The sequence below is a fragment of the Talpa europaea genome, assembly GCF_964194135.1.
Source record: "Talpa europaea genome assembly, chromosome: 8".
Lineage (NCBI taxonomy): Eukaryota > Metazoa > Chordata > Mammalia > Eulipotyphla > Talpidae > Talpa > Talpa europaea.
Window position 1 is genome coordinate 16306033 of NC_140075.1, and position 72089 is coordinate 16378121.

Below are 72089 nucleotides of genomic sequence, written 5' to 3' on the forward strand. Positions count from 1 at the left end.
GTAGTAGGAGACTTCAACACACCACTATCAACAATGGATAGATTAACGAGACAAAAAAATAAGTAAGGACACTAAAGCTCTAAGTAAGGATCTAGAGTGCTTGGGCTTAACAGACATCTATAGAAAACTAAACCCAAACAAATCTGAGTACACATTTTTCTGAGGTGCACACAGATCATTCTCCAGGATGGATCACATACTGGGACAAAAGACAAACATCAACAGATACTCCAAGGTTGAAATCATACAAACCATCTTCTCTGACCATGAAGGAATCAAACTAGAAACAAACCATAAAAAGAAGGCAAGGAACCCTTCTACTTCATGTTAATTGAAACCCACACTGCTGGAAGACCACTGGACTAATGAGGAGATCAAAGAAGAAATTAAAAAAATAATTTGAGTTGAATGACAAGGAGGATACTGATTTCCTAAATGTGTGGGATACAGTAAAAGCAGTAATAAGAGGAAAATATATAGCAATATAGGCTCACATCAACAAACAAGAAAGAACTCAAAGAAACAACCTAATCACACATCTCAAAGAACTAGAAAAAGAACAACAACAATGAAAAAAAACTAAAACCAGTAGAAGAAAGGAAATACTAAAAATCAAAGCAGAAATAAATGAAATAGAAATGAAAAAAAAAAATCAATGAAACCAAAAGTTGGTTCTTCAAAAAAATAAATAAAATAGACAAACCCCTAGCCAGGCTCACAAAGGGAAAATGGGAGAAAGCACAAATAAATAGGATTACAAATGCAAAAGGAGAAATCCCAACAGACACAGCAGAAATCAAAAGAATAATCAGAAACTAATATGAACAGTTATATGCAAACAAACTCAACAATCTGGAAGAGATGGACAAATTCCTACAACTCTGCAGTCACCCAAAGCTAGCTAAAGAAGAATAAGAACACCTAAATAGCCCAATTTCAAGCAGTGAAATTGAATGGTAATTAAAACCCTCCCCAATAACAAAAGTCCTGGAGCAAATGGACTTACAAATGAATTCTACCAAACATTCAGAACGAATTAGTGCCTATCCTTCTAAATTCTTTCAAAAAATTGAGAAGGTATTTACTTTCTTATAGCTATTCTTTTTCCTGGTCTTTTATTTAAGTTTTCTAGCTTCCTGCTAAGATTGAGACCATCCGGTATTTTTCTATTTCTTTCTGGCCTATTTCGCTTAGCATGATCCCTTCCATGAGCCCATCGGGAGGGCGGTGGGGGGGGAGAGGGCCCTGATTGGGCTGTCTGGGGCACTGGGGTCCACGGGTCACCGGAATCCATGGGTCATTGGAGTGCAGGGGTCACTGGGGTTAAGAGGTTGTGGCTGCAGGGGTCACTGCTGCTCAGGGCTCACTGGGTTTCAGGAGCCACCCCGACAAGGTCCTCTCTTACGTCTGCGGTCCCTCGACGACCACGCAGGACGTGGTGCTGACGGCCACGACCCCACCTGGGACCTCTCCCCACCCGGCCAGCAAGTGTCTCCAGAGTCTGGACAGCTCCTGGGTGCATCCCCCGCGGGGCCACAAAGAAGCCCAGTCCAGACGCCCGCGACAGGACACCAGCCCGGGAGAGCCCCGCCACGGCCACCCGGGGGCGCATGCAGGCCGCCTGGCAAAGGGGAGCCACACCCCGGGCACAGCTCGGCTCCGCGGGGTGGACAAGGGGTTCTGCAGGGACAGGAACATCCACGGCCCCCGCCGGCTCCGTCCCGCTGCCCTCCGGTTCTGCTGCCCTCCTGTCTCTCCCTGCTCCTCCTGCGCTCCCTCCTCCTGTCTGTTCCCTCCTCCTGCCCCAGGACCGCAGGGGGACACACAGGGGTGGTGGGGAATTACAGCCCCTGTGGACTTGGCTCATCTGTGGCTCTGGAGGGGCCACACCCGCCCCGCGGCGGTTACGGGTCACTGACAGGGCTGAGGGGGTGGGTCCTGTTCGCGGGGTCCCCAAGGACCACCGACGGCGCCGCTGACCCGGGACGCTCATTACCTGGCGCCGACGAGAAGTCCTCGGGGGCGGGACACTGGGGCCCCTGCAAGGCCCCCGCGGAGGGCGCGGACATGTCAGGGCCGGGCCACAGACACGGAGCACCCTGCCCGCCGTGGGTCGTGAGCCGAGGCTGGACCGGAAGGCGGAGGCAGAGCCACGGGGGCAGCGGGACCGGCCTTCCCTGGGTTCGTGTCTCCTCCTGGCTCTGGAGGGCGAGCTTCGTGGGCTCCGCTGCTGGGCGCGGGCGCCGCCAGTCTGGACATGCGGGTCGGGTCAGGTGGGGGCGCTCTCGGGTGATCCATGTTCTCTGCTGAGTGTCAGTGTCTGTTCCACTGAGCTGTGTCTCCAGCGTCAGCCTTTCCATGGGAACAGCGGACCTTATTTTTGTTGTCCTACCAGAGGGAATGTTATTTGTTCTCGTTTGAGGTAACGTGTTTTACAACCCGGTATCACTTCACATGCATTCTGTATTTCAGAGGAGCAGTAGTTCAAATATTCAGCGTATAACTGAAAGAGAACATTTAAAACTACACTGTTCAATGTCACATTTCCGCATATTCTGGGATGAGTTTCAAAGCGGGAAAATTTTATTTTTTTGTACCTTTCTTCCATTAAAAAAGTTCTGCAGCTTATGTTTTTTTTTTTTTTTTTAAGAATACCTTTTTATTTATTTATTTATTTATTAGATTTATTTATTTATTTGTATAAGCACTGGGTACAGTCAGAAGCGCAAGAGGGTGAGAGAATTCACCAGAGCCAGAGCGGGGAGCAGAGCAGGCAGAAGGACCTGCTGAGGGGAGCAGGGGGCAACAGGAGATGTCTGGGCGCCATGTGGGACCCTCCTCTGGTGGCTGGGAAGCAGTCGGGGATCAAATAGGGGCTGCAGAGGCTGTGGGCAGCTTTGAAAGCCAGCACTCAAACACTGGGCCACCGGGGAGGCTCAGTTTATGGTTTTTAATATATTTGTGGTCATATAATATTTTAATTATGGTCTATTTGACAATTATTGTTCATAGCCATGTATTTCGGCATTGAGAACACTGAGATGAAAGTGCATCACATGTTAAATATCACACGAACAAGAGCTATTTAGGAGCAGTGAAGAAGAATCTTATGAGGAAGTTAAAATTCACACTAGTAGTTTCAAAGGGAAAGCTTCACATGTTCATCCCCAGAATATGACACAATCGGGAGTCAGAAATTCATAAACTTTTGAGGCGATAAATATTGATCTTTTTTTTTTTTTCTTCACACTGTAGTGATAGTCACATGTAGAAATCAGTCTATCATGGATGTGAACATTTTACCTGACTCCACACAGCAAATAGCTATATAAAATATAATATTATCAATATAAATATTATTTTAAGTCACTGAAAAGGTTTTGGCAGAGGGCACAAAACAGCAGGTTCTGAATTTGTTTTCTTGCTTCCTTTACAATAGCAAAAAATGTTCCTCAAGTCTCATAAAATAATTATATATCACCACAATCTCCTAAAAATCCTGTCTCCCCAGGGCCTCCCATCCTTCATACCATGGGGGAGGGGGTGATGATTTGTGGGGGAGAAGAGCGGGCAGTGCTGCCCCGTGTGCATACGCCCCCACTCACGCAGAGGCCTTGGGGGAGGAACAAACCCGCACCCGGGGGACCCAGGGCCCTGGAACCCGCAGGGACAGCCACACACACAGAACGTCTGGCTCAGCCCCGGAGCGGCCTCCTCCCTGCACAGACGTGCATGAGTCTGAGGGGGACAGAGGGGAAGGACCCGGGATGGACGAGCCCATCCTGCAGGAGGGACGTGTGGGTGTGACCAGGTGGAGACTCTGCGAGAAATGTGGCCTCTGTGTCCTCAGATGTGGGGAGTCAGGGGCAGGGAGATGAGGAGATGAGGGGACTGAGCAGGAGGCAGCAGTGAGGACACAGGGGCAGGGATCTGACAGAGGAGGCATCAGGACACGCCACACGGGGACGCTGAGCCAATATCATTCAGTTCTAGGACAGTGTCGGGACCTGGGGAGCAGGTAAACGGGACCCGCACACCCCATCTCCCTGCACACCCGTCCCTCTGGGGCCTCCCCAGAACAGGGCTGTCCTGGAGGAACAGGGACAGGGTCTCCAGGGTGGGGAGGGACTGGCCATGGTCACGTGTCTTCTGGGGATGTGCCCTGGACAACCTCTGGGAGGTGTGCTGGGCGGGGACACTGGGGCCTGGGCAGGAGGGGGAGCCGCGGGCCTGGGAATGACTGGGCATGGGTAATCTCTCAATTCAGTTCACTGAGAGACCTGATATTCAGATTTTATCAAGGTCATTTATATTTTCATTTCTTCACAAATTTATAGACACATGTTTGGACAATACATCAATAGAGCATTCACATGAGATAAAATATGAATTTGCTCAGATAACGATAAGGCATACATTTTGCAAGATTGTTTTATGTTGATAACATATTTTGCATTCAATATTAGAGGATATGAAATGTTTTCTTTCTCTTTATTTTTTTATACAGATGATGTCTTCAGGGGGATGAATCTCACGACCGTGACAGAATTCATCCTCCTGGGGTTCCCCACTGAGGGGAACGTGGGCTACCTGCACCTGCTGCTCTTCTCCCTGGTCTACCTGTGGACCCTGCTGGGGAACGGGCTCATCATCCTCATCACCACCCTGGACCGGCACCTCCACACCCCTATGTAATTCTTCCTCAGGAGTCTGTCCTTCACCGACCTCTGCCTCCTCTCAGCCACGGTCCCCAAGTTTATTGCCAACTCACTGAGGCACAACAACTCCATTTTGTTCCCTGCCTGTGTGGTCCAGGCCTTTATGTTGGTTTTGTCAGCAGGTGCAGAAATGACCCTGCTCGCGGTGATGAGCGTTGACTGCTATGCTGCCATCTGCCACCCCTGCACTATGACATTATCATGAGCAGGGACAGGTGTGTGCAGCTGACAACTGTGTCCTGGCTGGGTGGGGGTCTCTATGCCTTGATGCACACAGCTGGAACCTTCTCCTAGTCCTACTCTGGGTCCAGCGTGGTCCACCAGTCTTCTGTGACATTCTCCAACTAATGGCTATTTCCTGCTCTGGAAGTTTAATCAATGAACTTGCCCCCATTCTCATTCCTCTTGTTTCATTTTCATCGTCATTTCCTATGTCCACATCTTCTCTGCTGTCAGGAAGATCCCATCCACAGAAGGGAAGGCCAAAGTCTACTCCACCTGCCTTCCCCACCTGCTGGTTGTAGTGCTGTTTCTCTGCACTGGATTCTTTGCTTATCTGAAGCCAACCTCAGGGACCCTGTCCATGTCTGACATGGTCATTTCTATGTTCTACACGGTGGTGCCCCCCACATTTAATCCCATCATATACAGTCTGAGGAACCAAGCCATGAAGACGGCTGTGTGGAGACTGATGAAGGGGAGACTGTCTCAAATGTAATAGAGAAGATGAGTTCATGAATCGATTACAGGACACTTATTTTAAATTTTCACATTATTGTCCCCTTTATATTCTTACAGTTTCATATAATTCCATTGTACAATTTACAAAGATATGCTGGTTTTTAAAATATATTTACAATGACTTCATATATTCTGCTGCACATTTCCTCTATTATCATTGATTGTTCTATTTTTTAACACTTAGTTGCACTTTGATATTCTCTGTACAATGAAGGTCACTGAACTTCAGCATCTGTCTGCTGTTCTCCATTTCTGTGTTCCCGCATGAGGGAGGCGATGGTTGGGTTTCACCTCAGTTGTCAGAAGTCTCTCACTGTGGCAACCTTCCCAGTTTCTAAGTTGCACCCGTTTCATGTCACTGACCCTCCCGGTCATGTGTGGGACCAGGGCCACAGCGAGGACAGAGGCCACTTTATTTGGTGAGTGGGGCCTTTATAGCATAAATAAGGCTTTAGCTTCCAAGTTGGAAACTGAGTGGTCACGACCTTTTGTAGACAGGCTGTGGGGAGAATAATGAAGGGGAGACTGTCCCAAATTTAATAGAGAAGATGAGTTCATGAATCGATTACAAGACACTTATTTTAAATTTAAATCATTGGCATTGTAGATTTTTTCTGATGAAAAATAACTTTCTTAATATTAATTCTTGATACTCTCATAGTTTACTGGTCAATAGAATTTTTGGGATATAAACGGAACAAGTTTATGGGATATAATGAGAATTAAATGCACATATTGAATGAAGAAGCTGAATCAGACTATTATGAACATATACTGAGACTATTCATTGCCTACATTTTGTCACTTTTGTGTAACATAATTAAATTTTTAAAATAATAAAACATTAACTGTCTGTAGATTGTATGGATTTAAACATTTCAGCACAATTAAAACTGTTGTGGACAACACAGTATACACTAAGAAAACAAATACCCCACTGAAAAAACAGATTAAAACAAAAAGCCACTTCAGTGTGGTTGGAAGCTTACAAAATCAACACACAAAGAAAATCAATGGCCTTCTTATATGCAAAAATTGAACTAAAAGAGAAGTTAAGAAAACAATATCACGTACAATTATAAGACTAAGTGTCATGGAGTATACATAAGAGAGGATGTGAAGATATAAGAAAAGAGTGAGGCATTGTTAATAGAAATAGAAAAGACAAAGAAATGGAAAGATATCCCCTGCCATGGGATTGGAAGAATCAACATTACCAAATGCCCATCTGACCCAAAGCAACTTACAGATTCAATGCAATCCCAATAAGAACTTCAATGGCATTCTCCAAAGACATAAAACAAACATTACTGAAAATGTATATGCAACAGCCAAAGCATCCTGACAAAAATGAGGACAAATGGCGGCAGCACATTCCAGATTTCAATCTAACCATAAAGCTATGAGTTAAAGCAGCATGGTTCTGGGACAAAAAACAGACACAGGCATCTGGAATATAAGGAGGGCCCAGGAATCCCCCCTCATCAGGATGGACAGTGACTCTAGGACAGAGGAGCCAGAGCAGGCACTGGAACAGGGAAAGTGGGAAGATGGTGCTGGGAGAAGCAGACAGACACATGCAGCAGAGTGAAGCAGGTCCTGCCCCACCCCATACAGAAGAGTAAACTCAAGCAGATAAACGCCTGTTTCCATGTGTGACGTCACCATCGTCATGCAGCAAACCTAAGGATATGACACCATGAGCAGAAACCCCCTAAAATACTAATTCCTAAAGATTAAAAGCAAATTATCCCAACAAAATGACAATTCTAATGTAAGTGCAGAGACGGGTGCTGGGGTGGAAAAGAACCGCAGGGTACACAATTTCAGAGACAAGTAAAGTTTCTCTTCCTGAAGGGCTGTGACCCCCGTAGTCACTCACTTCTGCTGGACGTCCATTGTCTTTCCGCCCCACTCCCCCATCCTTGGCTCCCTCCTGCCTCTCTCCGTGTCCCTTCCCTCCCGCCTCAGGCCTTTCCACATTCCCCTCATGCCAATCCCCAGGACCTCTCCATGAAGGGAACACGGGGGGTGATGGGTGACTGTCCAGCTGTCTAGACAGGGACTCGGGGCACTCTTATGACTGATGGTGCCCACCACAGTGGACATGACAGGTGGGGAATGGAACCTGGAAATGAAGATTTGTCTATTCACTTCCATAGAGGTGTGAGCCAGACACAACATCACACCTACACACCAAGTGTGATAATTACTCGCTGAGACGCACTGCAGGATGCTCCAATTAACACAGTCAAGTAAACACACACTTTCCCTCGGGAGGAAGGTCCCTGAGGGCTGGAATCTGGACAGTGTCCAACACAGGGACACCAGCTCCAGAGCTCAAATAGCCCAGCCCTGAGGCCCTGCTCTGTCCATGAGGTGGCGCAGGATGGGGTGCAACATCCTGTGAAAGCTCAGAGGCAGTCCCACCAGCCCTGACCATGGAGTGAGAGGCCGGGACGCCCTCTGTCCTGCCATGTGGACAATCACAGGAGACAGACTCGATATGGCAGCGGGAACTTCCCCTCCAGACTGCAGGTATTTGCCCCCAGCCATTTTTAGGGGAGAATCCACTCACACTTGAAAGTTTGCAGATTCAAGCTCCATTTAGACTTGAGAATGCACCATAGTTAAACAATTCACTTTGTAAATCATGACAACTAATGCTGACGGGGCACAAGTCGTCATGTCCCACTGCCCCGTCAACCTGCGTTAGACTCAATGAGAGAAAACATATTCTCTTGTAATTTGCAATGGTCAAAGATATTGCCTTTTAATACATTGAGCATACTAGAAGATATTGATTTATGGGAGATGTGACGATTATTGATTCGTATGAGATTGTAGCATCACAACACTCAGTGTGTTTCAGATAGTAAACAAAATCACAATGTTAATGCAATAAAATTGTATCGAAGAAATTTTAGACCAAATTAAAAATAATATTTATTGTTAAATTCAGAATATTATCCTTTTTGTCCTAACACTATGACATATGTGTGTCAAGTATAAAATCAAAAACACTTACAGCAACATGTTGACGGATTCATGGCTCTGACACTAGCATGAGGCTAGCAGGGACGTGTGGCTATTTATGGATGTGAACTTGGGATTTTTCGCCATCTCCATCATTCAGAGATTTTTATGGATTTATAAAACAAGTGACAGTATTTTAACAGGGTCTGAAGGAGATATATGTCAAAAATGATTTTATCATTTTAAATTTTATATAAATCACTCAACACAAGTCAAATTTATTGTCCAACATGTATCCTGATTTATTTCTTTGTTTTTATTAAATTATTTGGCATTATTCCCACCAACATATTGCAAATATTTTATATCAGCACATTCTCCCAAAAATCCTGCCTCACCAGCACCTGCCCCTCCGTCTTCCCACTGGGAGAGGACAGTATGAGATTGGGGGGAGGAGAGTTGGTAGGGCTGCCTGGTGTCCAGATGTCCCCACTCATGCATGGGCCTTGGGGGAGGAACAAACCTGCACCCGGGGGACCCAGGGCCCTGGGATTGGCAGGGACAGCCACACGCACAGACCGTCCGGCTCGGCCCCAGAGCTGCCTCTTTCCTGCACATACGTGCATGAGTCTGAGGGGGATAGAGGGGCTGGGAGGGACCCAGGGGCAGATGAGACCATCCTGCAGCAAGGGCGAGTGGGTGAGACCATGGGTAGTAGCTGCAGGAGAAACCACCTCACCTCCTCGTGGGAGGGAAGGGGCAGGACAACGACCAGGACGGGCAGGAGCGGGAGGTCACACTCTCAGTGAATTGGACACAAGGGCGAGGGGCAGATGGTCGTCAGACAGCGACACAGGTTTGGGACACCCCAACAACGGCAGTGATAAAGGCGCCGACTAGGAGCCAACTCGGGGTTGTCAGTGTCCACTTGGTCCCAAAATGTACACCTGGAGCTGCCCTGGCCAGTGTTTGCAGGAAATTTTTGGCTGAGACACCACAGGCTAGATTTAGGGAGTCCTTGACCATCACGTTCCTTAGGCTACTGGGGGGGTCCAACTTCTGGGAGGTGCATGGACCTGGGAACTTGAGATGGCGAGGAGGGGCCGGGGTCAGGATTTCAGGGGTGCCCATGCACGGGGCATGGTGAGACGGGAGGAGACTGCTCAGGGGGCTGAGGTCAGTTGAACTCTCTGCCCTTCAGCATCTCCCACAGGCGGCGTACACAGTGGCGGCATGTGTGGGTTACTGACATTGGAGAGGCCGAGCAGAGCAGGAGCTGAGATCCCTGTGGAGGGACAATGGACAGAGAGCAGAGAGAGGTCAGTGGGGAAGGACAGCACTGGCCATCTGCAGAGAGACACCACTGTCCAGCACTGGCGGACTGTCCCAGCGTTTCATTCCTCTAAACTTTCATGCAGATGACGGCTCCAGGGGTGACCAATCTCACGGCCATGACAGAATTCGTGCTCCTGGGGTTCCCCACCCAGGGGACCATGGGCTTTTTGCACCCGCTGCTCTTCTCCCTAGTCTACCTGTGCGCCCTGCTGGGGAACGGGCTCATCGTCCTCATCATCAGTCTGGACCAGCAGCTCCACACCCCCATGTACTTCTTCCTGAGAAGTCTGTCCTTCACGGACCTCTGCCTCATCTCAGCCATGGTCCCCAAGTCCATTGCCAACTCTCTGAGGCACAGCAACTCCATCTCCTTCCTGGGCTGTCTTGTCCAGGTCTTCACTCTGTTTGTTTCGGGAGCTACAGAGCTTACCCTGCTCACGGTGATGAGCCTTGACCGCTACACTGCCATCTGCTACCCCCTGTACTATGAGGTCCTCATGAGCAGGGACAGGTGTGTGCAGCTGACAGCTGTGTCCTGGCTGCGTGGGGGTCTCTATGCTGTGATGAACACAGCTGGAACCTTCTCCTTGTCATACTGTGAGTCGAACGTGGTCCACCAATTCTTCTGTGACGTCCCTCAGTTATTGGCTATTTCCTGCTCTGGAAATTTAATGAATGAACCTGTCCCCATGTTCATTACAGTGGTGTTGGAATTATGCTGCTTTATTTTCATTGTCATTTCCTATGTCCACATCTTCTCTGCTGTCAGGAAGATCCCATCCACAGAAGGTAAGACCAAGGCCTACCCCACCTGCCTTCCCCACCTGCTGGTTGTGGTGCTGTTTCTCTCCATTGGATTCTTTGCTTATCTGAAGCCGACCTCAGGGACCCTGTCCATGTCTGACCTGGTCATTTCTATGTTCTACACGGTGGTGCCCCCCACCTTTAATCCCATCATATACAGTCTGAGGAACCAAGCCATGAAGACGGCTGTGGGGAGACTGATGAAGGGGAGACTCATCAAAATTTGATAGAGAAGATGAGTCATGACTCAATTAAGAGACACTTATTTTAAATATTTGTATCATGCTGTCCTTTTCATTCTTGTAATTACATGTAATTCCATTGTATAATTAAAAATACATACTTATTTTAAAATTATATTTACGACAACTCCATTTATTCCTATAGCTTTAATTGATGTTCTTTTTAGCACTTAGGTGTTTTCTGGTATTCCTTGTGTACTGGGGTAATTGAACCTCAGCATCACATCTTACTGCTGTCCTCCACTTCTCTGCTCCTGGCCGAGAGAGGCGATGTTTGGGTTTCACCTCAGGTGTCAGCAGATGTTGTCTTACTGGGGCAGCATCTCCAGTCTCTAAGGCACTTCCCCCTTCCTCTCACTGACCCTCTCGGTCACATGTGGGGCCAGGGCCATAGGTAAGACAGAGGCCCCTTTACTTGGTGAGTGAGGACTTCACAGAAAAATAAGGCCTGAGGATTTGTAGTGAATCTGAATAGTCACAATTTTCTGTCTATAAGGACCACCTGTGACTTGGTGGATACTCTCCTGGAAGCTCTGGTGTGGGTGCCACCGGCATTTACCATAAAAACACTCAACTCAAGGTGGACACCAGAAATAATACAGTGGCTGTGAATGCTGTTAATTTCATGTGCAGTATAATTTCTAAAAATGTAGTAGAATATATCAGATAGTTTTTTTAAGAACTAATAAGAGAACATAGAAAAGCTATAATGGTAAAAGCAAAACAATAGCTAGTGGACTGCATCATACTCGAATATTTCCAGAGATAGTTGAGGGATGGTACTCGCAACATCATGCTGCACTTTACACAAGTGTTTATCCACATTTATTTAATTACCAAGAATGCCCTGGAATTTGACGACAATGTCCTTTTTGGGCACATTGTTATGGGCCCTCAGAGTGTTTGTGTTTCCTTAGGGAGTTGTTCAAACAAGAAAACTCATCAGATTTACATAACATAAATAACACTATCATTTAGTGAAGATATAAAGACATAAAGAATTTGAAGAAGATTTAAATTTGGGAAGTGAAATGCCCCGTGGGTATGGCCTGCTGTCTGGCCTCAATCCTCTCTGAAGACTGCATCAATATCTGCTTTCCTATCTGTGATGTCCAATGTTTGAAAATTTCACACCAAAATATTTCATGATAATATGTATTTCCAACTGGATATCAGACATTTAACTCATCCTCACCCTCTGAGGGTGACCTAGCCTGCAGCCCAGTGTAGTTCTATGTGGTCACAATGCCAATTTGGAGGCAGCCAGGAATAGTTCAAACATGGTAAATTCTCAATATTCAAATTTCAAGATTGAGAATTTGCTACTGTTATTTAAATCATTGGAATTTATTTTTATCTACTGATAAATAACTCTCTTAATATTGATTATCAATACTGTCATGGCTTACTAGTCAATAGATATTACACAATATAACAATAAGGTTATGGGATGAGAATACCAAGCATGTCTGGAATGAAGAAGGTGAATCAGACTATTATAAAGATATACTGAGACTATTCATTGCCTACAATTGGCCACTTTTGGGAAACATAATTGAAATTTTCAAATTAATAAATAATTAGCTGTCTCTAGGTAGTATTAACTTAAACATTTAAGCCCAGTTAAAGCTGTGTGGACAACATAATGTACACTAACAAAGCTATAGATTCCACTGAAAAGGAAATTAACTCAATAAGCCACTTCAGTGTAGTTGCAAGTTTACAAAATCTTCACATGAAATCAATTGCCTTCTTATATGCAAAAAAATGAACTACAAGAGAAGTTAAGAAAACAATCCTACTTATAACCACGAGACTAAGTACCATGGAGTAAACATAACTAAGGAGGTGAAGATTCAAAGACAAGGAAAAGACATTGTTAAAAGAAATAGAAAAGAGAAAGAAATGGAAAGATATTCCCTGACCTTGGCTTGGAAGAATCAACATTACCAAATGCCCATCTGACCCAAAGTAATCACAGATTCAATGTAATCCCAATAAGAAATTCTATGGCATTTGCCAAAGAGATTAAAAAAAAAATACTTAAATGAATATGGAACCACAAAAGACCCCAAACACCCAAAACAACCCTGACAAAAATGAGGAAGAATGGTGGAGGCAGCACATTCCAAACTCTAGTGCATACAATAAAGTTCTAATACATAAAGCAGCATGGTGGTCCTCCCCGGTGGCGCAGCTGCTGGGTTGCGAACCTGCCCGCAGCCTCTGCGGCACCTGTTCGAACCCCGGCTGCTCCCCGGCCACCGGAGGAGGGTCCCACATGGCGTGCAGACCTCTCCTGCAGCCCGCTGCTCCCCTCAGCAGTGTACTTTGGTCCTTCTGCCTGCTCTGCTCCCTGCTCTGGCTCTGGTGAATTATCTCACCCTCCCGCACTTCTGACTGTACCCAGTGCATGTATAAAGAAAACAAGCAAATAAATAAATAAATAAATAAATAAATAAATAAATAAGCATGCCTCTATAAATAAAATAAAATAAAATAAAATAAAGCAGCATGGTACTGGGACAAAAACAGACACAAAGAGCAATGGATTATAATGAGGGCCCAGGAATACACCCCCATCGAGATGGACAGTTACTCTATGACAGAGGAGCCAAGAGCACGCACTAGAACAAAGAAAGTGGGGAAATGGTGCTGGGGAAAGCAGACAGACACATGCAACAGAAGAAACCAGGTCACTGTCCCATGCCATACTGAAAAATAAACTCAAAACAGATAAACACCTGTTTGCAAAGGAATGGAGTCACTATAGTATTGCAGCAAACCTAAGTATATGACACCACGTGCAGAAACCCTAATATTCCACTCCATTTTGTTAAGGTTAAAAGTAAAATTATTCAAACATAATAACAGTTCTAATTTAAATTCAGAATTACAGGTGCTGAAAATGGAAATTTTATTAGAGACTAATAAAGTTTCTCTTTCCGAAGGGCTGGTGACCCCTGTGGTCACTCACTTCTGCTGGACGTCCATTGTCTTTCCACCCCACTCCCCCTCCCTGGGCTCCTTCCCGCCTCCAGCATTTCCACATCCCCCTCACACCCATCTCCAGGGCCTCTCCATGAAGGGCACACAGTGGGTGATGGGCGACTGTCCAGCTATCTAGACAGGGACTCTCGGCACTGTTATGACTGATGGTGCTGACCACGGCAGAGATCACAGGTGGTGAATGGAACCTGGAAATGAGGATTTTCCTTTAAAAAAAAAGAAAAAGATTTATTTATTTTTATACAAGAGCAGGGTACAGGCCAAAGGCACAGGAGGGTGAGAGGATTCACCTGAGACAGAGCAGGGAGCTGAACAGGCAGACAACAGAAATAAACTGCTGAGGGGAGCAGTGGACACAACAGGAGAGGTCTGTGGCACCCTGTGAGACCCTCGCTGGCCTGCCGGGATCAAACACGCACTGCTGAGGCAGCGGACAGATTCACAGTGCGGTGCTCGGCTCGCTGCACCACCAGGGAGGCCCAAAATAGGATTTTGCTATTCACTTCCATAGAGGTGTGAGCCAGACACAAAATCACATCTACACACCAAGTGTGATAATTGCTCGCTGAGATGCACTGCAGGACGCTTCAATTAACACAGTCAAGTAAACACATACTTTCCCTCTGGAGGAAGGTCCCTGAGGGCTGGAATCTGGACAGTGTCCAACACAGGGACACCAGCTCCAGAGCTCAAATAGCCCAGCCCTGAGGCCCTGCTCTGTCCATGAGGCAGTGGCATGACGGGGTGGAACATCCTGTGAGTGCTCAGAGACATCCCCATGAGCACCCCACGAGCATAGAGTGAGAGGCCTGAACACCCTCTGTCCACGCTATGGGGACAACCTCAGGAGAGAGACTCGACACAGCAGCAGGAAATTCCCCCCCAGACTGCAGATATTTGCAGGGTAGAACACACTCACACTTGAAAGTTTCTCAAAGTTTTCAGATCAAGCTTCATTTTAGGCTTGAGAAAGTGCCACAGTTAAACTATTCATTTTGTAAATCATGACAACTAATGCTGATGGGGCCCAAGTCGTCATGTTCCACTGCCCTGTCAGACTGGTTGAGACTCAATGAGATAAAACATATTGTTATCTGAGGGTTTTCCACAAATACACCATTTTAATATAATAATCATATTGGATGACTTTATGATAAATATGACATTTGTTTAATGAGTGATTTTAACATATATCTATTATTGTGTATTAAGTGTTAAATGGAATCATAAAAAATAATCATTATTTTGTAACAAAATCATTATTTTGTAAGAAGAAATTCGGGATGAAATTTCAGAATATTTATTTCTAAATTTCAATTTCTTGTTCTTTTTTTTCCTAAATATTGACAGATACGAAAGAAGAAATGCAACAACTTTTATAACAATATTTTACTACTTTAAGGCTCTGACACTACAGTTCAGGTGGCAGGGACATCTGACTATTTATGGACATGAACTTGAGTATTTTCCCCAACTCCATCACTCAGGGATTGTTAGTGATAGAAAATAAAGTCACAGTAATTGACTAGAGAAAGAAGAATATATATCATAATTTACATCAGTTATAATATGTACTTTAAATCACTCAAAAAATGTCTACAAATTTAACCATGGGGTATCCTTATTTTTTTTGTTTTATTAAAATATTTGGAAATATTTCCACTAATGTATTTCTATCAATTGATTCCCCACATTCTCCTAAAAATCCTGCCTTCACCAGGGCCTGCCCCTCCATTATCCCACAGATGGGGGGAGGAGGAGAGTGGGGAGGGGGAGAGTGGGCAGGGCTGCCCTGTGTCCAGACATCCTCACTCATGCATGGGCCTGGTGTGAGGAACAAACCCGCACCTGGGGGACCCAGGGCCCTGGGACCAGTGGGGACAGCCACACGCACACACGGTCTGGCTCAGCCTGGAGCGGCCTCCTCCCTGCACATACGTGTATGAGTCTGAGGGGGACAAAGGGGCCGGGGAGGGTCGGGGGTGGACGAGCCCATCCTTCAGGAGGGATGTGTGGGTGTGACCCAGTAGGAGACTACGGGAAACATGGTCTCTGGGTCCTCAGATGTGGGGAGTCAGGGGCAGGGAGATGAGGAGACTAGGGGATTGACCAGGAGGCAGCAGTGAGGCCACAGGGGCAGGGATCTGACAGAGGATGCATCAGGACACACCACACGGGGACCTGGAACCCAAATCATTCAGTTCCAGGAAAGTGTGGGGTCCCAGGGAGCAGGAAAACAGGGACCCGCAAACCCCATCTCCCTGCATACCAGTCCCTGTGGGGCCTCCCAAGACCAGTGCTGTGCTGGAGGAGCAGAGACAGGCTCTCTAGGGTGGGGAGGGGGCTGGGCATGGCCACGTGCCCTCTGGGAGGTGTGCTGGGCTGAGACGCTGGGGCCTGGGCATGAGCAGGAGGCAGGAGCAGGGGGCTGGGGCAGTGGAGTGGGCCTGTGAGGTTTGTTGAAACAATGGGATTCGAATTTGTACAATTTTTGGTGAAATGTCGGTCTTCCAACAATTTCTGAAACAAGTTCAGAGAACCTAATAATGACACATTTACATACATGGAAATATAGGGTTTGAATAATTAAATTTATGCAGATGATGGTATTTGACTCAATAGGACCTAGAAGGAGAAATTATGTGGAAAGTAGATTGAATTGTTATCGTACCATGATAAATCATATGCTCAATGTTGGTGATTTGACAATTTCTTCCTGTTTTCTGTTTTCCCCAGATGATTTCTCCAGTGGTGACCAATCTCATGGCAGTGAAATAATTCATCCTTCTGGGCTACCCCACCCCGGGGACCATGGGATTCTTGCACCTGCTGCTCTTCTCCCTGGTCTGCCTGTGTGCCCTGCAGGGGAACGGGCTCATCGTCCTCATCACCACCCTGGACCAGCAACTCCACATTCCCTTGTACTTGTTCCTGAGCAGTATGTCCTTCACGGACCTCTGCCTCATCTCAGCCACGGTCCCCAAGTCCATTGCCAACTCTCTGAGGCATAGCAGCTCCATCTCCTTCCCGGTCTGTATCATCCATGTCTTTATGTTGTTTTTTTTCAGTAGCTGTAGAACTGCCATTAACCCACTATCGCTAACACCTGAGGTCTTGCACATGTGCCTATGATTGTGGACACTTGGGCCCAGAGAGCATGGAGCATGCACATATGTTAATTGGGACCCCTGTGCCAAGGGATATATGGGTTGAGTCAACTGAGATCCAGAGGGAGGGGAGACAGTCCCAGAAAGCTGAGGGATAGAGCTGGTCTGTTCCCTGACACAGCATGAAAGCTCTAAATATCTGCATGCAAATATATACTGAAGGCTCCAAAATTATTGTTGCGTCTGTGAGAGATGACAATGACCTACCTGGCTTTGAATGGTTGAAAAACAATTGGCATAGTCGCAGGATATCACTCCAAGAGCAGACATACCACGTGGCATCTACAAATGGAGTGAAAGACATCAGAGTCTCTGGGAACCACACATTGTGGCCAAAGTCCAAGAATAGCTAAAGATGCAGCAGGAGCACAGAAGGTGGACAAGGTCTGGGAGATGGAGGACAAGCATTGGGACCACCTCAGACCTCAGGTGGAAGCAGGGCCCAGAGAATATGGGGCATGTGCATATGTAAACCAAAGGATGAAGAGGTATAAAGGCAGCATCACTCTGAGGTCCAGAGGGCAGGGAGACGACCAGAGAAATGCTGACGGAGAGAGCTGATCTGTCCCCTGAATCAGTGTTAAAGACCTGAAAATTCTACCAAGGCCACAAAATTATCTTTTCACATGTGAGAAAGGACTATGACCTTCACGGCCTGGGAAGGCTGAGAAACGTGGCCCTAAAGAACGTTGCCAGAGCCTGTGTTTGAAGATAAATTAGCCTTTCAATGACAGATGGGTAATGTGGTCAATTCTAATTTTATTGGAGAAGCCATTTTAATATTTGTGCACAACTACAGAAAATAAAAGCAGTAATTCTTCTGGTCACTGAAAATTATTGAGATATTTATTTAAATGACCTGGGAATGGTCGAGGATGTGTAGGAAGAGTCTCAGTCCAGCCTCTCACTCTCAGCCAAACATACTGCCTGGGGTCCATCACATGGAGGGGGTGACGGTTGTTCCCCTCTAAGTGTGGGCAGGATGTGGAGACTATAACCTGGACTAACTGCCCCTCCCAATCTAGTCAATACTGTGGCATAATCTACTTGATAAATTATTCATTTCCCAAAGCATTTAACAAAACCAAGGCCACAACACACAAAAGGCCTCTTACCAGGTGTTTGAAGACACAGTATGCATGACGTCAAACCCAGGAACTTCACACCATGCACCACCCAACAGAACCACTCCAACTGCAAAGGGCCCTCGCCTTGCGAAGACAAAGGAGAAACACGCTCACTGGCAGTAGCGATTCAGATTCAAACAAGACTTGTAGCACTGAGAATGGCCCAGCAAAAAATAAACAAACAAAAGCACACACAGAGTAAATCCGGGATGACATGAACCATGCCCACTTCAGAGGATCCAGTTTTCTTCCCTGTCATTCAATTCTGTTGAATTTCTCTTTGTCTTTCTTCCCTTTTTCCTTCCTACTTTATTCTTTCCATTCCTCCTGCATCAACCTCTTCACACCACCTGCCAGGTCCTCATGAAGGGCGCATGGTGGGTTGTGGTGACTTTCTAGCTCCCTGGACATGGCTCATCCATGGCTCTAAGGACGAGGCCACACCCGGGTCCCCTCCCCCAATGCTAATTAGTGAGAATGATGGAGTCTGAGGAGGAAGAAACATGGTCCTGCTCGCGGAGTCTCTTGGGACCCTCTGACTGTGCCAATGACTCCGGAGGCTTATTACTGTGGACACCATTGAGAAGTCCTCGGGGACAAGGGACACCCCGGGCACCGGGCGAGGTCCCTAGGAAGGGAAGCACGGACATGTAAGGGTCCGGGGGCCATGGGAGACAGAGAGAGTGAGCCCTGAGGCCGATCTGTGGAATCAGTGAGACGGAAGCCTGGACCCCAGACGTCAGAGGCCAGCACAGCAGAGGACAGAGGGTGAATGGGCCATCAAATGAGGGTTGCTTTTCCTATCTCTGTGAGGGCGAGTTTTGTGGCAAGCAACTTCTGGGCCCGCGGGCACGTCACCCCAGACTGGATGTGTCGGTCAAATAATTTATATAAAAGTAAGTTTTTAAAATTTTTGATTTACTGACATTTCATTTAACCCATACATGAAAGTGTTGGCATTTCAACATGAAATATTTTTTACTGTTTCTGTTTCTAATGGTGGCTTTTGTTCCTTTTTTCAGGTAACATTGTTTACAACACAGTATCATTTCAAAATGCATTTTGCACTTCAGAAGAACAGTAGTTAAAATACGGATCTTATAAATGAAAACTAATAAATTATTAAAGTGGATATAGTTCAAATTCAGAAGACCATGTTGTTCTGGGATAAGTTTCTAAGAGAGAAAATATAATTTTATTTAAGGTGTTCCACAGATTATGATCTTTCATGTGTCTGCATTTATTATTTTACAATATTCTGACGTAGGGTATATAGGGCAATTATTGTTTCATGACTTTTTTTTCAATTTCATGTGCAGTATAATTACTAAAAAATACTAAAATAGTGAGTAGGGTTTTTCAAGAAACAATAAAGGAACTTTGGGAGCTATAATGGTAAAAAAAAAAATACTAGCTAGTGGACTACGCAATATTCTAATATTTCCAGAGATAGTTGAGGAAGGGTGCTCACAACATCACACCGTAATTTCCTGTGTTTATCCCCATATATTTAATTTCCTAGAATTTCTGGGAATTTGAGGACAATGTCCTTTTGGCCACATTATTATGGAATCTCAGAGTGTTTGTGTTAACATGTGGAGTAGTTCCAACGAGAAACCTCATCGGATTTACATATCATATATAACACTATCATTTAGTGTAGATACAAAGACATTAAGTATTTGAAGAAGATTTAAAATTGGGAAGTGAAATGCCCAAGTGTGTGGCTGCTGTGTGGACTCAGCTCTTGTCTGCTGACTACATCAACTCCTGCATGCCCATCTGTGACATCCAACGTTTGAAAAGTTCACACCAAAATATTTCATGATAATATGCAGTTCCAACTGGATATCAGACATTTAACTCATTCTCAGACATTCACGCTCTAAGGGTGCTAATCAGGCTGACCTTGCCTTCAGCCCAGGCAAGTCCCATGTGGGCAAAATGTCAGTTTGGAGGCAGCCAGGAATGTTTAAAATATGGTAACATCTCCATCTTTGAACTTCTGAGTTGACAACTTGCTGCTGTTCTTTTAAATCATTGGCATTTTTATTTTTATGATGATAGATAACATTCTTATTATTAATTCTAGTTACTGTCATAGTTTACAGGTCAATAAAAGTTATGGGATATCAAGAGAAGGTTATGGAATATAATGAGAATTCAATACACATATTGAATGTAGAAGATGAATCAGACTATTATAAACATATACTAAGACTATTCATTGCCAACAATTTGTCAGTTTTGTGTAACGCAATTAAATTTATTTAAATAATAAAATATTAACTGTTTCTTGGTTGTATGGATTTAAACATTTCAGCACAATTAAAGCTGTTGTGGACAATGTAATATACACTAAGAAAACAAAAGTTTCCACTGAAAAAACAAATTAAAATATTAAGCTACTTCAGTGTAGTTGAAAGTGTAAAAAATCAACACACAGGGCCTCCCCGGTGGCACAGTGGTTGAGTGCTGGGCTATGAATCTGCCTGCAGCCTCCGCAGTGCCGGTTCAATCCCCAGCAACCAACGAGGTTCCCTCATGGCGCGCAGACCTCTCCTGCCAGCCGCTGCTCCCTTCAGCAGTGTACATCATCAGTCTGCCTGTTCTGTTCCCTGCTCTCGCTCTGGTGAGTTCTCTCACCCTCCTGCGCTTCTGACTGTAACCAGTGCTTGTATAAATAAATAAATAAATAAATAAATGAATAAATAAATAAATATATAAATAAATAAATAAACACAATGTTGTCAACTTGTGTTGACAACAACTTAATAAATAAGCCAACCTTAAAAAAAAAACAAAAATCAATTGCCTTTTATATACACAAAATTAACAAGAAAAGAAATTAAGAAAACAATCCCATATATAATCATGAGATGAAGTACCATGGAGTAAACGTAACAAAGGGGGTAAAGATGCAAATAAAAGAGTAAGATATTGTTAATAGATAGAAAAGACAGAGAAATGGAAAGATATTCCCTGCTCTTGGCTTGGGAGAATCAACATACCAAATGTGCATCTTACCCAAAGCAATTTACACATTCAGTGTAATCCCAATAAAAACTTCAATTGCATTTTCCAAAGATATAAAAAATATTGCTCAAAGTTCGCCCATGCCAGGCCCCTTCTGTACTGCAGTCCAAGCCCAGAGGAGAGCAGGAACCCACCGCCGGGGCAGACTGGCCACACAAGGAGTGTGTCCATGCATTGCCAATTTAGAACAGGGACATTTCTTCTGTAAAGACTACTTGAAACCAGCAGAAGGCTCCGGGAGGAGCCAAAGGTGAGCTGGGAAGTTTGCCCATGCCAGGCCCCTTCTAGCCTGTAGTCCCAGCCCAGAGGGGGAGTGGGAACTCACTGCCAGGGCAGACCAGGCATGCAGAGGAGAGTGAACCTGCATTGCCTTTTTAGAACAGGGACCTTTCATCAGTAAACCCTGCTTGAAACTGGCAGATGGCTCCTGGAAGAGCCAGTGGTGAGCTGGGAAGTTCACCCAAGATGCCAGCCAGTCCCAGCAACACAGTGTCCCAATGCATACGGCAAATTAGAAAACAGGCAGTAGGGAGTAGAAAAACCACACACAATCCAGCAACTCCTCAGGAAAAAAAAAAACACACCACAAAAAGAAAAACACCCCCCAGATTGCAACAACAGTAACTTGGAAGAACTTCTGAGCCTTCCAGAAAGAGAATTTAAAATTGCCGTGATTAAAAAACTGACAGAAGTCATAAAGGAAAACAATGATAAGGGAAAAATAATCAACAAACAGAAGAATGAAATTGAGTCCCTAAAGAGGGAAGTGAAAGAAATGCAGGAGATCAAAAAATTAATGAAGGCACTAAAGAAATCTGCGAAAAGCAATGAAAGCAGAATAGATGAAATGGAAGAACAAATAAGTACTCTTGAAGACACAGAAATAAAAAGAACCAAAACAGAAAAGGAAAGAGAAGTAAGAAGGAAAAAGACCGAAGAAAGACTTCGGGAACTATCTGACTCCATGAGGAAAGGAAACATAAGAATTATAGGAATCCCAGAAGGAGAGGAGAGAGATGTAGGAAGAGAGAAAATATTCAAGGAAGATAATTGAAGAGACCTTCCCAAATGTGGAAAAGGAACTGAAAATTGATATACAAGAAGCAAGAAGAACAACAAACTTCCACGACAAAAGGAAAAATACAGCAAGACACATAATAGCAAAGCTCCCAAGAATCCAGGACAAGGGAAAATTAATGAAGCTGACAAGAGGGAAAAAACAGCTAACATTCAAAGGAAAACCAATCAGGCTGACATCAGACTTCTCCAAAGAAACACTACGGGCAAGGAGAGAGTGGAGGGACATAGTCAACAGATTCCAAGAAAACAGATGCCAACCAAGAATGCTCTATCCCACAAAGCTCTCCTTCCTCTATGAAGAAAGAATAAGGACCTCCCCAGACAAACAGAAACTCTGGAATTTCATTACGATTAAACCCCCACTGCAAAAAATACTACAAGGTGTCCTAAAGCCAGAAACTCAGAGGGACGAATAACAATGAAAGAAGGCCAAAAAAAAAGTTATTAAAAGAATAAATAAATAAAATCAAAGGAAAGACAAACACAATGGCAAATACAGATGCTAACATATCAATATTAACTCTAAATGTAAATGGACTAAACTCTTCAATAAAAAGACACAGAGTCGCAGACTGGATTATGAAACAAAACCCAACCTTTTGCTGTCTCCAGGAAACACATTTAGCTACAAAAGATAAAAATAGACTCAGAGTTAAAGGATGGAGAACAATCCTACAAGCAAATGGACCAAAAAAGAAAGCAGCAACAGCTATACTTATATCAGATAATACAGATTTCAAACTCAAAAAGATAAAAAGAGACCCCAACTGTAACTACATTATGATCAAGGGGACAAAAGTTCAAGAAGAAATAGCACTCATTAACATATATTCACCAAACGAAGGAGCACCAAAATATATCAGACAACTATTGTCATCTCTGAAAAGAGACATCAGAGAGAACACATATGTAGTGGGAGACTTCAACACACCACCAACGGAAAGATCAACAAGACAAAAAATAAGTAAAGACAGTAAAGCTCTAAATAAGTATCTAGAGTGCTTGGGATTAACAGACATCTATAGAACACTAAACCCAATAAAAAAAAACAGAGTACACATTTTTCACAAGCGTCATTCTCCAGGATCGATCACATACTGGGACACAAGACAAACATCAACAGATACACCAAGATTAAAATCATACCAACCATCTTTTCTGACCTTGAAGGCATCAAACTAGAAATAAACCATAAAAAGAAGGTAAGAAACTCTCCTGCCTCATGGAGTTTGAAAATCACACTACTGGAAGACCACTGCACTAATGAGGAGATCAAAGAAGAAATTAAAAAAATCTTTGAATTGAATGACAAGGAGGACACCAATTTCCTATATGTATGGGATGCAGCAAAAGGAGTAATAAGAGGAAAATATATAGCAATAAAGGCTCACATCAAGAAAGAAGAAAGAACTCAAATAAACAACCTAATATGAGGCTCAAAGATCTAGAAAAAGAACAACAACAACAAAAAAAAACACTAGAAGAAAAGAAATAATGAAAACAAAAGCAGAAATAAATGAAATTGAAACAAACAAACAAACGAAACAAATCATTCCAAAAGATCAAAGAAACCAAGAGCTGGTTCTTCGAAAAAATAAATAAAATAGAGAAAGAAACCTCTAACCAGGCTCACAAAGGAAAAAAGGGAGAAAGCACAAATAAACAGGGTCATAAATGAAAGAGGAGAAATCACAACGGACACAGCAGAAATTGAAAGAATAATCAGAAACTAATATGAACAGTTATACGCAAACAAACTCAATAATCTAGAAGAGATGGACAAATTCCTACAACTCTACAATCACCCAAAGCTAGATAAAGATGAAATAGAACACCTAAACCGACCAATTACAAGCAGCAAAATTGAAATGGTAATCAAAAACCTCCCCAAAACAAAAGCCCAGGACCTGACGGATTTACAAATGAATTCCACCAAACATTCAGAGACAAATTAGTGCATATCCTTCACAGACTCTTCCAAAAAAATGAGAAGGAAGGGGTAATACCAAACAAGTTCTATGAAGCCAACATTACACTAACACGAAAACTGAACAAGGACAACACAAAAAAAATAAATAAAACTAAAGACCAATCTCCCTAATGAACACTGATGCAAAAATCCTCAATAAAATTTTAGCTATCAGAATCCAACATTGTATCCATAAGATAATTCACATGACCAAGTAGGATTCATTCCAGGAACTCAAGGATGGTTTAACATCAAAAAATCAATCAACATCATCCAACACATCAACAAAAAGAAATATAAAAACCATATGATAATATCAGTAGATACTGAGAAAGCTTTCTACAAAGTGCAACACCCATTCATGATAAAAGCCCTTGAAATTCTCGGGATAAAAGGAACATACCTCAACATCATAAAGGCCATATATGACAAGCCAACAGCCAGTATCATTCTCAATGGTGAAAAGCTGAAAGCATTTCCATTAAGATCTGGAACAAGACAAGGATGTCCACTCTCACTACTGCTGTTCAATATAATACTGGAAGTCCTAGCCAGAGCAATAAGACAAGAGAAAGACATACAAGGAATCCAAATAGGAAAAGAAGAAGTCAAACTATCACTATTTGCAGATGATACGATAATATACTAGAGAACCCCAAAAACTCCACAGAAAAACTAATTTAACTCATCAATCAGATCAGTAAAGTGGCAGGATACAAAATCAACACGCAATAGTCAGTAGCCTTTCTATACACAAGCAATAAGTCTGAAGAAGAAAAAAATATAAAAAAAACTCATTTTATTATCGAAACAAAAAAAAAATCAAATACTTGGGGATTAATCTGACAAAAGAGGTAAAGTACCTATACAAAGAAAACTATAAAATATTGTTAAAAGAAATAGAAGAAGACACAAAAAATGGAAAGACTTCCCATGCTCATGGATTGGAAGAATATACATTATTAAAATGGCCATCATACCAAAAGCAATATACAGATTCAATGCTGTTCCAATAAAAATCTCAATGCCATTCTTCAAAGAAATAGAAAAATTATTGATGAAAATTCATATGGAATCACCAAAAACCCCGAATAGCCAAAGCTCTCCTAAAAAAAAAAAAAAAAAAAAAAGGGAATGGAGGCATCACACTCCCAGACTTCAAACTATACTACTACAAAGCCATAATCATCAAAACTGCATTGTATTTGAACAAGCACAAACACATGGACAAATGGAATCAAATAGAAAATCCAGAAATAAACCCACAGATTTATGGTCAACTAATCTTTGACAAAGGAGCAAAGAATATGCATTGGAGCAAAGAAAGTTTGTTCAATAAATGGTGCTGGGAAAACTGGGTCGCTACATGCAAAAGAATGAAGCTTGACTACTACCTCACACCATACACAAAACCAACTCAAAATGGATTAAAGAACTAGACATAAGACCTGAAACCATAAAATGCATAGAAGGAAATATAGGCGAAACGCTACCTGATATTTACCTCAAAGACATCTTTACAGACACATCACCCAAAGCAGTGATAGTGAAGGCAAAGATAAACAGCTGGAACTACATCAAATTAAAGAACTTCTGCCCAGCAAAAGAGACAATAACAAAAACAAAGAGAAACCCCACCGAGTGGGAGAACATTTTTGCACATAACACTAATGATAAAGGATTGATCAAATAAATTTACAAAGAGCTGATGAGACTACAAAAACAAAGAAAATAATCCAGTCAAAAAATGGGCAGAAGAGCTAAAAAGAAACTTTTCTGAAGAGGAAATGCAAATGGCCAACAGGCATATGAAAATATGTTCAACATCACAGGTAATCAGGGAAATGCAAATTAAAACTACCATGAGATACCATCTTACACCAGTGAGAATGGCACATATTAAAAAAACTAGCAACAACAAATGTTGACGAGGATGTGGAGAAAAAGAAATTCTCCTGCACTGCTGGTGGGAGTGCAAACTGGTCCAATCACTATGGAGAGCTCTGTGGAGGTTTCTCATCCAACTAAACATAGAGCTTCCATATGATCCAGCAATTCCACTCTCAGGTATTTACCCAAAAGACACAGAAACATCAATTCCAAAGAGCACCTGCACCCCTAATTTTACAGCAGCACTGTTTACAATAGCTAAGCTTTGGAAACAACCCAAATGCCCAAAAAAGATGACTGGATAAAGGAGATGTGGTAAATATACACCATGGGATATTACTCAGCATTCAAAAAAGATAAACACATGCAATTTGCAGCAACATGGATGGCACTAGAAGGCATCATGCTCAGCGAAATAATCCAGAAAGTAAAAGAAAAATACCGGATGGTCTCACTCTTAGCAGGAATCTAGAAAACTTAAATAAGGGACCAGGAAAAAGAATAACTATAAGAAAGTAAAAATCAAAATCAACAAACAACTATGAACCAGAGACACTCTATGGGGGGGGTGGGGAGGGGAAGGATTGGGGTCAAAATAAGGGGGTCACAATTGTATGGAGAATATAAAAATAAAATTTATAATAAAAAAAAAATTTGCTCAAATGTATGTGGAACCACAAAGACCCCAAACGGCCAAAACAACCCTGACAAAAATGAGGAAACATGGTGGAGGCAGCACATCCCAGACTCCAGTCCATACATTAAAGCTCTAATACCTAAAGCAGCATGGCACTTGGGCAAAAACAGACAGAGAAGCCACTGGAATATAATAAGGGCCCAGGAACCCACCCTCATCAGGAGGGACAGTGACTCTATGTCACAGGAGCCAGAGCAGGCACTGGAGCAGGGAACATGGGGAAATGGTGATGGTAGAAGCAGACAGACACACACAGCAGTGAGAAGCAGGTCATGCCCCACACCCTACAGAAGAGTAAATTCAAGCAGATAAACTCCTGTTTCCCTGTGTGGCGTCACCATAGTCCTGCAGCAAACCTAAGGATATGACACCATGAGCAGAAACCCTAAAATGCTATTTCCTAAAGATTAAAAGCAAATTAACCCAACAAAAGGACAATTCTAATGTATGTGCAGGGACAGGTGCTGGGGTGGGAAAGAACCACAGGATACACAATTTCAGAGACCAGTAAAGTTTCTCTTCCCACAGGGATGGTGACCCCTGGGGTCACTCACTTCTGCTGGACGTCCATTACCTTTCCGTCCCACTCCCCTCCCTGGGCTCCCTCCTGCCTCTCTCCATGTCCCTTTCCTCCTTTCTCAGGCCTTCCCACATCCCCCCATGCCCATCCCCAGGGCTTCTCTGTGAAGGGCACATGGGGGGTGACGGGTGACTGTCCAGCTGTGTAGACAGGGACTCAGGGCACTGTTATGATTGATGGTGCCCACCATGGTGCACACAACAGGTGGGGAATGGAACCTGGACATGAGGATTTGTCTATTCACTTCCATAGAGGCTTGAGACAGATACAAATCACATCTGAACACCGAGTGTGATAATTACTCGCTGAGACACACTGCAGGACGCTCCAATTAACACAGTCAAGCAAACACACACTTTCCCTCGGGAGGAAGGTCCCTGAGGGCTGGAATCTGGACCGTGTCCAACACGTGGTCACCAGCTCCAGAGCTCAAATAGCCCAGCCCTGAGGCCCTGCTCTGTCCATGAGGTGATGCAGGATGGGGTACAACATCCAGTGAGTGCTCAGAGGCTCCCCACGAGCCCTGACCATGGAGTGAGAGGCCGGGACACCCTCTGTCCACACCATGGGGACAACCTCAGTAGAGAGTCTCCAAACAGCATCGGGAACTCCCCCCCCCCAGACTTCAGGTATCTGCCCCCAGCCGCTTGCAGGGGAGAATCCACTCACACTTGGAAGTTTTCTGGTGTCAAGCCTCATTTTAGACTTGAGAACGCACCGCAGTTAAATTATTCACTTTGTACTTCATGACAACTAATGCTGACAGGGCCCAAGTCGTCATGTCCCACTGTCCTGTCAGCCTGGGTGAGACTCAGGGAGAGAAAACATATTCTCTTGTAATTTAAGATGCTCAAAGATACTGACTTAATACATTGATCATATTAGAAGATTTTGATTTATGGGATATGTGATGATTTTTGATTCATACCTAGAATTTTAGCATCAGCACACTCTGTGTGTTTTGGATACCAAACAAAATTAAAAAAAAAAAAACTAATGGAATCAGATTTTATAGAAGAAATTGCAGAGCAAAATAAAAAAAAATATATTTATTGTTAAATTCAAAATGGTATGCCCATTTGTCCTACACATTATGACAGATATGAGTCAATTAGAAAATCAAAAACTCTTATGGCAACATGTTTTCGGCTTCATGGCTCTGACACTAGCATGAGGCTGGCAGGGTTGTGTGACTATTTATGGATGTGAACTTGGGATTCTTCCTCAACTCCATCACTCAGGGATTGTTAGCGATTTGTAAAATAAATCACAGTATTTAAACAGGGCCTGGAGGAGATATATCACAAATGCTATTTTAAGATTTTAAATTTTTGTATAAATCAGTCAATAGTTGTCAACATTATTAACAACCAAGTACCCTAATTTATTTCCTTGATTTTATTAAATTATTTGGCATTATTCTCACCAATGTATTGCAAATATTTTATATCACCACATTCCAAAAATCCGTCCGTCACCAGACCTGCCTGTGCATCACCACCACAGAGCAGGGAGAGGGTGAGTTTTGGGGGTGGGAATAGGAGAGCAGGCAGGGCTGCCCCATGTCCAGACGTCCCCACTCACACATGAGCTGGGGTGAAAAACAACTTACATGAGGGGAACCCAGGTCCCTGGGACCGGCAGGGACAGCCACACACACAGACCGTCTGGCTCAGCCCCAGAGCGTCCTAATTCCTGCATGAGTCTGATGGGAGAACACAGGGCCCAGCAGGACCCAGAGGTGGACGAGCCCATCCTGCAGGAGGGACATGTGGATGTGACCACGGGAAGAAGTAGCTGCAGGAGAAACCACTTTAGCTCTGCCGGTAAATGATGGGGCAGGACAATGACCCGGACGGGAAGGAGTGGTCACCCTCTCAGCACATACAATGCAGGGGCGGGGGCAGTCAGTGTTCTGATGGCAACATGGGCGCGCGGGACGCCCCACCTACTGCTGTGATGATGAACATGGGCACCGAACAGGAACAGACATGGGACCATCAGTGTCCACTTGGTCCAAAAATATGCACCTGGAGCTGCAACTGGCCTTTGTTTTGCTGTAACTTGGCAGCTGAGATCCACAGGCTAGATTTGGGGTGAGCTTGAATGTTCACGTTCCTGAGTCTTCTTGGAGGGTCCACTCCTGGGAGTTGCGCTGACCTGGGGTCTGGGGTTGGCAGAGGAGGGGCTGTGGTCAGGGTTTCAGGGGTGCCCTTGCACGGGACATGGTGAGACTGGAGGAGACTGCTCAGGGGGCTGAGGTCAGTTGAACTCTCTGCCCTTTGGCATCTCCCACAGGCGGTGAGGTCAGTGGCGGCACCTGCAGGTCACTGAAGCTGGAGAGGCTATTTTGAGCATTGAAAGTTCTCTGGTATTCCATGTGTACTGGGGTGATTGGACCTCAGCATCTTTCTCTCCATCCTGTGTTCCCAGCCGAGGGAGGCGATGATTGGTTTTCATCTCAGTCATTAGCAGAAGCTCTCTCACGGGGCAGCACCTCCCTTCTCTATGGTGCTTCCCCTTTCATGTCACTGATCAGGGTTCACGGATAGGACAGAGGCCCCTTTACTTAGTGAGTAAGGCCTTCACAGAATAAATAAGGCCTTGGGATCTGTAGTATAATCTGAATAGTCATGACCTTCTATCAATAAGGTCCACACCTGATGTGGCAGAGACCCTTCGGAAGCTCTGGTGTGGGTGCTGACGGCATTTACCATAAACACACTCAGCATACAGTGGACACCTGAAATAAGACAGTGAGTGAAAGCAGTTAATGTCATGTGCAGTATAATTACTAAAAATTATGAATATATAATGGGTAGGTTTTTTTTATTTTTTTTATAGAGGCATGTTTTATTAATTAATTTATTTTTTTGTTTGTTTTTGTTTATACATGCACTGGGTACAGTCAGAAGCGTGGGAGGGTGAGAGAATTCACCAGAGCCAGAGCGGGGAGCAGAGCAGGCAGAAGGACCAAAGTACACTACTGAGGGGAGCAACGGGCGGCAGGAGAGGTCTGTGCGCCATGTGGGACCCTCCTCTGGTGGCCAGGGAGCAGAGAGGTATCGAACCGGCGCCGCAGAAGCCGCGGGCAGCTTCGCAACCCAGAGCTCTACTGCTGCACCACCGGGGAGGCCCTATAATGGGTAGGGTTTTTAAGAAACAATAAAGTAACGTAGGAAGCTATAATGGTAAAAACAAAATAATAGCTAGTGAACTGCACAATATTCTAATATTTCCAGAAATAGTTGAGGAATGACACTCACAACATCACACCACACTTTACACGTGTGTTTATCCACATTTATTTAATTACCAAGAACACCTGGGAATTTGAGGGCAATATCTTTTTGGGCACATTATTATGGGGTCTCAGAGTGTTTGTGTTTCCATATGGAGTTGTTCAAACGAGAAAATTCATCAGATTTACATATCATAAATAATGCTATCATTTAGTGTAGATGTAAAGACATAAAGAATTTGAAGAAGGGCCTCCCCGGTGTCGCAGTGGTTGAGTGCTGGTCTGTGAAGCTGTCCGCAGTCTCTGCAGCACCAGTTCGATCCCCGGCTGATCCCCTGCCACTGGGTGAGGGTCCCACATGGCACGCAGACCTCTCCTGCCGCCCGCTGCTCCCCTCAGCAGTGTACTTCGTCAGTCTGCCTGTTCTGTTCTCCGCTCTGGCTCTGGTGAATTCTCTCACCCTACCGTGCTTCTCACTGTACTCACTGCTTGTATAAATAAATAAATCTAAAAGAAAAAAAAAAGAATTGAAGAAGATTTAAATTTGGGAAGTGAAATGCCCAAGTGTGTGTCCGCTGTCTGGCCTCAGCTCTTGTCTGCTGACTGCATCAACCCCTGCTTGCCCATTTGTGACGTCCAATGTTTGAAAAGTTCACACCAAAATATTTCATGAAAAAATGTAGTTTCAACTGGATATCAGACATTTAACTCATTCTCAGACATTCATGCTCTGAGGGTGCTAATCAGGCTGATCTAGCCTTCAGTCCATGCGAGTCCCATGTGTGCACAATGTCAGATTGGAGGCAGCCAGGAATAGTTAAAAAGATGGCCAAAACTCAATATATAAACTTCTAGTTTGAGAACTTGCTACTGTTCTTTTATATCATTGGTATTTTTATTTATCAACTGATAAATAACTTTCTTAATATTAATTCTTGATACTGGCAAGGCTTACTGGTCAATAAAAGTTATAGAATATAATAAGAATAGGTTATGGGATACAATGAGAATTTAAAACATGTATTGAATGAAGAAGCTGAATCAGACTATTATAAATTTATACTAAGACTATTCATACTAAGACTTATAAAATTATACTAAGACTATAGTAAGACTGTTCATTTTGTCACCTTTGTATAACTGAATTGAAAATTTTAAATTAATAAAACATTAAATGTCTCTAGGTTGTATGGCTTTAAACATTTAAGCACAATTAAATTTGTTGTGGATGTATAATACACACTAAGAACCCTAAAGATTCCGCTGGAAAAACAAATTAAAACTATAAACCACTGCAGTGTAGCTAAATTACAAAATCAACACACAAAAATCAATTGCTTTCTTATACCCAAAAATTGAACTAGAAGAGAAGTGAAGAAAACAATCCCACTTACAACCATGGAGACTAAGTACCATAGAGTAAACACAACTAAGGAGGTGAAGATACAAGAAAAGGGTAAGTCATTGTTAAAAGAAATAGAAAAGACAAAGAAATGGAAAGATATCCCCTGCTCTGGGCTTGGAAGAATCAACATTACCAAATGCCCATCTGACCCAAAGCAGTTAAAAGATTCAAAGCAACCCCAATAAGACCTTCAAAGGCATTCTCCGAGGATATAAAGCAAACATTACAGAAATGCATATGCAACAACCAAAAATCCTGACAAAAATGAGGAAGCATGGTGGAGGCAGCATATTCCAGACTCCAGTCCATACACTAAAGCTCTAATACATAAAGCAGCATGGCACTGGGACAAAAACAGACACACAGACCTCTGGAATATAGAGGCCAGTCTGAGGAACCAAGCCATGGAGTCAGCTGTGGGGAGACTGATGAAGGGGAGACTCAGCAAAGTGTAACAGAGAAGTTGACGTCATGACTCCATTATGAGACAAATATTGTAAGTTTTCACATTATATTCCTCGTCCGCTCTGGGAGACCAAGTGAGGCCCACGGAGCCCTGCACCTGGTGGACACTGTGGCTGGAGGCCCGTGGCACGGAGGTTGCTGAGGTGTGCTCAGACCCACATGACTCCCCCCCTGCACCCCAACAGGAGGCCCCTCCGGTGAACACAGCACAGCCCCGGTGCGGGGTGTCGCGCAGAGGGTGAAGCTCTCTCTGGGCAATGACAGCCAGCCCGGAGTGGCCCCAGAAGGGCGTTGGGGCGTGTGAGAGCTCCCACCACACCCCCGCCACAAGCCTCCCCTGGACCTTTGTTGCCTCTCCCTGAGCAGCGTCACCCCAGCCGTTGGGAACCCAGGCTGGGAGGCGCCTCCGCCCTCCTTTGATTCTGTTTCTTTGGGGCTGAGCTGAGCGCCCCTTTTATTCATGCTGTGGTGCGGCCCAGACGTGGCTCAATGTATAGAAATATAAACCCGTGTCTAAGTGACCAAAATATCATTTTCATTAAGTATTTTTAGGCAGTATGGCTGTTTAGCATGATAAATCTCTTGATGTAATAACATTTCTGGACTCTTAGGGACTTAGAGAATGATGTCTCAAGAAAAGGTAATATATTGAACATAAACATAGTTTCTTTGCTGATTTCAAGAAAATAGCTAAAAATCATTAAATATTTTCATTAAATAAATGAAGTATGATCCGTCAACAAAATGAAACTAGCTGATAAAATGGAGGAAGGTATTTGCAAATTATATATTTGATAAGACATAATTTCCAAAAATATTAACAACTCATACACCCCGTAGCAAAGCCTCAACAAACAGACTATAAAACAGGCAGACGATCTGAACAGATAAGGCCACAGGCCCTTGAGAAAGTGCTTGGCATCACTCATCCCCAGGGAACACAGGCAAAACACAAGGCAACAACGGCATGTCATCTGGGAGTCAGGGGATGTGGGGAGAAGGGAGCGCCTGGGCACTGCTGGTGAGGGTACAGATCAGTGCCCTCATGTGGAAAGCTGTGGAGGTTTCTTTTAAAAATTAAGAACATAAATGTGATATGACCCTGTAAATCCACTCTACAGATTACGCATACTGGACATAAAGAGACACAAACCCCCATGTCAGTGCAACAAACAAATGAAATAAATAGTAGAAAAATCCACAAAAAAAAATGAGAGCTTTTCTTTGAAAGATAAGATAGGCAAGCCCTTAGTGAGACCAGGGGGAAAAGACAGGAGCTGAATAAAATAAAAAAAAAAAAAAAAAGAGGGATTGCAACTGTTACCACACAAATAAAAAAGAGAATAATGGCTGATTGTGAACAATTACCTATCATGTAACCTGGCAGGAATGCCTGAGTCCCTGAAGCATGTTTTGTGCCAACATTGAATAATGGAAAAATGGATCAGACAAGCCAATTATGAGACCATGTGATTGAACCACTAATTAGAAATTTCCCCAAGAGGAATGAAAACCAAGTGCAATTAAGCGAAGCAGCTCTCGAAATGACAGAGGTGGCAGCAGAAAGCAGCCTTGGAGACACCGGGCTTTGCAAATTGGCAGCAGGGGGCCTTTAATCTACAATAGAGGTCTTCGTTGAAAAGAGACTCTATCTTGAAGCCCTTGGTTGCATCTCAAGATCTTTTACAAAATTCAGATGAGCAGCTTTATATTAAATTGGTATAATAATGGGTGGAGGTCCTTTCTGGAGAATCTGACTCCTTTAAAAACGAGTATTCAAGGGAGGGGCAGAGCAACATGGCGGCTAGGAGATGCTTCGAGTAAGATCTCTCATTAAAAAATGTTTATAGGGAGGAAAAGCGGCAGGTCCCAGTGAGAACTGGGACATGGAAGATAAACGGACAACTCCAGCAAACTACCCGAAGAAGAAAGTTGCCATAAAAGAGGACCAGAAGGGAGGAAAGCAAAGAACCCTGCTCCCCTCCCCCGCCCACAGAGGCGGCACTCTCCGACCAGCAGAGAGGAGGAAAAAAAAACAAACTAAAACGACCAACAAGAACAAACTACGCAGCAAGCAGGACTGTGAGTGAAAAGGAACTATTGCAGCCACCACACCCCGTGAACGGGAGCTGTGGAGAACGCTGCAGGATTTGCCGCGGAGGTGAGCTCCAGGCGCCATTAAAGAGAGCCCCCCACCCCAGGAGGAGACCAGCACCAGCACACAGCCCTGGGCCGCCCGGTAAGCTTGCACAGAAAAGCGGCGCACTGGAAAAGCAAACGCGGATCGGGATCGGGATTGCGCAGAAAAGTGGCGCTCTGGAAAAGCAAACAAGGATCGGAATCGGGATGGCGCGGAAAAGCAGTGCGGTTGAAAAGCAAACGCGGATCCGGATCGCAGCTGCCCAGGTACCCACGCCTGCGACCTAGGCTTGCGGGGAGACGCACGGAGGCCCTCACTGAGTGAGCAGGAACCAGGCGCCCAGGCACGGGAGCGGGGTTCAAAAGGAGCCATTCCCGCGCCACTGAACTGGGTTACAGCCCACGTCCTGGAACTGAGGGCTTTGGAACTGAGACCTGGGGCACGAAATTCGGGGCGTGGGTTCTCCATGACGGTGGGGCAAAAGGCAGACACAGCACCCCAAAGCCATTGAGGTTTACCCTACCGTTCCCGCTCTGTTCCCTGTCCCACGGGGTGGAAAAATCAGCTCCCCAAGGGCTCTAGAAGAGATCTCTGGCGCCACCTAGCGACTTGAAACCAGCTCCTGGAGGAGCCAGTGGCCAGCTGGGGAGTTAGCCCACACCAGGCCCATTCCGACCAGTAGTCTGAGCCCACAGGGGGAGCGAGCACCCACAGCCGGGGCAGACCAGGCACACAGAGGAGTTTGCCTGAGACCGGACATGCAGGGAGTGTGTCCCACATTACCATTTTAGAACAGGGGCATTTCTTCAGTAAAGAATACCTGCAGAAGGCTTCCTCAGGAGCCAGAGGTGAGCGGGGGAAGTTCGCCCACGCCAGACCACCTCTGGCCTGCAGTCCAATCCCAGAGGGGGAGCAGGAAACCACCGCCGGGGCAGACCAGGCGCACAGGGGAGTGTGTCCCCACATCGCCATTTTAGAACAGGGACCTTTTTCCAGTAAAGACTGTTTGAAACTGAAAGATGGCTCCTGGAGGAACCAGAGGGGAGCAGAGAAGCTCACCCAAGATGCCGGCCAGTCCCTGCAACACAGTGTCTCAACGCATACGGCAAATTAGAAAACAGACAGTAGGGAGTAGAATAACCACACGCAACCTAGCAACTCCCCAGGGAAAAAGCACACCACAAAAGAAAACCAGCCCCCAGATTGCAACGACAGTAACTTGGAAGAACTTCTGAGCCTTCCAGAAAGAGAATTTAAAATTGCCGTGATTAAAAAACTGACAGAAGTCATAAAGGAAAACAAGGATAAGGGAAATAATCAACGATCAGAAGAATGAAATTGAGTCCCTAAAGAGGGAAGTAAAAGAAATGCAGGAGATCAAAGAATCAATGGAAGAACTAAAGAATTCTGGGAAAAGCAATGAAAGCAGAATAGATGAAATGGAAGAACGAATAAGTTCTCTTGAAGACACAGAAATAAAAAGAACCAAAACAGAAAAGGAAAGAGAAGTTCGAAGGAAAAGGAACGAAGAAAGACTTTGGGAACTATCTGACTCCATGAAGAAAGAAAATATAAGAGTTATAGGAATCCCAGAAGGAGAGGAGAGAGATGTAGGAACAGAGAAAATATTCCAAGAGATAATTGAAGAGAACTTCCCAAATGTGAAGAAGGAGCTGAAAATTGATATACAAGAAGCAAGAAGAACAGCAAACTTCCACGACGAAAGGAAAAATACAGCAAGACACATAATAGTAAAGCTCCCAAGAATCCAGGACAAGGAAAAATAATGAAGCTGGCAAGAGGGAAGGAACAGATAACATTCAAAGGAAAGCCAATCAGGCTGACATCAGACTTCTCCGAAGAAACACTACGGGCAAGGAGAGAGTGGAGGGACATAGTCAACAGACTCCAAGAAAACAGATGTCATCCAAGAATACTCTATCCCGCAAAGCTCTCCTTCCTCTTTGAAGAAAGAATATGGACCTTCCCAGACAAACAGAAACTCCGGAATTTCATTACAACTAAACCCCCACTCCAAAAAATACTACAAGGAGTCCTAAAGCTAGAACCTCAGAAGGACGAATAACAATGAAAGAAGGCCAAAAAAAAGTTATTAAAAGAATAAATACATAAAATCAAAGGAAAGGCAAACACAATGGCAAATACAGATGCTAACATATCAATACTAACTCTAAATGTAAATGGACTAAACTCTTCAATAAAAAAAACACAGAGTTGCAGCCTGGATTAAGAAACAAAACCCAACCTTTTGCTATCTCCAGGAAACATATTTAGCTACAAAAGATAAAAATAGGCTCAAAGTTAAAGGATGGAGAACAATCCTACAAGCAAATGGACCAAAAAAGAAAGCAGGAACAGCTATACTTATAGCAGATAAAACATGTATCAAACTCAAAAAGATAAAAAGAGACCCCAATGGTCACTACATTACGATCAAGGGGACAATACTTCAAGAAGAAATAACACTCATTAACATATACTCACCAAACGAAGGAGCACCAAAATATATCAGACAACTGGGCCTCTCTGGTGGTGCAGCGGTTGAGCGCTGGGTTGCGAAGCTGCCCGCAGCCTCTGAGGTGCTGGTTCAATCCCCGGCTGCTCCCCGGCCACCAGAGGAGGGTCCCACATGGCGCGCAGACCTCTCCTGCCGCCCGATGCTCCCCTCAGCAGTGTACTTCGGTCCTTCTGCCTGCTCTGCTCCCCGCTCTGGCTCTGGTGAATTCTCTCACCCTCCCGCGCCTCTGACTGTACTCAGTGCATGTATAAACAACAACCAAACAAATAAATAAATAAAACACACCTTTATAAATAAATAAATAAATAAATAAAAAATAAACAAAATATATCAGACAACTGTTGTCCTCTCTGAAAACAGACATCAGAGAAAACACATACGTAGTGGGAGACTTCAACACACCACTCTCAACAATGGACAGATCAACAAGACAAAAAATAAGTAAAGAAACCAAAGCTCTAAATAAGGACCTAGAGCATTTGGGCTTAACAGACATGTATAGAACACTAAACCCCAAAAAAACGGAGTACACATTTTTCTCAAGTGCACACGGATCATTCTCCAGGATCGATCACATACTGGGGCACAAGACAAACATCAACAGATACACCAAGATTGAAATCATATCAACCATCTTTTCTGACCATGAAGGCATCAAACTAGAAATAAACCATAAAAAGAAGGTAAAGAACTTTCCTACCTCATGGAGATTAAAAACCACACTACTGGAAGACCACTGGACTAATGAGGAGATCAAAGAAGAAATTAAAAAATTCTTTGAATTGAATGACAAGGAGGACACCAATTTCCTAAATGTATGGGATGCAGCAAAAGCAGTAATAAGAGGAAAATATATAGCAATAGAAGCGCACATCAAGAAAAAAGAAAGAACTCAAAGAAACAACCTAATCTCGAAGCTCAAAGATCTAGAAAAAGAACAACAACAAAAAAAAACCCCAAAACCAGTAGAAGAAAAGAAATAATAAAAACCAAAGCAGAAATACATTATATTGAAACTAAAAAAACAATCCAAAAGATCAATGAAACCAAGAGCTCGTTCTTTGAAAAAATAAATAAAATAGACAAACCCCTAGCCAGGCTCACAAAGGAAAAAAGGGAGAAAGCACAAATAAACAGGATCATCAATGAAAGAGGAGAAATCACAACGGACACAGCAGAAATCAAAAAAAAAAAAATAATCAGTAACTACTATGAACAGTTATATGGAAACAAGTTTAACAATCTAGAGGAGATGGACAAATTCCTACAATTCTACAATCACCCAAAGCTAGGTAAAGAAGAAGTAGAAAACCTAAACAGACAAATTACAAGCAGTGAAATTGAAATGGTAATCAAAAACCTCCCCAAAAACAAAAGCCCAGGACCTGATGGATTTACAAATGAATTCTACCAAACATTCAGAGACGAATTAGTGCCTATCCTTCACAAACTCTTCCAAAAAATTGAGAAGGAAGGGTCAATACCAAACATGTTCTATGAAGCCAACATTACACTAATACCAAAACCGAACAAGGACAAAACAAAAAAGGAAAACTACAGGCCAATCTCCCTAATGTACACTGATGCAAAAACCCTCAATAAAATTTTAGCTATCAGAATCCAACAAAGTATCCATAAGATAATTCACCACGACCAAGTAGGATTCATTCCAGGGACACAAGGATGGTTTAACATCCGAAAATCAGTCAACATTATCCAACACATCAACAAAAAGAAATATAAAAACCATATGATAATATCAATAGATGCTGAGAAAGCTTTTGACAAAGTGCACCACCCATTCATGATAAAAGCCCTTGAAATTCTTGGGATACAAGGAACATACCTCAACATCACAAAGGCCATTTATGACAAGCCAACAGCCAGTATCATTCTCAATGGTGAAAAGCTGAAAGCAATTCCATTAAGATCTGGAACAAGACAAGGATGTCCACTCTTACCACTGCTTTTCAATATAATACTGGAAGTCCTAGCCAGAGCAATAAGACAAGAAAAAGACATCCAAGGAGTCCAAATAGGAAAAGAAGAATTGAAACTATCACTATTTGCATATGATATGATAATATACATAGAGAACCCCAAAAACTCCACAGAAAAACTAATTCAACTCATCAATCAGTTCAGTAAAGTGGGAGGATACAAAATCAACACACAAAAGTCAGTAGCCTTCCTATACACAAACAATAAATCTGAAGAAGAAGAAATAAAAAAAAAAAACATCCCTTTTATTATCGAAACAAAAAAAAATCAAATATTTGGGAATAAATCTAACAAAAGAGGTAAAGGACCTATACAAAGAATACTATAAAACACTGTTAAAAGAAATAGAAGAAGACACAAAGAAATGGAAAGACATCCCCTGCTCATGGATTGGAAGAATAAACATTATTAAAATGGCCATCCTTCCAAAAGCAATATACAAATTCAATGCTGTTCCAATAAAATTTTCAATGTCATTCTTCAAATAAATAGAACAATTATTGATGAAATTCATATGGAATCACAAAAAAAAACCCGAATAGCCAAAGCTCTCCTGAAAAAAAAAATAAATAAGGGAATGGAGGCATCACACTCCCAGACTTCAAACTATACTACAAAGCCATAATCATCAAAACTGCATGGTATTGGAACAAGAACAGACATACAGACCAATGGAATCAAATAGAAAATCCAGAAATAAACCCACAGATTTATGGTCAACTAATCTTTGACAAAGGAGCAAAGACTGCATTGGAGCAAAGAAAGTTTGTTCAATAAATGGTGCTGGGAAAACTGGGTCGCTACATGCAAAAGAATGAAGCTTGACCACTACCTCACAGCATACACAAAAATCAACTCAAAATGCATTAAAGAACTAGACATAAGACCTGAAACCATAAAATATATGGAAGGAAATATAGGCGAAACACTACGTGATTTGCACATCAAAGACATCTTTACAGACACATCACCCAAAGCAGTGATAGTGAAGGCAAAGATAAACAGCTGGGACTACATCAAATTAAAGAGCTTCTGCACAGGAAAAGAGACAATAACAAAAACAAAGAGAAACCCCACCAACTGGGAGAACATTTTTGCACCCAACACTAATGATAAAGGACTGATCACAAAAATCTGCAAAGAGCTGATGAGACTCAACAACAACAAAGAAAATAACCCAGTCAAAAAATGGGCAGAAGAGCTAAAAAGAAACTTCTCTGAAGAGGAAATGCAAATGGCCAACAGGCATATGAAAAAATGTTCAACATCACTTGTCATCAGGGAAATGCAAATCAAAACTTCCATGAGATACCATCTTACACCAGTGAGAATGGAGCATATTAAAAAAAAACTAGCAACAACAAATTTTGGCAAGATTGTGGAGAAAAAGGAACTCTCCTGCACTGTTGGTGGGAGTGCAAACTGGTCCAACCACTGTGGAGAGCTGTGTGGAGATTTCTGGGCCTACTAAACATAGAGCTTCCATATGATCCAGCAATTCCACTCCTAGGTATTTACCCAAAAGACACAGGAACATCAATTCCAAAGAACACCTGCACCCCTATGTTTATAGCAGCACTGTTTACAATAGCTAAGCTTTGGAAACAACCCAAATGCCCAAAAATAGATGACTGGATCAAGAAGAAGTGGTACATATATACCATGGAATATTACTCAGCATTCAAAAAAGATAAACACATGCAATTTGCAGCAACATGGATGGCGCTGGAAGGGATCATGCTTAGCGAAATAAGCCAGAAAGAAAAAGAAAAATACCAGATGGTCTCACTCATAGCAGGAATCTAGAAAACTTAAATAAGGGACCAGGAAAATGAATAACTATAGGAAAGTGAAAATCAAAATCAACAAAAAACCATGAACCAGAGACACTTTTTTGGGGGCTGGAGTGGGAGGGGAGGGATTGGGGTCTGAATGGGGGGGCTGAAATTGTATGGGGGATATAAAAATAAAATTTATTATAAAAAAAAAGCATAGGGTAATATGGGCAACCTCAGCAGTCATCAGGGAAATACAAAGGAAAACCACAAGGCAACAGTATTGTAGATCCACTAAGATGGCTACAATACAAAATGGAGTGTGGCAAGTATTGATGAGGGTACAGAAAAGCTGGAACCCACAAACTTTGCTGGTGGGAATGTAAATTGGTGCAATTGCTGTGGAAAACAATTTGGTAGTTCTTCAAAATATTAAAGAGCAATCCTACTCTTAGGTTTATAACCAAGAAAAATAAGAACATGTGTTCATACCTAATTTGTACACAATTGTTCACAGAATATCATTCATAGTAGCCAAAAGTTTCACGACAACAAACACCAACTTATGAATGGATGAATGTGGTTTACCTATGCAAGGAAACATTTATTTGGCAATAAAATGGTATTAAGTATGATGCATAGTACAACATGGCAACATGTTGTAGTAAGTGAAAGAAGCCCATCACAAGAGCCCACAATTTTTATGATTTCATTTACATGAAATGTCCAAGAAGGCAAATCTCTAATACACAGAAAGGACTAGTGGTAACAAAGACTGGGACAGGAGGACCAGGGGAAGTGGGGATTGATTGTAATAGACACTGGGTTTATTTTAAGAGGGATAAAAAATGTTCTAGAATTAAGACTGTAGTTGTGGTCGTAATGTAACTATACTAAAGAACTGAATTATACACTTTAAATCAGTGAGCTGTATGGTATATGAATGCTATCTCAATAAAGGTGTTTTTTGAAAAAACACGCTGCAGGAAGGATCTAAGAAATATCTAAGCAGCAATACCTGACATGTTATGACCATTGTAAAACAACTTTGGACAAAAATGAGAGAGAACTAGAAGACACCAATATCACAAAAAGGAAGCTGAGTCACATAGCCGTAAAGTGACATAGCTAACTTCCAGGATTTGTTAGCAATAGGGACCATCTAACCTTCCAGACTCAAGAGTGGTCCACTGAACACGCTGCACTGTTTGTTTTCCCAGGAGCACATTTTTTTTAAAGATTTATTTATTTATTTATTTATACAAGCACTGGGTACAGTCAGAAGCGCGGGAGGGTGAGAGAATTCACCAGAGCCAGAGCGGGGAGCAGAGCAGGCAGAAGGACAGAAGCACACTGCTGAGGGGAGCAGCAGGCGGCAGGAGAGGTCTGCGTGCCATGAGGAACCCTCCTCTGGTGGCTGGGGAGCAGCTGGGGATCGAACCGGCGCTGCAAAGGCTGTGGGCAGCTTTGCAACCCAGCGCTCAACCTCTGTGCCACCAGGTAGGCCCCAGGAGCACATTTTAATGAAGCAGCATGAATGCTACTGCTCTGGGCATCTGAACAATTGCTCCTACACCATTAACAAAAATATACATAACTGAGGTCACCAAAAGTCCCCAAAAAAGAAAAAAAAAAAAAACGAGTATTCAAGACCTTTCAAATCATCTTCAATCCCACTCCCAAGGAAGCTCAGCTGCACACCGGCTCTGTCCATGACACAGACTCTCCTGCGATCATCCCACCTCCAATGATGAACTGAGAGACTGGGCTTGCACATGGAGTTTGTGAAGCTTCAGATTTGAAAGTAAAGGGAAAAGTAACTTGATATTAACTGACAGAAGAAACCCAGTGGAGACAATGCATTGCAGTGAACAGAAGAAAAAGGCTTAGAAAAGTGTATTCATATTCTTTGTCACTTTGAAGTGGGGGATTTAGCTTTTCCTTGTTGAGTTGTATATGATCCTTATACATTATATATTAATCAGTTATCAAATATATAGTTTGAGTTGTACGAGATCCTTATTCATTATATATTAATCATTTATCAAATATATGGTTTACAACCTTTTCTTCTACTCCCTGGAAGTCTTCACGTTCTGCTGATGCTACTCCCTTTGCCCTGCAGAAACTTTGTACTTTCATGTAGCCTGGCATGTTTATTTTCTTTCTTGTGGATTGTGCTTTTGGTAGCACTTTCCAAAGATCATTTCTGACACCAATGTTAAGAATGCTTTCCCATGTTTTGCTAGGATTGTTACAATTCCACCTCTTATGTTTAGTGTTTAATTCATATGAGCTGACTTTTATGTATGGTTTGAGATTAGAGTCCAATTTTTTTTCTATTGATTGTGGATGTTGTGTTGTGCAAAACCACACTGATGAAGACATGGGAGTCATGGAGCAGGCTGCACAAGGCAGGATGCTGCTGAGAGCAGGGTCCTGGCCGTTTTTATTGGTAGAATAATCACAGAGCATCAGCTATCTGCATAGGAGGAGAAGGAGAGAAGGATGGGTGAAACTCAGCAATGTTATGTAGGGCTTGGGGGACATGAGTCTGCTAACCATGTTATCACCTTGATGACCAAGTGTTGTCATCAAAACTAGACCCCGGGCCCCCTGGGCACGGTCCTAGTCTTATCAACTGAACAGCTTCTAGGGCCCCTTGTCATACATCGGTCCTTGCCCCCCCGGGTGTTCCGTCATACCTCATGATGCATGAGTTGGGGGTAAGTTCATGCATCCGTCCTCAGTCCCCTGGGCATTCCCGGTCATACCTCTTGATGCACACCCTTCCCAGAGTGATCAAGCTTTCTGCTCTTGATTGATAGGAAAGGCACCTTGTAAGGTTTGGCTCATATGACTGTGACTGGACAGTGCTGACCTTTGAATAGGGCTTCATCAATATTAGTATTAAGAAGAGCAGAGGGGATGTCTTGTACTGGGAGGTAACAGATGGAGAGTCAGAAATGATGTTAAGTGACTGTGAAGGAAATGAAGAAAGAGCCAAAATAGCAGCCGCTCGTTCAGCATGTGGGGCCAAAGGGGAAGGCGATATGCAGGCAGTCGGCCTCGGGGCAGCAGCATGGACGCCAGACCACGACTCAGCAGCCAGGGGCAGAGGCGCCGTCCACAAGTGTCGAGAGAGCCTGGGGATGGGAGAACTGACTGCAACATTGAAGGAATGACGAGGGAGAAGCTGTGGGGATTGAACACGTTCATCGGGTGGGGTAGAGGAGAAGAATGATCCACCATAATCCTGGAGAACAATCTGAAATTGTTGTGACTGAGCGAGGGGCCATTCTGTGTCCTGCTCGCAGAGGCCCGTGTTAATAGAGCCAGGATTACAGCAGGATAAGGAATGACAACGAAAACGGCCTTTTGTAATAAGGAACATCTTTGAGAAAATAAGTAGGTAAGTGATTTTTTGGTGGGAGGGAAGGAAAAGCCATTCAATAATGTGAAAAGGTGAGGTCACAGTTTTTCCACTTATTGAAGAGACTATTTGTTATTTCCCCATGTGTTTCTCACTGGAAGGCCAATAAGGCAAGAAAAAAAAAAATAAAAGGAATCCAACATCAGAAAAGAAGAATTAAAATTGTGTCTCTTTGGAGACAGAATAGCCTTCTATAGGCAGCCCAAGAAACCCCCTCCAAAGACAATCAGAACTGACAAATTCAGGAAGGTTACAGGATACAAAAACAACTGACAAAAAATAGTTGTTTCTTTACTAATAATCCAAAAAGATAGAAATGATTCCCTTTAGACGAACCTCAAAAAGAGTGCATATTGAGGGAGATGTTGAACCAAAGGGGTAGAAAATCTACATGCTAAAAACTATAGAGACCAACAAAAAAAATTGAAGAAGATACACTAAATGGAAAGATACCCCAAGTTTATGAATCAGAAGGAGAAAGTGTCAAAAGGCCAGGAGCCAGCCACCAATTCTCGGTACACCCTGTGAGAATTCTGACAGCCCATTCACAGATCCAGAATAAATAATTTGAAAATGTCACAGAAGCACAAACCTGGGCCACTCAAGGCAAACCTGAGAAAGGACGAAGCTGGAGGCACCCCCTTCTCGTCTTCAAATCCAAAGCTGACACCATCAGGGAGGCGGGACGGGTCACCCATCACTGGCTGTGCCCTCCTGTTGGGCTGCCTCCGAGTCTCCCACCATTCTCTCCCGCCCCCTGGTCTCGGCCTCTGGTGACCTCACAACCCCATTTCAGACACAGGACACTGTAAGTTTTTTGAGGCGGTGCCCCGGGAGGGTCTGGCCTCAACCTGGGATGAATGAAGCATCGGAAACGGGGCCCACTGCAGACCTGCCCGCAGGAAAGAGTGCAGCGGCGACAGGAAGCTGGGAGGGCCCTGCACGTCACTCACTCCTGAGATTTCCTGCAGGCGCCTGCCGCTGAGCAGCCCACGGGCACAAGGGCACCATACTGATGAGCAAGTCACGTGGTCATTGAGGGCCAGGAAAGTGTTCAGGACTGGAGGGAGCAGAAGGAGGGTAAAGTAGCCGAGTGCTGCAGGCCCTGTGTCTGTCTGTCTGTCTGTCTGGGTGTCAGAGAAACCAGCATTTTGAAAGTCAAGAGTTTTCAGAGAATCAAGCACGTCCCTGCCCTGGCACATCTTAGGGCCCCGCACATGACATGCTCAGCGCCCTCTCGGGGTGCCATGCTCTGTGGGTTTAGACAACCCCACATGGCCTGAGTTGGCATCCTAATATTACAGGAACCCACAGATCTCTCTGGTTCCCATTTCTCCCCCCCCACCCATCCCGGCCTTTTGATTGTCTTGTTAGTTTTGCTGTTACAGGATGTCGTGGAGTGGGAAGAGCTGGACACACGATCTTCCTGGCCTCTGAGCCTCCCCAGCTCCTCTGCCCCCGCTGCTGACAGCTTGTTCTCTCCAGCGCCAAGCGGCCCCATGGTCTGCCTGGCCTCAGGCCTGTCCTCTGGGACCCAGGCCTTTGCGTGCAGGCTCGCTCCACAGAGATGCCTCTGACTCAACCGCCCGCTGCAGCAGGGTTCTCCAGCCCAGACGCGAACACCCTCCCTGTGTGGGCTCAGAGTCCTGCTGCTGGTTCTTTGTTTTCCCACGTACATCAGTCTTCCGTTGCATTTTAACTCATATGCAGCCACTAGTTTTGCACTCAGGCCTAAGGAAACTTCTCATTCCTCGTGGATTGAAATATTCTGAAACAGTCTCCGCTAAATAAATTATTTCCCAAACTAAATGAGCACATGTGACACTTGCAGAATTATTTTACAAGAGGACCCAATATTTTACAAATTCATTAATATTCAGCTGTGGCCTTAACACACAGTGCACGCGTGCTCACTCTCAGGAGAGGTTCTGAGGTCACGGGGGCTCCGGCATCACTGAGGTTCTGGGGTCACTGGGGTCAAGGGGTCACTGGGGTTCAGGGGTCATTTGGGAGCAGGGCTCACTGGGGTTGTGATATCACTGCGGCTCAGGTGCCACTAGGGTTCTGGGGTCAATGGGTTTCTGGGTCTTTGAAGTGCAGAAATCACTGGGGTTCAGAGGTTGGGGCTGCTGCGGTCACTACTGCTCAGGGCACACTGGGGTTCAGGACCCAGCCCTGACAAGGTTCTTTCTTCCTGGCCCTCGGAGACTACGCAGGACACCATACTGACCCAAGGGACACTGGAGCACCTGGGACCTCAGAACCTCTCCTGAGAGTGAAGACATTTGCACTGTGCATTAAGGCCACAGCTGAATATTAATGAATTTTTTAAATCTCACGACACTACCCTCGGGGCCTGTCCCTACCCAGGCCAACAAGTATCTCCAATGTAAGGACAACTCCTGGGCGTGTCCCCCGGCGGGAACCACAAATAAGCCCAGTCCAGGTGCATGCAGACCCGATGCAACACCAGCCCAGAGACAGCCCAGCAACGGCCAACCCGGGCGCATGCAGGCTGCGCTGGCCAAGGGGAGACACACCCGCCAAGCACATCTCGGCTCCGGTGCGTGTGGAGCTGAGGTGGCAGCGTGGGGGTGACACAGGGATTTCTATCATGACACGAACATTCCCGGTCCCGAGGCGCCGGCTCCATCCTGCTGCCCTCTGGTTCTGCTGCCATTCCTGTCTCTCCCACTGCTCCTCCCCATGCTCCTTCCTTCATGTCTGTTTATCCCTCCTCCTGCCCCCCACCTGCCAGGGCCCAGGAGGGCGCACAGGGTGTGGCGGCTGTGACTTTCCAGCTCCCTGTGTATGGGGCTCACCTGGGGCTCTGAGGGGGCTACACCAGCTCCCTGCAGCAGTCAGGGGAGGGGATGGGGCCTGACGGGGTGACCAGGTCCTGTTCATGGAGTCCCCTAGGATGCCCTGATTGTGCTGCTGACTCAGGAGGCTCATTACCGGGGACGCCACGGAGAAGTCCACGGGGAGAAGGGATACCCGGGCCCCTCGGGCAAGGTCCCTGAGGAAGGGGAGCCGGGGATGGTGTCAGGGTCTGATGGGGCAGCAGGGGACGGAGATAATGAGCCCTGGGGCCCATCTGCGGAGTCAGTGAGCTGGAGGCCTGTTCCCTTAATGTCAGAGGCCAGCGCCGCAGAGGGCAGCGGATGACCGGGCCATCAAGAGAGGTTTGCATTTCCTCCCATCTCTGTGAGGTCGAGTTTCATGGGAAGCCACTGCTGGGCCCACGTTCGCATCCCTGCAGACTGGACGTGTGGGTCAAATAAGGTGGAGAAGTTCCTCGTGTGATTACATGTTTTCTATTCAGTATCAGTACATATTCCATTGAACTGCATTTCAAAGTGTCAGCCTTTAAATAGGAACAACTGACCTTATTTTGATGTCCTACAAAATGGAATTTTATTTTTTCTCTTTTGAGGTAATGTGTTTTACAACCCGGTATCGTTTCACAATGCATTTTGCATTTGAGAGGAGCAGTAGTTGAAATGTTCATCTTAGAACTGAAAGCTAGGATTTAAAACTCACAGTTCAATGTCACAATGCCATATTTAATGGGATGAATTTCAAAGAGGGAAAATATATATTTTTTTTTTTTACTTTTCTTCAACTAAAGGACTTTTGCAGCTTAGGTTTTTAATATATTTGTGGTCATATAATATTTTAATTATGGTCTATCTGACAATTATTGTTCATAGCCATGATATTTTGGCATTGAGAACACTGAGATGAAAGTGCATCACATGTTAAATATCACACATACGAGAGCTATTCAGGAACAGTGAGGAAAAATCTTAAGAGGAAGTTAAAATCCACACTAGTAGTTTCAAAGGGAAAGCTTCACATGTTCATCCCCAGAATATGACACAATCGTGAGTGAGAGATTCATAAATTTTTAAGGTGATAAATATTGATCTTTTTTTCCTTCACGTTGAAGTGATAGTCACATGTAGAAATCAGTCTGTCATGGATGTGAACATTTTACCTGACTCCACACAGCAACACAGCTATATAAAACATGATATTATCATTATAAATAATATTTAAATTCACTGAAAATGTTTTGGCGGAGGACACAAAACAGCAGGTTCTGAATTTGTTTTCTTGTTTCCATTAAATTAGCAAAAGTTGTTCCTCTAGTCTCATACATTAATTCTATAGCAGCACAATCTCCTAAAAATCCTGCCTAACCAGGGACTCCCCTCCATCATCCCATTGGGGGGTGGGGGTGGGGGGGAGAGATTGGGGACAGGGAGGAGGAGAGCGGGCTGAGCTGTCCCATGTCCAGATGTCCCTACTCACACACAGGCCTGGGGGAAGGAACAAGCCCGCACCCGGGGGACCCGGGGCCCTGGGACCGGCAGGGACAGCCACACGCACAGAACGTCCGGCTCAGCCCCGGAGCGACCTCCTCCCTGCACAGATGTGCATGAGTCTGAGGGCGACAGAGGGGCCGGGAGGGACCCGGGGTGGACGAGCCCATCCTGCAGGAGGGACGTGTGGGTGTGACCCAGGAGGAGACACTGCAGGAAACGTGGTCTCTGGGTCCTCAGATGTGGGGAGTCAGGGGCAGGGAGATGAGGGCACGAGGAGACGGACCAAGAGGCAGCATTGAGGCCACAGAGGCAGGAATCTGACAGAGGAGGCGTCAGGATATGCCGCACGGGGATGCCGAACCCAGATCATTCAGTTCTGGGACAGTGTCGGGTCATCAGGAGCAGGAAAACAGGGACCCACACACCCCATCTCCCTGTGCACCCGTCCCTGTGGGGCCTTCCCAGACCAAGGCTGTGCTGTAGGAGCAGGGACAGGCTCTCCAGGGTGGGGAGGGGCTGGGCATTGTCACGTGTCCTCTGGGGCTGTGCCCTGGAAACCTCTGGGAGGTTTGCTGGACAGAGACATAGGGGCCTGGGCAGGAGCTGGGAAAGCAAGATTGGGACAGTGGGGAGGGACTGTCAGTCAGGCTATGAGATCAATCAGAGCATAATCCCAAGATCAGCCTCTCCACTCTACACCCTGATAGTGACTGCTGGGACATGCCTGTGACTGTCCTTGTAGGTGTCATCTAGACTCAGACTAGAAGGTTTCACATATTTTGTATTCTGCTCAATATTTTTACACAGATGATGGCTCCAGGGGTGACCAATCTCACAGCCATGACAGAATTTGTCCTCCTGGGGTTCCACACCCAGGGGACCATGGGCTTCCTGCACCTGCTGCTCTTCTCCCTGGTCTACCTGTGTGCCCTGCTGGGGAATGGGCTCATCGTCCTCATCACCACCCTGGACTGGCACCTCCACACCCCCATGTACTTCTTCCTGAGTGGTCTGTCCTTCTCAGACCTCTGCCTCATCTCAGCCACGGTACCCAAGTCCATTGCCAACTCTCTGAGGCACAGCAGTTCCATCTCCTTCCCGGGCTATGTCCTCCAGGTCTTTATGCTGGATTTGTCAACAGGTGCTGAGCTGACCCTGCTCACAGTGATGAACCTTGAACGCTATGCTGCCATCTGCCACCCCCTGCACTATGAGGTCATCATGAGCAGGGACAGGTGTGTGCAGCTGACAGCTATGTCATGGCTGGGTGGGGGTGTCATCTATTTGATGCTCACAGCTGGAACCTTCTTCTTGTCCTACTGCGGGTACAACGTGGTCCACCAGTTCTTCTGTGATGTCCCTCAGTTATTGGCTATTCCCTGCTCAGGAAATTTGATGAACAAACTTGTTCCCATTCTCACTAGTGTTGTGTTAGGTATGTGCTATTTTGCTTTCATCGTCATTTCCTACATCCACATCTTCTCTGCTCAGGAAGACTCCATCCACAGAAGGGAAGGAAAAAAGTCTACTCCACCTGCCTTACCCACCTGCTGGTTGTGGTGCTGTTTCTCTCCACTTGATTATTTGCTTATCTGAAGCCAACCTCAGGGATCCCGTCCATGTCTGACTTGGTCATTTCTATGTTGTACACGGTGGTGCCCCCCACCTTTAATCCCGTCATATACAGTCTGAGGAACCAAGCCACAAAGTTGACTGTGGGCAGACTGATCAAGGGTCCATTCCCCATCAAATGAGATATCACATTGTACAATTATACTCTGTCATTTATATAGATTCTCCCTCTAACTTTGATATGTCATCATTACAATGCAATGATTCCTGTCATTAGGTTTTAATCCTTTGGCAGAAATTTATTCTCATATTCTTCCATAAGGTGTATTTTCCAAAAATATTCCAATACTTTACCAAACCCTCCCTGTGTGATGTTTATAAACTGAATCCAGCTCAGGACTAAAAACATGTACATGCTGTAGAAAGAATGTTCTAGAACTCACACATCACCAGCATTTACGTGAAATGAAACAGTGGTAAAGGGACATCTCTCCTGGGGAGCACATGGGGAAGGGACCCCAGTCCTGGACATCAGTTCCCTCAATCTTTGTGTGTGTCCCCTGAGGGTCCTGCCCTTGTGGAGGGGGGAAGACATCTGAGTGGGGGCTCCCACCCCTCACAGTTCCTAATGGGGTGTCTTCCTCTAAGAGACAGTCACGCTTCTGTTCAAAAGAAAAAGAAACTGCACTTGAAGGAAGGATGGACGGAGGAAAAGATGTGAGGCCCTTTCTCTCCCTCCCTCGCCTCCTGGTGTGTCCTGTCTCTGATTGCTCCCTGCTCACAGGTGACCACTCACTGTGGCTTGGATCTGTGCTGCCCCTAGAATTACTGATGTAGAGCAGGTTTCATGGTTAAAGTTTGGATAAGACACAAAACCGTAAAACACCAGAAAGAACACAGGACAGCCCTACCGGACACCCCCCCCCAAAGGTGGACTTGGGGACACAAGGCCAAGAATAGAGAAACCGGCAAAAACAAGTGGCCCCACCACACTCGTGAGCTCCTGTGCCTCAGAAGACGCCATCACAAAACAGACACCTGCACCGGGGGAAGCTGTGTGCACATCCCACGCCTGGTAAGGACTAGCGTCCAGAGTACACAAAACCTCACAAATGCAACAACGGGAAGGACACCCCAACCCAACACAGCCTCAGGCCCCCAGAGAGGCTTTCCTCACAGGTCAGGAGGCTGAAGCCTCTCACACTTACGACTGAGGTTGAAACAGCCCCACTGCTGAGCCGGTGACCGAGTCACAAATGCTGGTTTGCACTGCATAAAATTTCTTGCATTCCTGATGCTTCTTTTGATTTTATCATTGGATACAATCTGAGTGTCCTGAATGACTCCTGTCTCGTCATTTCCTGTGGCATCTGACTGTGGCAATCTGATCCTTTCCATCCCTCCCACTCACTGTCCCCTGTCTCCCCCCAGGGCCTCCGGGGTGACATAGCACCTGAGTCTGTTTTCTGACACTCACACGTGGGCACTGGGGCTGGACACTGCACAGCCAGGACAGCGGGAAGGATGGACATTCTCTTCACTGGCTGAGAAGTCTCAGCTAGAAAAGTTTTAGTGAGGACACAGGGTCCCCGCGATCCCCACCAGGAGCACACCAGCTCCTCCAATGCCCCACGACCTTCTCCCTGAGCCCCTAAAGGACACCCTGCCTGAGGTGATAACCCCACCTGCCCCTGGCACCCACGAGGAGCAGGACAAAGGGGGTGTCATCTCCCGGGGGTCTCAGAGGTCCAGAGCATCAGGGGTCACAGTGCCCACAGGCTGGATCCCCCAGGGACCGGGCATGGGTCGTACTCGAGGCCAAGGGGGACGGACATGGGGCCGCAGTGTGTGTCCCCCTATACACGCCCGCGGGGATCCCCAGAGTTGGGAAAAGGGCCAGGCACCCTCCCCTCTGCAGCCAGGGCCCATCACTGCTGGTCAGCAAGTGTTCCTCACCCTGGCCTCGGCCAGCCCCATGTTCCGAGCGGACACCCCTGACCCCACCCCTGCCTGCCCTCGGGGCCGTGTCCACCCTGCAGAGCCCTTAGGGCACCAATATTCTCAATTCAGTCAAAGGCAAACACGCATCGGGAGGTTCAGGGACTTGTCCTGTGTGTCCTCTCATCCCACAGGCCCAGCTGGGACCGCTCATGAAGGGGTCACTCCAGTCAGAGGAGGACATGGACTTTGGTCACTCCGTGCCCCTCCACGCCTTCCTCACAGTCCATGCAGCTACCCCAGGGTGGCCAGCTCTGATCTGACCACTGTCCGGATGGCGACTATACCAGAGAGAGAATCCCGCCGGCCACTGATCTGGAGGAGGCTCCTCTCCCCCTGCGTGCCTCAGCGCGCCTGAGCCCTGTCCTCCCTCCGCACGGTTGCCCACGGGTCCCCCCAGCTGCTGGCCGGGGTTTGGGCAGCCAAGGCAGACACGGACCCCACCCTCCCCCCAACCACCTGTGCCCTCGCCCCCCCAAGACACCCCAGCCCGGCTATATCCACCCCACGCCCCAGGTAGGATTGTCCACGTGAAGGCGACCTCCACGCGAGATCAGCAGCAAGTCAAAACTCTCAGGCACTGGAGGGGCCGGCAGGAGTGTCAGGACAGGGATCTTGTTGCGGCACCAACAACTCGCACTTCAGGGATCCGGCTTCTGCCCCGTCTCATCCAGGTCCAGGCTGTCTGCTCATTGTCCTGCTCAGCCTGTCCCTCACACTGCCCTCCCACCCCTGCCAGTGCCTCTCACCACCTTCCAGGCCCAGGAGGGCGCAAGAATGTGGCGGCAACTTTCCTGCTCCCTGTGGACGGGGCTCGTCCTGGCTCTGAGGACAGGAGCCCCCGGTCCCCGCAGCAGTCAGGGGAGGTGCTGAGGCCTGAGGAGGAACCACGGTCCTGGCCACACAGGGGTCAAAACTAAGGAAATCACCTCTGACACACTCAAGGCACTAATGATCAGGGGATGTGCCACAGGATGACACCAATTAAGACAGTGACCTGAACAAGGGTGCTTGTCCCTCTGGGGTAAAGTCACTTGATGGATGGATCTTGGACAGTGTCCAACACGCAGACACCAGCTCCAGAGCTCAAATAGCCCAGCCCTGAGGCCCTTCTCTGTCCATGAGGCAGCGCTGGATGGGGTGCAACATCCTGTGAGTGCTCAGAGGCTCCCCATGAGCCCCGAACATGGAGTGAGAGGCCGGGAAGCCATGGGGACAACCTCAGGAGAGAGACTCAACACGGCAGCGGGAACTTCCCCCCAGTCTGCAGGTATCTGTCCCCAGGCGTTTGCAGGGGAGAATCCACTCACACTTGGAAAATTTTAGATGTCAACTTTCATTTTTAGACTTGAGAAAGCTCTGTCGTTAAACTACTCATTTTAAAAATAATACAAGCTAATAATTCTAAATGAGCACAAGTCACTCAATGTCCCACTGCCATATCAGCCTGGGGATGGACTCAACCACAGAATATATATATATATATATATATATATATATACATATATATATATGTATATATATATATTTAAGATGATCAAAGATATTCAAAGATATTGACTTTCAATACATTGATCACTTTAGAAGATTTTGATTTATGGGACATGTGATGATTTTTGCTTATACCTGGATTTTAGCATTCAGGACACTGAATAAGTTTTTGTACTGAACAAAATCACAACAATTAATGAGATTAGATTGTAGCGAAGAAAGTCCAGAGGAGGCACAGCAGACCACCCCCGTCTCCCTGCTGCTCCCCTCAGCAGTGTGTTTCAGTCCTTCTGCCTGTTCTGCTCCCTGCTCTGTCTCTGGGGAATCCTCTCACCCCTGCACCTCTGGCCTGTACCCGGGTTCTTGTATAAATAAAAATTTTAAAAAAATGAAAATACAGAGGAAATTAAAATGGTGTATTGTTAAATTCAGAATGTTATGCCTTTTCGTCCTAAATAGTATGACAGAGAGGAGTCAAGTAGAAAATCAGTAACTCTTACAGCAACATGTTGACTGCTTCATGGCCTGGACACAAACATGAGGCTGGCAGGGACGTGTGACTATTTATGGACGTGAATTTGGGATTTTTAGCCAACTCCCTCACTCAGGGATTGTTAGCAATTTTGTAAAACAAAGTCACAGTATTTAAACAGGGTCAGGAGGAGACAGATGTCAAAAATTATTTCATCATTTTAAATTTGTACACAAAACACAAAAGAGATGTCAAAATTCTGGACCAACACGTATCCTGATTTATTTCCTTATTTTCATTAAATTATTTGGCATTATTCCCAACAATGTGTTGCAATTATTTTATGTTACTACCTGCTCCCAAAATTACTGCTTTAAGTGGAATGGGACGAGGAGCAGAGAGGGCAGGGCTTCCCCACATCCAGATGTCCCCACTCACACACGGGCCTTGGGGGAGGAACAAACCCCCACCCAGGGGACCCAGGGGCCCGGGACCAGCAAGGGACAGCCACACGCACAGACCGTCCGGCTCGGCACCGGAGCAGCCTCCTCCCTGCACAGAAGTGCATGAGTCTGAGGGGGCCAGACGGGCCAGGAGGGACGCGGGGTGGACAAGCCCATCCTGCAGGAGGGACGTGTGGGTGTGACCCAGGAGGAGACACTGCGGGAAATGTGGTCTCTGGGTCCTCAGATGTGGGGAGTCAGGGGCAGGGAGGGACGTGTGGGTGTGACCCAGGAGGAGACACTGCGGGAAACGTGGTCTCTGGGTCCCCAGATGTGGGGAGTCAGGGGCAGGGAGATGAGGAGATGAGGGGACGGACCAGGAGGCAGCAGTGAGGCCACTGGGGCAGGAATTTGAGAGAGGAGGTGTCAGGACATGCCACATGGGGACGCTTAGCCCAGATCATTCAGCTCCAGAACAGTGTCGGGTTCTGGGGAGCTGGAAAACGGAGACCCGCACACCCCATTTCCCTGCACACCCGTCCCTGTGGGGCCTCCCCAGACCAGGGCTGTGCTGTAGGAGCAGGGACAGTCTCTCCAGGGTGGGGAGGGGCTGGGCATGGTCACGTGTCCTCTGGGGCTGTGCCCTGGCCAACCTCTGGGAGATGTGCTGGGCCAAGGCACTGGGGCCTGGGCAGCAGGCAGGTGTAGCACAACTGGGGAAAGGAGCATAGCATGGGAGCTCTGTTGAGATTTTTGACAAATACAAGATTCTAATTTGTTCAAGTTTTGTAGGGGACAGATAAAATTTTCAGTTTTCATCAATTTTCAGGAATTACATGGAGAGTGTAATAATGACATTCACATGAGGTGGTAATAAATGGGTTGAATGAAACAGCAGACATAGATAACATTAGTGTCCATAGAACTGGAAGGAATGATCATGTAGAAAATACAAATGTGTTGAAAACCCATTCCATTTTCAATATTGGAAGAATTAAGATTTTGCTGCTCTTTCCTGTTCTATATAGATGATGGCTCCAGAGGTGACCAAGATTACGGCAGTGACAGAATTCGTGCTCCTGGGGTTCCCCACCCAGGGGACCATGGGCTTCGTGTACCCGCTGCTCTTCTCCCTGGTCTATCTGTGCACTATGCTGGGGAATGGGCTCATCATACTCATCACCGCCCTGGACTGACACATCCACACCCCCATGTACTTCTTCCTGAGGGGTCTGTCCTTCTCAGACCTCTGTCTCATCTCAGCCATTGTCCCCAAGTCCATTGCCAGCTCTCTGAGGCACAGCAGCTCCATCTCCTTCCCGGGCTGTGTCCTCCAGGGGTTCATGATGATTTTTTGGCAGGTGCAGAGATGACCCTCTTAACAGTGATGAGCCTTGACCGCTATGCTTCCATCTGCCACCTTCTGCACTATGACGTCCTCATGAGCAGGGACAGGTGTGTGCAGCTGACAGTTGTGTCCTGGCTGGGTGGGGGGTCTCTATGCTGTGATGCTCACAGCTGGAATCTTCTCCTTGTCCTACTGCGGATACAACGTGGTCCACCAGTTTTTCTGTGACATCCCCCATTATTGGCTATTTCCTGCTCAGGAAATTTGATAAACGAACTTGTCTGCATTCTCATTAGTGTGGTCTGGGGTATCTGCTGTTTCATTTTCATCATCATTTCCTATGTGCACATCTTCTCTGCTGTCAGGAAGATCCCATCCACAGAAGGGAAGGCCAAGGCCTACTCCACCTGCCTTCCCCACCTGCAGGTTGTGGTGCTGTATTTGTTCACTGGATGCTTTGCTTATCTGAAGCCGACCTCAGATACCCTGTCTATGTCTGACCTGGTCATTTCTATGTTCTACACGGTGGTGCCCCCCACCTTTAATCCCGTCATATACAGTCTGAGGTACCAAGCCATGCAGTCGGCTGTGGGGAGACTGATGAAGGGCCAGTACTCTAAGATGTGAGATAGCACAATCTACAATTATAACCCCTCATTAATTCAGCTTTCCCCCCTCACTCTTGCATGTAATCATTTATAAGCATCGATTACTTGCATTAGGATTATTCCCTTGTCACAAATTCATATTCTCATAATCCTCACTATACTCCCTTTTCCTAAATTGCTGCATCCTTCCCCCGAGCCCTCCTTGTGTGATGTTCATAAACTGAATCCAGCTCGTGGTTAAAAACTTGTATTTGGTGTAGAAATAACTTTCTAGAACTCACATTCACCAACATTTACATAATGTGAGGAGTGGTAAAGGGGTCTGTCCTCAGGACCACAAGGCCACGGGACCCCAGTCCTGGGGCATGGTTCTCACAGCCTGCGTGTGTCTCCACCGAGGGCCTTGTCCTCGTGATGGCAGGGAAGAGGTTGAATGGACCCCCATCCCTCATGATTCCTCATGGGGCATCTTCCTCTAGGAGAAGGTCCTGTTCCTGCTCAAAGGACAAAGGAAACCACACCTGACTCTGCCAGAGGTGGAAGGATGGACACTTCTTGGTTAGTAGGAATCTATGAGTGAAACCTGGAATGGATGGAATGTTAATTTCTGTGATGCCTGTTTGGATGCCAACGTGACTGCACCCCTCGAGGTGGTGTTTCCAAAAGTCAAGTTACATGAATTATCTTTGAAGAGCTATGTTTCTACGTAAAAAGTTTAAAATGTGTAACTTGTCATTGTGTTGATTTTCAAGTTCCCTTACTTTTCCAGATTGTATCTTGATCCTCTACCAGGTCTTCTCCACCTTCTTGTAGATTACACTAAGTTCACTTTACTTCCACTTGGGAACTGTGTTGTTTTTTATTATGTAAAATGTTATGCAAACTACAGCACGGCATAGTTGCAATTTTTTTTATAATCCTACACACCTGCACTGCACGTACGGAGGTGAGCTCATACTGTTCCCCTAACAGTGAAAACGTGAGCTGGGGGTGATATTACTCCTCTCCAGGAGCAGGTCACTCTCCTGACCGATGAGCACATTTTGTCCACGAAACTATTTATGATAATAAAATGTCGTTAATCACCAGACATGACTCATCCATTCAAATTTCAGAATGGAACCTGAGTTAGAAAATCACTCAAAGTAATATTCAGTTCAGTGATAGCATGAGAGCACACGGCCTCCCTGGTGGTGCAGCGGATTGAGCGCTGCTTTGTAAAGCTGTGTGCAACCTCTGCGGGTTGGACTCCCGGCTGGCCAGGGAGAAACCCACATGGCTCGGCAGACCTCTCAGGTCTCCTGCTGCTAGCCTCAGCAGTGTCTTCAGTCCATCTCCCTGTTCTGCTCCCTGCTCTCTCTCTGGTGAATTCTCTCACCCTCCCGCGCCTCTGACTGTACCCCAGTTCATGTATAAATAAATAAATCTTAAAAAATAAACATGAGATCACAGTCCCCATCCACTTGGGTTATGACGTCATTATGTGGTCAGATTCCTGTTAATGCATTTTCTGTTATTCCTTGAATAAATCCAGTGAGTGTCTGTGAGGATCTTTCCATGTGAGTTTCATCCCAACATCACGCTAACTTGTTATTTGTTCTCATCAAGGAGGACACTCATTTTCACTTTTACTGTTTTCACCTTGGGTCACTCTTCACTCCCCCACATGCACCAGTGTCCACTCAGAATCTACTAAAAGCCCTGCAGTGCCCGGCCCCTCCGTCCACACTGCTACTCTCCTCCCCTGTTCTGTCTCGTAATGAGCAAATTTTTGCACTTTGTCCAACATTTCCTTTCGCTGTTTGCCACTATAAATTTTTTTTTATTGTTGACTTTTATATTATAATCCACAAATGGTTGAGACCAGCTGGCCTTGAGTATCTGGAGTCCCTCAGCCTCCGTGAGTACTCAGTGTCCTTCTGCCCAGTCTCCGTGTTCCAGGGACCATGCCCGACAAGTGCAAGCCCGGGGCATGGCAGCTAGGCTGGGCATCAGCCCTGGGTTGACATGCCAACTGTACCCAGCCTGGCATGAGCCACAGGAGAGCAGGCCCAGGGCACTCCCTGTCATCATGGCAGCTCCGAGCCCAGACGCAGCTGCTGGACCCACATCTCAGCTGGACAGTGAGGCGCCTGCATCCCGGCCCGGATACCCTGAAGTGCTCAGGGCAGGCAGCATCAGGCCCACCAGAGCCAGCTCTGGCCACGCCTCCCCTGAGCAAACTGCCCAAGAGCCTGCCCCGAGCTCAGGGCAGTTTGGGTCTGGGCAGGGGCCGGGGTTTTACTTGGGAACAAGGCACCAGGATTGTCAATGAACCACATGAGCAGCGCCCTCCAGAACCCACAGGGCTGAGCTCTCCCCGCCTGCAGGCAGGGCTGGAACCCCTGAGCTCTGAACATGGAGCATACGAAGGAAGCGTCTCCGACAACAACAAAAAAAGAGCACTGGAAACCATCCATCAGGCTTGAAGGCAGGACCATGAGAGGATATAAGCCTCACAGGCACCAGCATAGTTGGATAAATTGGCTTCAGAAGGGGACGCATATGGTGGCCTCGCAAGAGAAGCATGAGCTGATGGCTGCACACCCTCCCCAGACAGAGTCGTCACGGGTTCAGGACCTCCATAGACTTGAAGACCACAGAGACCTCCTCAGAGGCCCGGCTGCTGCACCTGCCTCAGGCCCTGCTGCTGCAGGAGGCCTTGATGCCCCAGCCAGATAAGACACTGGCAAGCAGCGAAGCCCAAAGGGCCTCACACTGTGGGGCCGAAGCTAAAGGGCCTCACACCGTGGGGCTGAAGATTCCTTGTGCCTCACACCATGAGGATGAAGATTTAACATTCCTTCACTTTTTGTTCTTGGTCATAAATAAAAAAAAAATTCCCAAAAAAGTATATTAGGTACTATATTATATACATCAGTATATTGCAAATAAACGGCATGGAAAATTAGAAACTAATTATTAAACAATTTGGCCTACTTGACAATGGAAGACAACTTATTGAATATGCCTGACAAGCATTACAATACAATAATCATAGCAGGTCCTTCTATTTTGTTTTCTCTTGAAGTTTCTTGGGAAAGTTTTTAATATAAAGCTATTTGAGTTAAGGAGTTTCTAGGTAGAAAAAGTTCTGATAGCTGAACTGCAGCTGATCTCTGGCTGAAGGTCATGTGAATAAAATAGTCCTTTGATGCTTAGGCTTTAGCTGATAGGGATGCACTGGCGGTTATTCACTGTTTTTAATAATTGTCTAAATAAAAAAATAAGTAGCTTTAACGTTAGGTTTGGTTTATTATCTGTTAACCTTGAGAGCTGCCGTCTAGCTGAGACCTGTAGGGGCCAGTAGTCTATGGGAAACATAATATACTAATTGTTTATGCTTTACACTTGATAATGTATTTTCTTATTATTATTACTAATAATGAATAAATAAAGACCTACTGAGTCTCTCGGCAAAAAATACTAACACCTCACCAAGTGTCGGTGTCTATTCATTCCCTTCCCCTCAGCCCTTAAGTTTTCAGTTCTTTCGTTTTCGCCTAGGCTGTCTCATCCTTTCAGGAACCCCTGACATGACGTTTTGTCGGAGGCTGGTCCCCGGCAAGTGGCGCCCGAACAGGGACTTGAACCCTGGACCCTCAGATGGGAGGGGTGTCCGGGACTTTTCAACCTTATGTTGTCCCATCTCTTCCTATGACATTGTGGGGAAGAGACATACTCTCTCAAATGGGAGTACTCCTATTTAGCCCCAATGATAAGGTAACCGCTCAAATGTTACAAATGGGCTTTGACCCAAATCAAGGTTTAGGAAAAAGGTTGGAGGGCCGAGTATTTCCCATTGAGGTTGCTCAGAGAGAGCCACGACAAGGCCTGGGATATGGATCAAATTTATAAAGAGGGCCATTGCGGAGGTTACAGCCGACCCAATTGTGTGGAAAAATGATGACCCAGTATGGGTAGAGCAATGGCCCCTGACAGAGGATAAAATCCAGGCTGTAACAACTTTGGTTCAAGAACAACTGATGAAAGGGCACATTCGCCCTACTACCAGCCCATGGAATACTCCCATATTTGTGATAAAAAAAAAAAATCAGGAAAATGAAAATTGTTACAGGACTTAAGAACAATAAATGTCACTATGCAAAATATGGAATGCTTGCAACCAGGTTTGCCATCACCTGTGGCCATCCCTAAAGATGAACATATTATTGTTATTGATTTACAAGATTGCTTTTTTACCATCCCTTTATATCCCCAAGATTGCAAAAAATTTGCATTTAGTGTCCCATCAGTAAATTTAAAAAGGCCGTTTCAAGGGTATGAATGGAAAGTTCTTCCTCAGGGCATGAAAAACAGTCCTACTTTATGTCAAAAATTTGTGGATATGGTTTTGTCATCCTTTAGGGATGAGTACCCTTCCATTTACTGTGTTCATTATATGGATAATATTTTAATAAGTAATGCTCAAGTGGACTTGTTAAATCAGGCCTTGGCCCGTCTGGTAAATTTGCTGCAAAGTTATGGACTTGTGGTGGCACCAGAAAAAATTCAAACTTCTCCGCCAATTAATTATTTAGGAAGAATTGTTCATTCTTTAACTGTGACACCACAAAAACTGCAGCTACGAACAGACTCTTTACTGACATTAAATAATTTTCAAAAACTACTTGGAGACATAAATTGGATAAGAGCTCATCTACAGCTAACCACTGCTGATTTACGTCCACTGTTTGATGTATTAAAAGGTAATTCTAATCCTAACTCCCCTAGACAATTAACACCTGAGGCTACACTAGCCTTACAAAAGGTCAATGATGCACTCAACAATCAACAACTGTTGCGGCTAGACTATACTAAGCCTTGGGAGTTCATAATTTTGGCCACCCCACACACACCAACAGGTGTTTTGTGGCAAAAGGGGCCACTGGAATGGTTACATTTACCAGTTACTGCAAAGAAGGTTGTTTGTCCCTATGCTTCCCAAGTGGCTGCATTAATTGTTAAAGAAAGGCATAGGAGCATTGAGCTTTTTGGCCGAGAATTTCCTGTTCTTGTTTTACCTTACAAAAAAGAACAACTTAATGACTTACTTAGTTTAAGTAATGACTGACAAATAGCCCTGCAATCTTTTTCGGGTGAAATAAAGTTTCATTTGCCTCCCGATCCTGTGCTTCATTTCTTTAAGAAACAGGCTTTTATTTTTCCAACCATTGTTAGTGCTGTGCCTTTGCCAGAACCTGCTGCACTTGTGTTTACGGATGGCTCCTCCAACGGTAGAGCTGCTTTCGTTGTCAATGACAAACCAGAGTCCATCCAGACAACAAAAACCTCAGCCCAAAAAACTAAATTATTTGCAGTTCTCACAGTATTTAAAATTTTACAAAATCAGCCATTTAACCTTTTTACTGATTCCCAATATGTAACCAGATTATTTCCTGATATTAAAACTGCTATAATTGCTGATGCTAAAACTACTATTGCTCCACAGTTATTGGAGCTGCAAACTTTAATAAGATCTAGGACATCCAGAGTGTATGTTGGCCATATTCGTGGTCATTCTAAATTACCGGGTCCTCTAGCTCATGGGAATGAACTGGCCGATTTGTTGACTCGAGCAGCAGTATTCACAGTACAGGAGGCAATTAATGATCATGCCCTTCATCACCAAAATGCCGCTTCATTGCGGAAACAATTTCATCTAACTTGAGAAACAGCCCGAAAAATTGTTCGCAAATGCTCGGTTTGCCCCACCACTCACCCTTCACTTCCGATGGGGGTGAACCCACGAGGTCTCAGACCAAATGATCTCTGGCAAATGGATGTCACTCATGTTACTAGTTTTGGGAGACTCAGTTTTGTCCATGTTTCCATAGATACATTTTCTCATGTTATTATGGCTACTGCCCGGACAGAAAAAGCTTTTAAAGATGTCTCTCAACATCTAATGTTTTGTTTTGCCTACGTAGGCAAACCTCGTGCTATTAAAACTGACAATGCTCCTGTATATACATCCTCTGCCTTTAAGAAATTTTGTGCTTCATTTCAAATTTCTCATTCTACAGGAATTCCTTATAATCCACAAGGGCAAGCTATTGTTGAAAGAGCCCACCAGACTTTAAAGTCTCAAATATATAAACTACAACAATCTAATTTTAAACATAGTTAGGCTCATCATATTTTAACTCATACAATGTTTGTCATCAGTTATTTAAATTGTAATTCTCAAGGAATGTCACCAATTAATAGACATTGAAATCCTGACCAACTGGCCCCTAAACCTCAAGTTATGTGGAAAAATCTCCTTTCCGGAATATGGAAAGGCCCTGATGTGTTATTAGCAAATGGGAGAGGCTATGCTTGTATCTTTCCACAGGATTCGGACAGCCCAGTTTGGATTCCTGACAGACTGATCCGACATCATGTCTCAAAAGCCTTCACCGACACGCCCCACGTCAGACAACCGATGCTCCAAGATGCATAGGTGCAGCCCTCTGGGACACCACCCACCTCCTCCAAGATGTCATCGCTCCAGATCCCCTGTTGGAAGATTGTCCTCTTCCCTGCACCACCTTCGGGTTCGTAAGACGTCTCATCATGACAATTGAAATTTGCTCAAAAATCTAGTCTCTAATTCTGAACAGCTACTTATGCAGCAAAATACACGCATCACCCCAGAGATTATGTTCCTTGCCGTGCTAATCTTCTCATATAGCATATCACCAGCTTCTCCTGCTTCTCTCATGCTTTCTGTTTCCTATTGGGCTTACATCCCAGATCCCCCCTTTTTCCATCCCACTCCTTGGGGATTTCCCTCGCCCCGTGTGTTCACTAATTATTCTGATTTACTAGGTGGAGATTCAGACTCTTTTGTTTTATTTAAAAGCACTAATAACTTTTCTTTTCAGGGACGCATGGATTCGCCTCCTATGTGTTTTACATCCAATCCTATCTATATGAAGTCTCAACTACCTGGCTGCCTACCTATTAACGATAAATATTTTTTAACAGCAACTTCAAAGCCTTCCTCCTCCGGACTTAACCGTGATTTATGGGTACTACTTATATCTCTCCTTGGTCCTCGCAGCACTAATGAAAACATAACTCGAGTTTCAGTATCCTCCACTCTCCCAGCCTATTCAATTTATAACTCAAATAATTCCCAAAATATTATTAACACAAATCACAGATTTCCCACCTGGAATAATTGTAGGTTTCCCTCTGCAGGAATTCGTTACCAGCCTTACCAGACTAATCTTTCTATTTATGATTTTTCAGTTTTTGGAGCAGTTACATCTGCCACTAATGTCCCCAAGGATTATAGGTTTCTTCTGCAGGATGCGCTCATCTACAACCGGTCGAATCGCCTCATCCCACCCCTTGAACCTATCACTCGATGGTATTCAGCGGGATGGATTACTCCCACCTACATCATCAACACTTCGAATGGTTCCCGTGCATACCCGGACTTATTTCGCCTCCTTGCCGCCACTTCACCTGTGCTTTTTTGCCGACCTGGACATTCTATTCATGCTGTCACCATGCGGGCTTGTGTGTGCCCCCCTCATGCCCTCCTCATTGAGGGCCCCGGACATTTAACCATTACTTATCATCACCATACTTTTCATGTTAATTGTACTGGCTGTATTCTCACCAACTGTATTACCTCTGTTGGCTCATTGTCTAAAGCTACTTTTGTTATCTTACATCAAGCTCCTTATGTCATGCTCCCTGTAAGCTTACAACAGCCATGGTATGATGACATTGGACTGTATACTCTTCAGCTTGTGGGACAGGGACTGCGTCGCTCCAAAAGGTTTGTAGCGGCGCTTATACTGGGTATTACGGCACTTATTGCTATTATTAGTTCTGTTGCTGTTTCTACTACTGCTCTCGTGCAACAAGTTCATACTGCCTCCCATGTTAATAATTTGTCTCGTAACATCACACATGCTTTGATTATCCAAGACCACGTTGATAATAAGTTTAAAGCTCGTTTAAATGTTCTTGAAAAATCACTTTTACATATTGGCAATCAAATTCAACACATAAAAACGCATTTGACTACCAAATGTCATTCTGATTACAAATGAATTTGTGTCACTCCACATGTTTACAACTCTTCTTCTATTTCTTAGAATAATGTCAAAAATCATTTACTGGGTGTTTGGAATAATACAAACGTTTCCCTGGACATTACTGCTCTGCAGAAAGATATTAAGACAATTAGTTTAGCTCATGCCCCCTCCTCCACACCTGCAGAAGTTGCTGCTTCCTTCCTGGCTTCCTTGCAACATTATACCACTAAGGCCACCTGGTTCCCATCATTTATTACTTTAGGTATTGTTTTGCATGTCACCATAATTATATTAATACTCTTCCCATTGTTTATTAAATTACTTTTCCATGCTATCAATCAGACACGTATTGAGTTAAAAACTATACAAATAATAACTAAAAACAAAAAAGGGGGAGGTGCTGCAGGAGGCCTTGATGCCCCAGCCAGATAAGACACTGGCAAGCAGCGAAGCCCAAAGGGCCTCACACCGTGGGGCCGAAGCTAAAAGGCCTCACACCGTGGGGCTGAAGATTCCTTGTGCCTCACACCGTGAGGATGAAGATTTAACATTCCTTCACTTTTTGTTCTTGGTCATAAATAAAAAAAATTTCCCAAAAAAGTATATTAGGCACTATATTATATACATCAGTATATTGCAAATAAACGGCATGAAAAATTAAAAACTAATTATTAAACAATTTGGCCTACTTGACAATGGAAGACAACTTATTGAATATGCCTGACAAGCATTACAATACAATAATCATAGCAGGTCCTTCTATTTTGTTTTCTCTTGAAGTTTCTTGGGAAAGTTTTTAATATAAAGCTATTTGAGTTAAGGAGTTTCTAGGTAGAAAAAGTTCTGATAGCTAAACTGCAGCTGGTCTCCGGCTGAAGGTCATGTGAATAAAATAGTCCTTTGATGCTTAGGCTTTAGCTGATAGGGATGCACTGGCGGTTATTCACTGTTTTTAATAATTGTCTAAATAAAAAAATAAGTAGCTTTAATGTTAGGTTTGGTTTATTATCTGTTAACCTTGAGAGCTGCCGTCTAGCTGAGACCTGTAGGGGCCAGTAGTCTATGGGAAACATAATATACTAATTGTTTATGCTTTACACTTGATAATGTATTTTCTTATTATTATTACTAATAAATAAATTTATTATTTATTATTTATTATTATTACTAATAAATAAAGACCTACTGAGTTTCTCGGCAAAAAATACTAACACCTCACCAAGTGTCGGTGTCTATTCATTCCCTTCCCCTCAGCCCTTAAGTTTTCAGTTCTTTCGTTTTTGCCTAGGCCGTCTCATCCTTTCAGGAACCCCTGACACGACGTTTTGTTGGAGGCTGGTCCCCGGCACCCTGCCTCTGGTATCTCCTGCGAAGAGCACCAGGGCTTCAGCCCGGTCTCTGCCGGCTGTTTGAAGGTGGCGGGCGCCAACACCCCAAGAGCTGGAACACTGGTGTCGCTGGCACTGCCCGCGGGGCCGGGTGCTCACCTGCCTGCTCCCTGGGGGCTGGCACCTGTGTCTGGCCTCCTGGAGAACTCTCAGTAGCCCAGCCACGTTTGGCCTGGCATCTGGTGTTGTCCAGCCTGGTCTGCGGACTATTGCTGTGGGTTCTGCCCGCATGGGCTATCTCCCCAGAACGTGGGGATTTGATCTTGATCTCTGGGATCCCCCGTGCTGACCTCACCTGTCCGCTGCCCATGCCTGTGGACCCCTGGGTTTTGCCAGCCACAGCCCACGGGCCCACGTGACGGGGCGTCCCCTGTGTCCCTGAGGTGCAGGACAACAGGGCCCAAATGGGACCGGGGCCAGTGGACCCGCATACCTGGCGGGGCGTGTGCCAGCCAGATAGAGGGGCGGGGGCATCCGCTTCATTGGCAGGCCCGTGGGGGCGAGGCCCTCCCCTCATTGTCTGCAAGAAACTTCAGAATCACGGTCAGTTTCTCGATCTGCAGCTCCCGGGACTGCTCGTCAGTGTGGGTCCCTCACGCTGACACTGGCCTCTGCCCTCCCTCCTGCACGTGCAGAGGAGGGTTCCAGCGAGCCCGCCCCGAGCTCGTTTGTTGTGTGTGACCCTGACCTGGGGTGCCTGTGAGGATTCGAGGAGACCACACCCGTGCGAGGGCCCCCCACTCTGTGGTGTCAGAGCCCGAGGCACAGAGCTTTACCTGCTCACGGTGATGAGCCTTGACCGCTATGCTGCCATCTGCCACCCGCTGCACTATAAGATCATCATGAACAGGGACAGGTATTTGCAGCTGACAGCTGTGTCCTGGCTGGGTGGGGTTCTCCATGCTGTGATACTCACAGATGGAACCTTCTCCTTGTCCTTCTGTGGGTCCAATGTGGTCCACCAGTTCTTCTGTGACATCCCCCAGTTATTGGCTATTTCCTGCTCAGAAAATCTGATGAATGAACTTGTCCCCATTCTCATCAGTGTGGTCTGGGGTATCTGCTGTTTCTTTTTCATTGTCATTTCCTATGTCCTCATATTCTCTTCTGTCAGGAAGATCCCATCCACAGAAGGAAAGGCCAAAACCTACTCCACCTGCCTTCCCCGCCCGCTGGTTGTGGTGCTGTTTGTCTCCACGGGATGCTTTGCTGATCTGAAGCCAACCTCAGGGACACCATCCATGGTGACCTGGTCATTTCTATGTTCTACACAGTGGTGCCCCCCACCTTTAATCCCCTCATATACAGTCTGAGGAACCAAGCCATGAAGTCGGCTGTGGGGAGACTGATGATTGGGAGACTCACAAAATGTAATAGAGGAGATGAGTTCATGAATCCGTTATGAGATACATTTTTTTTAAATTTTAAATAATACTGACCTTTATGTTTTTCTAAGTTCATCTAATTGCATTGTAAAATTTAAAAATATATGCTCAGGGCTTCCCTGGTGGTGCAGCGGTTGAGCGCTGGGTTGCGAAGGTGCCTGCAGCCTCTGCTGCGCCAGTTCGATACCTGGCTGCACCCCCGCCACCGGAGGAGGGTACCGCATGGTGCACAGACCTCTCCTGCCGCCCACTGCTCCTCTCAGCAGTGTACTTCAGTCCTTCTGCCTGCTCTGCTCCCCGCTCTGGCTCTGGTGTATTCTCTCACCCTCAAGTGCTTCTGCCTGTACCCAGTGCTTGTATAAATAAATAAATAAATCTTAAAAAAAAACTTAATAAATTAAAAAAATAAAAATATATGCTCATTTTAAAATTATATTTATGATGACTTCATACAGTCTGCTGCTCATATACTCTAATGGCATTGATTGTTCCTCTTTTTAACACTTAGGTGCACTGTGATATTCCGTGTGTGCTGGAGGGAACTTCAAGACACTCTTTGCTGTCTCCATTTCTGTACTCCCGGCCTAGAGAGACAATGGTTGGGTTTCATCTCAGGGGTCAGCAGAAGTTCTCTCACTGGGCAGCATCTCCAGTCTCTAAGGCGGCTTCCCCTTTCATGTCACTGACATTCTCGGTCATGTGGTCAGGGACCTCGGGGAGGACAGAGGCCCCTTTACTTGGTGAGTGGGGCCTTCACAGCATAAATAAGGCCTTTGGTCCAAGTTGGGATCTGAGTAGTCACGACCTTCTGTGGACAAAGACCCACACATGTGACGTGGTGGAGACACTCCTGAAAGCTCTGGTGTGGGTGTATGCTGCCGGCATTTACCATAAACACACTCAGCACACGGCGGACACCAGAAATAAGACAGTTAAGTTCATGTGCACTGTAATTACTAAAAAAAAAAAAAAAATTACAAAAATGCATTGGGTGGGAATATTTGAGAAGCAATGAGAACTTAGCAAGTTACGATGCTCTAAACAAACTAATAGCTAGTAGCCAACCTCATATCTAATATTTCCAGAAATGTGTTAGGGACACCATCCATGACCTCACCCCACACTTTACAGGAAATTTGTCCCCATTTATTTCATCACTAGAGTGGGCGGGATGGCAAGACAATGCCCTGGCCGGGCAGGTCATCAAGAGGAATCGTACCTAGAATGCATTTTTTATGAACATGTATAGCATAATTAAAATATGTAAATTAATAAAACATTAAACACCTCAAGTTTGTTTGAATTTAGACATTTAAAATTGTTGGACAACATGTTATTATACATTGAGAACTCTAGAGACTCCAAAAATAAAAACAAATTAAATTAAAATATGAAGAAGAGAAGTTAAGAAAGCAATCCTATATTTAATCACAAAATTAAGTACCTAGGAGTAAACCTAAAAGATAGAAAATTGTAAGACATTCTTAAAATAAATAAGAGACGCCCAAAAAATGGAAAGATAAAACCTCCTCGTGGATTGAAGAATCAGCATTACGAAATATACATCAGACCCAAAGCAATTTAAAATTTAATGCAATCCAAATGATTACTTCGATGATATTCTTCAAATATATGAAACAAATACTATTTCAATATATATAGAACCACAAAAGAAGAGAACCAAAATAATCCTGACAAAAATGAGGAAGAATGGAGGCAGCACATTCCAGACTCCAGTCCATATGATAAAGCTCTAATACTTAAAGCAGCGTGGCGCTGGGCTCCCTCCTGCCTCTCTCCATGCCCCTTCCCTCCCACCTCAGGCCTTCCCACATCCCCCTCACGTCCATCCCCAGGGCCTCTCCGTGAGGGCACAAGGGGTGTGCCGGGCGACTGTCCAGTTGTCTAGACAGGGACTCAGGGCATTGTTATGACTGATGGTGCCCACCACGGCGGATACGACGGGTGGGGAATGGAACCTGGACATGAGGATTTGTCTATTCACGTCCACAGAGGTGTGAGCCAGACACAAAATCACATCTACACACTGAGTGTGGTAATTACTCGCTGAGACACACTGCAGGACGCTCCAATTAACACAGTCAAGTAAACACACATTTTCCCTCTGGAGGAAGGTCCCTGAGGGCTGGAATCTGGACAGTGTCCAACACGTGGATGCCAGCTCCAGAGCTCAAATAGCCCAGCCCTGAGGCCCTGCTCTGTCCATGAGGCAGCGCAGGACGAGGTGCAATGCCCTGTGAGTGCTCAGAGGTTCCGCACGAGCCCCAACCATGGAGTGAGAGGATGGGACACCCTCTGTCCTGCCATGGGGACAACCTCAGGAGATAGACTCGACACGTCAGCGGGAACTTCCCCCCCAGACTGCAGGTATCTGCCCCCAGCTGTTTGCAGGTGAGAATCCACTCACATTTGGAAGTTTTCAAATTCAAGCTTATTTCTAGACTTGAGAATGCGCCCTTGGTAAACTGTTCATTTTCTAAATCATGACAACTAATGTTGAAGGTGCCCACGTTGCTTGATGTCCCACTGCCATGTCACCCTGGGTGAGATGCGATGAGAGAAAACATTCTTTTTTAATTTAGGATGGTCAATGATATTGACTTAATACATTGATCATATTAAAAGAATTTGATTTATGGGAGATGTGACGATTAATGTTAATACTTAGGATTTTAGCATCAGCACAATCTGTGTGTTTTGGATACTAGAAAAAAAAACAACAATTAACGGAATTGGACTGTAATGAAGAAATGCTAAAGGAAATTAAAAAATAATTCTTATTGTTAAATTCAGAATGTTAAGCATTTCTGTCCTAAACATCATGACAGATATCAGTCATGTAGATACTCAATAACATTTACAACAACATGTTGACCACTTAATGGCTCTGACACAAATGTGAGGCTGGCAGGGACATGTGACTATTTATGGACATGAATTTGGGATTATTCTCCAACTCCATACTCAGGGATTGTTTGTAATATTGGAAAATAAAGTCACAATATGTAAACAGGACCTGGAGGAGATAGATGTCAAATGTTATTTTATCATTTTAAATTTATATATAAATCACTCAACAGATGTCAACATTATTAACAACTAAGTACCCTAATTTATTTCCTTGCTTTTTATTAAATTTCGGGAATTATTCCCACCAATGTGTTCAATTATTTTATATTACTATATTCTCCTAAAACTCCTGCTTCCCCAGGGCCTGCACCTCCGTCACCCCACAGAGTGGGGAGAGGGTGAGATTGGGGTCAGTGGGGAGGGGAGTGGGCAGGGCTGTCCCGTGTCCAGGCGTCCACACTCATGCACGGCCTGGGGGGAGGAACAAACACGCACCTGGGGGACCCGGGGCTCTGGGGCTGGCAGGGACAGCCTCACGCACAGACTGTCCGGCTCAGCTCCGGAGCGACCTCCTCCCTGCACAGACGTGCATGAGTCTGAGGGTGACAGAGGGGCCGTGAGGGACCAGGGGTGGACGAGCCCATCCTGCAGGAGGGACGTGTGGTTGTGACCCAGGAGGAGACTCTGCGGGAAATGTGGTCTCTGGGCTCTCCGATGTGAGGAGTCAGGGGCAGGGAGATAGGGGGATGAGGAGACGAGGGGACGGACCAGGAGTAGCAGTGAGGCCACAGGGGCAGGAATCTGACAGAGGAGGCATCAGGACACGCCACACGGGGACGCTGAGCCCAGATCATTTAGTTCCAGGATAGTGTCGGGTCCTTGGAACAGGAAAACGGGGACCTGCACACCCCATCTCCTTGCACACCCGTCCCTGTGGGGCCTCCCCAGACAGGGTTGTGCTGGAGGAGCAGGGACAGGATCTCCAGGGTGGGGAGGGGCTGGGCAAGGTCAGGTATCCTCTGGGTCTGTGCCCTGGACAACCTCTGGGAGGTGTTTTGGGCGGAGATGCTGGGGCCTGGGCAGGAGGAGGGAGCAGCAGGCCTGTGGCAGTAGGGAGGGGTGTCAGCTGAGTTTGTTGACAGATATGAGATGTTAATTTAGTCACGATTTATAGGGGATAATTGAAATTTTCAGTTTACCTCAATTTTCAGGTCTTCTGTGGAAGATGTAATAATGCCACATATACATGAAGTGGAAATAAATGGGCTGAAAAATAAAGTTTATGCAGATGATGATTTTTAACTCAATAGGAGCTAGAAGGTGTAATTTGAAGATAATAGATTGAATCATTATTCTGTTGGAATTTTGACATTCTCTTTCCTTCTCCATTCTCAATACAGATGATGGCTCCAGGGGTGACCAATCTCTCGGCCATGATAGAATTCATCCTCCTGGGGTTCCCCACCCAGGGGACCATGGGCTTCCTGCACCCGCTGCTCTTCTCCCTGGTCTACCTGTTCGCCCTGCTGGGGAACGGGCTCATCATCCTCATCACCAGCCTGGACCGGCACCTCCACACCCCCATGTACTTCTTCCTCAGGAGTCTGTCCCTCACGGACCTCTGCCTCATCTCAGCCACGGTCCCCAAGTCCATTGCCAACTCTCTGAGGCACAGCAGCTCCATCTCATTCCCGGTCTGTGTCCTCCAGGTCTTCACAATGGTTATGTCAGCAA